The following is a 72,089-nucleotide window of genomic DNA, read 5'->3' as shown; positions in this document are numbered from 1 at the left end:
TGTTGTTGTTTGTTGATATTGTAGTTGTATATAACTGAGTAGAAATAATGTATGAAAATTGTAGATAAGTTGTATAATATATAATTAATTGTATGAAATTTGTTTTTACTATGTATAGATCAGATACAAAATATACAAAAGACATATTGTATAAAACTTGTATAACAATTGTATTTAAATTGTATGATATTGTAGTTGTATTTAACTGTATAGAAATAATATATAAAAGTTGTAGATTAGTTTGTTTGAATCCTAACAATGTGCTCTGCGTGTAAGCAAACAGAATAGTACGTACTCTTTAATTTTAGATTTTGTATATACATATTTTTCCTTTAATCCCAGATTCAATGTCAATCATTTTGCTCAAAATTTGTTCCGTGGAGAAAAGTCTCCCAAATAATGGACCCATGTCAAATTTTGTTAACAGTGGTAGGATTGATTTTTGTTTAAATTTAGGAAATTCCCAAGTCCTTTGGTATTGTAGTTGTGCTATAAAAAGATGAAAATAGATAATGTTCTTCCTGTATACATTTCCTCTTGTGTGATGTAGCTTTAGGATAAAAATTTCAAATTGTTCTAAAGAAATTTTCATCACTGAATATGTATACAATGTGATATCATGAAACCGTAAAATCCAGCCATACACTAAATAAAATAATCTCATATTTTATTTAGGAACTAATTAATTTCTTTATTATTAACAATAGATAGACCCTAAGGGGTCGTTTGGTAGGATGAGCTTTGTGTATTAATAATACATTGTTTGGTATACATTTTGAACTATGCATTAGTTATGCAAGCATTAGCTATACATCCTATTTGGTATTATCCTATGCATAACTAATGCATAGAAAACAATGGTATTAGCAATGCAATGAGTTTTAATGCATGCATTAGCTTAGTTAAAGACAAAATTGTCCTTCAAAATTTATGTTTGATTAAAATATGCTAGTTAGTATATTAATGCAAGTTCAAAATAATCCAAATAGTGAGAAATAAAATTATATCCCTAGTAAATAAATAAATACTTAGCATATTTTCTTTTTTTTTATAAATAAATATTTAATTTAATTTTACAATATAGGTAGACAAATCAAATAATTTTTTGTAAACTTTTTCATATAAAAATATTTCTCAACATATATATTTTTTAGAGTGTGAACTAGTTTTGAGGGCATTTTTGTAAACAAACAATTCTTTTAGAAATTGTGCAATGCTTTAATACATCAAACCAAACAATGAATAAGAAATATGTCAGCATAACTAATATCAACATTACTAATACACCCTATTCAGCATTATTCTTATGCACCCTACCAAATGACTCCTAAGTATAACAGACAAAATTGTAATAAAAGAAATATTTCTATTGATATCATATTTTAAGATATATAGAAATTACCTTTCTTAGAATCATGGTTGTTATAGTTATGTTGTGTGTGAAAAATAAACCTACACGTTCTGCCGTAAATAAGAAGGAAAGAAAGTAAAAAAAATAAGTAAAACTAAGGAATAATTTTGGTGTAAACTATAAGAAGAAAAAACGTTGAAAATAAAACTAAGAAATAAGAATAATATCGGTCTAAAATAGTCTAGAAATTTCAACTAAAACTAATATTGGCTAATCAAGTGATATCAAATTGTATGAGTTAGTGCAAATTCACACCTAGTGTGAATAGCTAGTCATAAGATGAATGAGTGACTATAATTTCTATTACTAATGAAGATATTAAAAGAGAAGAAGAGAAAAAAAAGGTAAATGGTGTAACTAAATTCCTTAATTGAAGGCACTAATAATAGATTGAGAGCCTTTTAAGGTGGAATGTATATATTTGGCGAAATGGCTTCCTGGCCACTTAAACTTGTTGGGTTTTTTAAAGCCGATACATAAACTTATAACTTTCCCATTTGAACACTCGAACTCGTTTTTTCCATAACTAATAAACATATTTGACCATTGACCATGCCCATATGGCGTCAGTTGGTCCTAATCAGCAGCCCGCGTGAGGAACACGACGCACAGGAGCGTGAAAACCCCCTTCCCAACGCCCAACAGTACAAAATACCCCCCTTTCTCCATTTTTAAAAATCTGAAGCTCCATTTTCAATTTTTCTTTATTTTTCAGACCGTGAAAATGGTGGAAAGTAGGGAAATTAGGAGGGCCTAATTCTGCAATGTTTTCTTCCATGTTTTCATTATGCATAGAAGAAGAGATTCTGGGGGATTTCAAGTTTCAATAAGGAGGGCCTTCGGATTCTCTCTGAAATTCCAAGCTAGAAAGACGACACACAACGGCATGCCGGCAGTGATCTAAACAAGAGACTACTATGTCATCATGGAGGCTTAATGTAAGAGGACAATTGTTGGTCGATTTCTAAAGACTCGACCCCGAATTATAGGTCAAGATTCTCTAAAAATTCCTTTTGAAGGGATCTGCAAAAATTGGAGTTTATGATAAATTAAATGTGTTTCCCAGCTTCACTAATGATGAAGATTACAATTTTATTCTATATAAGCGGGTGATTGAAATTGAAGGTCTACAAACATACCCAAATTCTGCAAACATTGTAGGAAATTAGGGCACTATCTTGTTAACTGTTGAATCCTTGAAATAAAAAAGCTGGAAGAAAAGAAGGAAGAGGAACGAAAGAGTAATATGAAAAAAGATCAAGCTGAGCCACCTGTGAAACAAAATAATGAAAAGTAGATAGCCATTATTGATGAAGAAGAACGCTTGAGCAGTCAAAAGAGAAGGAGTTGCTGCTTGACTTTTCACGCCCTTACATGTAAGACATCCATTGGTCATTTGCTGACTGGATGGACACGTATGTGTATGTGTAATACACGCGCACATGGCCAATGGTCAGATGTGTTTATTAGTTATGGAAAAAACGAGTTCGAGTGTTCAAATGGAAAAGTTATAAGTTTATGTATCGGCTTTAAAAAAACCGACAAGTTTAAGTGGCTAGGAAGCCATTTTGCCTATATATTTTGTAAACAAAACTTGCGTAGGTAGGGTAATTTAGTAAATATGAACATTTAGGGTAATAAAATTTCCAATAGTATACAGGAATGAAAAAATTAGAACTTCTCCAAATAAACCCGGTCCAACTATTTACTATATAAACCACGTCGAGCCGTTCAACAACTAAATCGAATTTCACGGCTCATTCACTTTCTTAATCAATAGACATTACAGGAGAAACAGTTTAAGCAATGTCAAAATCAAGTGAAAATGGAGAGCGTCCGGCGAATTTATCTCACACGTTCAAGTACTTGCTCGGTCAGTTAATTTTTCTTCTCACTTTATCCCCGTTCAATTTCACATATTTGTTTAGTAATGTGTTTATATTTGTAGCTACTCAATTTTTATCAAGGGGAATACCATTCATATTCAACTCTTGGATCGTTCGGCACCTCACTGAAGAAGACTATGCGGTGATATTCTAATTTAATCATTGTTCTATATCATATCCATTTTTTTTAACTTTTAATTTTTGTAATTCTCAGTAATTATCATCTTCCCATAGAGTAAGTGATCCAATTAGAAGGTGTTTCTCAATTCAAAAAGACAAATTATTGAGCATCCTTGAGCCGAGGGTCCATCGAAAACAACCTCTATACCTGCACAAGGTAGGAGTAAGGATACAAATAACTTTCCCAGACCCCACTGGTGGGAATATAGTGGGTATGTAGTTGTTGCTGTAAATTATTGAGCATTGGAAATAAATGATCCCAAATAAGGTAGATTGAATATGGAAGATCCCAAGAGTATGGCCTAGCGGTCAATAAGTATACATATTCAAATGAATTTCTTAAAACAAATACAGGGTTTGAACCAAAGCTACTAGATTTGGCCGAACTCGTAACTCAAAGGCTAGCTCCATTCCTGCTATCAATGAAGTGGATGCACCCTGGTCCTTGGTAGATGATAAACGTTAGGTGATTTTTTCCCATCCGCCTGAGCGTTGGTAGGTACCTGTACTGGTGGAGATAGCAGGTATCCAATGAAATAGACTAGGTGCACTCAAGCTAGCCTGACACCACCTTTATAAAAAACGAATATAGAGGATTCTTATAAGCGATCCCAACTAGTTCATGATTGAAGGTTTGTCGTTTTTGTTGTTTTCTGTATATGAATATATTTATAATCGCAAATTTGAACCCTGGTCCTTGGAGACTAGAGTTCAAATATCGGCGGACACAAAAAACGCTAGGTGGTTTCTTCCAATACGTCTAAGACTTGGTGGGTAGAGTTATCCGGTACACCTGTATTGATGAGTGGTTGGAGGTAACAAGTATCAAGTAGAGTAGTTGAGGTGCTGGCCCCAACACCACTTTTATAAAGAAAAAAATGAATATAGAAAATTCTTACAAGCGACACCAACTAGTTAGGAATTGAAGTTATGTTGTTTTTGTTGTTTCATGTGTATGTCAATATATTATAGGTGCGATTTTGTTAATAAGTTGGTTTGCAGTTGTTTGTTCTCACTTGTTGTACTCTTCTTGGGTGAGAATACCATTTGGAAAGATTACTATAGATAAAATTTAGAAAAGGGAAATTGTTATTCGTTTCGTGGTATTTCATATTATATTATACTGAACCCGAACAGGTGAACAAAAAAAGTATGAATTGGTCGTTGTATGAGAGTTAGTATTTTGGATATATTCTGAAAAAGTAGTTGAACTACGTAATGGTTTGCTGGAGAGATTCCATAGTAAATTTATTTAGGTATTGGCACTATTCTGTTGATGTTAATTGAATCATAAAAGATGGCAACCTCCGCTTCTCCATGGAAATATGAAAATAGGGAGAAGTCAACTAAATTAGGTGGATTAGAGAACGAGAAGAATTTTCTCACTTTTTCTTGCCGTAAGCTTTTAGTTGGTTTTCTTTTCTTTTTCTTGTATATAAGCTTTTGTGGCTGACTGGTTGTTACTAGACAATACAACATCTGCATTCACATGTACTGATGTACCATATCGATTCACCAAATTTTCTTTGATGTTTGTGGTGATTTGAGTTCAAGAACATGTTACCAATTAACTCAGATACTTTATTGTACTTTTCAACCTGACTTCTTGGTTTTATGTACAAGAAATTGTCTAACATCTTTTTTTGTGCATCATGCAGTTGTATGCTGTACAATTTCACTTGTTCATTACTTGTGTGCTTTTTCTTAGTCGAGAGGGCTTCAGGCGAGCATGCATGAGGGCCAACATTTATTGGTACTATTGGATTTTTTTTCCATGTTTCTTTTAGTTTTGTTCTTTGCATTTCATTTCAGAACTTCTTTTAGCTTCAATAAATAAAATTATCATTTTGGTTTCAGCAGGACTAAAACTCATTTTGTCCTCTTTTTTTTTTTTTAGTTAAAGTCCTTTGCTCATCCATACTAACGTGAAAATCCTGCAATGAGGGAGGATAACATCATCTATTTTGCAGTGGGCTTCAAGTCATATGACATTGTTAGATGCTCATCCAATGCTGAAGAATGGTATGAATGGACAAAACGAGGTCGGAAATCTAATTAGAAGAACTACATTCAGCAGGAAGACGATGGTGTGGTTATGTGAAAATTTAAAAGAAGCATCGAAGATGAAGGGAAACTATGTGAGAAGATGGAAAACCAAGGAACATTACTCAGAAATATTATGTGCGAGGAACTACAACAAACATGGTCGGTCCAAGGCAGGAGGAGGTCAGTTATTATTGTTCCAGAAGTGGCATTCAATTCGGGATGGTTAGATATTGCAACAAAAATCGAAAGGTTCATTAATAGCGGGGTACGGACGAATGTCATTAATGCTCCCAAAATCATTGAGGAAGGTCTTCTTTACTCAAGCACAGTCAGAAATCATAAAAGGGCAAACAGAGAAATGAATGAAGCGGCGGTCCAACCAGAAGGAGACATTATTCGCATCTCTGGTGATTTAACACGCAACGATTTGCTAGGCAGGTGCTTGGTGGGGTTCATCCCAGAAGAAATTTTCGAAATTGCAACTCTATCGGAAATTGGCAGATGGACATCTAGTTCTTGGAAGCAAGCACACAGAACCAATATTTATGAGATGGACCAGAATCGGTTTCTCTTCGAATTCTCTTCGAAATTAATCACTGACCATGTTTTGAGAAGCGATTGGTACTGAAGAAACACAAAGTTAAGCTTCAATGGTGGACTCCAACGGTGGGATTAGTTCCAAGCAATAAGACGATGAACCATGCATGGATTATGCTAGTAGGGCTTCCGTTACATCTATGGTCCCAAAAAGTATTCAAAGAAGTTGGGGAGTTTTGTGGTGGCTGGATTCAAACTGAGGAGGAGACGGAGCTAAAAAATCACTTGAAATGGGCAAGAATAAAGGTTAGAGGAGATGGATCCGCTGTCCCAAAAGCAGTGAAGGTAGAATTTGAAGGGGTAGTCTTCGAGATCCAGATCTGGTGTAAAGCTTCGGTGAGAACGTACACCGATGCAAATGGAGAAGAAAGTCGTTCGAACCAGCGAGTAATAGAGGATAAGCAAAGATCGGGGGAGAGGCTCAATGTTATACAGTTCTGACGGGTCACGTGGGGAGTTCGAAAGAAGTACAACCTATCCCTAAAAATTAACGTGACTAGTCACATGACTCTTTAGTCACAACTAATAAGGCTGCCCAACAATGTAATTTAAAGGAATTGGACCCAGATTTTTTGGCCCAATTTATATCTGAAGAAAAGGATTTTAAATTGCCAAATACAAAGCCTAGACCAGATCCTTTTAATGAAGAGGTAGCAGCTCTACACTTTGAACCTTCTGTTGGAAATCAAATAACTACTTACGCAGTGGAGCCCAGTGAACAAAAATAACAACGAACCAGAAGAAGATGAAGAAAAGAGGGACAATGATGGAGAAAAGGAAAATCAACAAGAATCTATTCACGGGGATAATGCTATGTCGATTATTGCTGAGCACGAAGGGAAGGGATATGATTAAGAGGAATACAACATGCACATGCAATCAAAAGAATTTGATATGTTTGTGGACTGGGCAATTGAAGAAGCAGTGCCTCTAAACCATCAAAGCTTAGAGGTAGAAGAAGATCCGAAATTTGAGGCATCGATTTGGGTGCATCAGAATATCATCAGATTGAGCAAAGAGTTTGGGGTGGATTTTAACGGGTGCAAGAAAGAAGCACTGGAGCTTTTCATGAAAATTGACAACAGAAGACAAGCAAATAAAGGGAAAGAAGTTACACAAGTGACTCAGACTCCAAAGAAAAAGGGTTTCAAAGAGCTGAAAGGTCTGGATATTGGAAGTAATTTCATGAGCAATGGAACCAGAAGGGGGGGTGGGGGTGCATCATGAGTCATAGCCAATGATTGTGAACATTATTTCATGGAATGTTAGGGGACTTAATAGAGTTAGAAAAAGGAGATTGATTAAAAGTTTGATACTCAGTTGTTTCTAAGAATCTAAAATAGAAGGGGATATCAGGAAGATAGTAAAAGAATTATGGGGTAATAGATGGGTGAAATTTGCACAATTAGAATCTAGTGGGACTAGAGGGGGTATTGTAGTAATGTGGGATGGTAGAATATGGAAGGGGGAAGTTTGTTGTTTGGGAGCACACACAATTACTTGTAAATTTTCAGGAAAGGCTCAGGAATACACATGGCATCTTTCAGCCGTGTATGCTCCTAATGACAGAGAATAAGAATTGCTCCAGAATCACAAGAGCTATGACTGAGTTCTATAATTTTATTGAAGACATGGAACCGGTAGACACCCAACTATGAGGAGGTGAATACACATGGAGAAAAGGTGACAGGCATGTAATAGCAGCTAGACTGGATAGGTTTTTGATTTTTGCTGACTGGAATGAAGATTTTAGAAACATAAAACAATCATTGCTTCATAGAGTTACTTCAGACCATTCCCCACTGATGCTTCAATGTGTAGTTGGGATCCAGTCAAATCATACTTCAAGTTTGAGAACTGGTGACTGCAGACTGAAGGATTCAAAGGTAGAATACAAGAATGGTGGAACTCTTTTACTTGTGAAGGAAGGCCTGATTTCATTCTAGTTTTTAAACTTAAAGCCTTGAAGGCAAAGCTTAAAGAATGGAGCAAAACTTTCCAAGGCAACTTAGCACTGCAGAAAGCAAGTATCCTCAGCCAACTTGCAGAGCTGGAAAATTTACATGACCGAAGGAGCTTGACAGAGGAGGAAATATTTACAAAAACTTTCTTGTCCATGGAGTTTGAGGAGATTGCAAACCATGAAGAAGTAGCATGGAGACTGAGGTCCATGGCCCTTTGGTTAAAAGAGGGAGACAAGAACACTAAGTTCTTCCACATAACAGCTAATACTCACAGGAGATATAACAATATTGATCAGTTAATAGTAGACGGTGAATCTTTGCAGAATCCAGAAGATATCAAGAGGGAGGTTATCAGATTTTACCAAAACCTCTACACAGAAGAAGAGGAGTGGAGACCACTAGGTACCATCAGAAATAGTAAGATAACTTAATGCTACAAAGCCCCTTTGGAGAACATGGGATATGAGATAGTGTAAAGGCATGTGTTGGAGACAAAGCACCTGGCCCAAATAGATTCTCAATGGCCTTCTTCACTAATTACTGGGAAGTGGTTAAAAGGGAAGTGGTAGATGTTGTTCAGAACTTTTATGATCAAGGAATATTTGAAAAGAGCCTTAATGATTCCTAAAAGTTCAGAATCATAGTTTGATGATGAAGTGGCTATGGAAATTTGCGGCGGACGAGCAATCAATCACTATGGAGAGAGGTCGCTAGGGACAAGTATGGAATGGAAGAAAAATGGACAACCAAACCAGTGAGAAGTCCATATGGTGTCAGTTTGTGGAAGTTGTGGCCAAAAGTGATTAACAAGTCCAAATTCAAAGTAGGAAATGGTATAAAGATTTTCTTGTGGGATGACAATTGGCTAGGCCAAGGACCTTTGAAGCTACTTTTTCCCGACATATATACTTTGAATCAACAACAAGCAACACTAGATGAGGCATGGACTAATCAAGGTTGGAATCTTACCTTCAGAAGACTTCTAAATAGTTGGGAGCTTGACAGAGTAATAGAGTTTTACAATACTTTGGAGTTATTCAGTTGAATCAACTCTAATCAAGATCTTATCATATGGCAAGGGAATAGGCAAGGGAAGTTTTCCGTTAAGTCTGCTTATAAGGAATTCAACCTATCTAATAACCAGGCTGGATGTTGGCCATGGAAGATGATATGGAAAGTAAAAATCCTTTACAAGGTTGCTTGCTTTACATGGTTACTAGCAAAAGAAGCGGTTGTAACACATGATAATCTAATTAAGAGAGGTTTCACTTGTGCTCTAGATGTTACTTATGTGGAGAGGAAGCAGAGACAATTAGTCATCTCTTTTTGCATTGCAAATTCACTGTACAAATATGGAGAATTTTTATCAGCTTAAGGGGAATTTTATGGGCAATGCCGGGAAGAATTCTTGATGTTCTAGCTTGCTGGAATAAAGAGGGCAACCTTTCTAGTTATAAAGAGAGATAGAGAATGTCCCAGCCGGCATATGATGGAAAATTTGGAAGAGAGAAATTAGAGATATTTTGAAAACAAGTCCAGTAACATCCAGAAGACAAAGATGAAATGTCTAGCTCTTTTCTATTTTTGGTGTAAAGGAAAGTTTTTGGAGGATCATGAATCCATTTTTGATGTGCTAAATTCCTTGTGAGAAGACCAAGGATTATAAGTGTTTTGATTTTCTTTTTGGGCACTCCTTTTGTAATTATGAGTGACTTCACAAATTTAGTGAAGTCTATATGTTAATATACAAATATGTTACCTTCTCAAAAAAAAATAAAAAATTATCAAATCAATAGAAGCATTTGCAACTCTGTCTCTCTTTATATTGAAATTAGAGAGTTCAATGCTTGTCTCGTGTAATAAGTATATATTTTGCTTCAAGTTGTTACGGTCATAGTCAATAAAATGTTCTTTTATATTTTTGTCGTGAAATTATGAAAATCTGTTTTATGTGATCAATATTGTAATTCGGGAAAAGGGATGCCTCCTCACAAAGGGGGTCGCAGTGACCAGGCCAGGCGACTACTTATACCTAATTATGCTTGTTATTTACCAATTGAATAGTGGTGAAACTAATCTCCAGATTAAACTTCTTTAAAAAGAACATGTTTTATTTGTACTTACACAAGCACCAGGTAGGTATATTACCAAAGATTTCCGTTTAGTTGCAAAGAGCTCAAAAAGTTTGTAAAATCATCCACTGCTCTTACTTTTTTCCTGTTTTCTCCACAAAATTCACTGCTTTCTCTCAGCATTGACATAAAAAATGTAAAAGTCCTTTTTGGAGAAGGAGTTCCACGACTGTGACAATGTGGATAAGCATGTGAAACTTTCTAGAGGCCTTTGACAAAGACGAGAGCACATAGGTGGCTAAGATTTTTAATTCTCAGTATAAATATGTGAAACAGGGCTAGGATACGACATTTTAGGAAACCAAATGTCAGATGTTTGACCATTCAGATGGCACTCCTAATATAAAGTTCAATTAGCTAACAGACCCCTAAAGTTAAGCAAATAGAGGGTGTAGTCTATCTGGTTTGACATTGTGTAGTGCCAGCGGGATGAGTACATGAAGGTTCTTTTATCTTTTGTTTCTGTCATTCTGTTTCTTCTTTGAGACTTTCGTTAGAAATATATATAAATATACCTACATATATATTGGATCTGCTTTTGAAGTTTGGAAGTCATTGTGTTTAAATTGCAGTGGCGGATCATCAAGGAGAGAAAATGCAGCAAAACTGTTGAAAGTAGCATGGATGACCCTCCCTTTGGGAATAATTGTCATGTTTTCAGGATGCCTTTTTGTTTTATGGTGGCAAGAATTAAGTTATTCTAGTCAATACGCACAGGCTATATGGATAAATGGTGAGCTTAAACTTTGATATACAGACTTTTAAAGCATTGTGTTGTGTGCCTATTCTACAAACTGGTTATCAATATGAGTTAGGAAACCCATGCTTTCCATGGTTACTTATAATAAAAAACCCAAAAAGAACTCTGTTTCCATGGTTGCATCTGTCACTTGTGAGGGATTGTATGTATGCCCTTCTGAAATCATTATTCATTGGTTGTATGTCTTTGGCTTCAATGTCATTTTAACATAATCCTGACCTACTTAGAACCGTTTCTTCTACCTACATCTGGTTGGAGGTCTGAGAGTTGAATATATCATGTATTAGACTGTCCCTAAAGTTGATTTTGTGACTTTGGGAAAAAATTCTCGTCTGACTTTTTCATTTTTATTGGAAATTTTATATCCATTGAGCAGGTTTTGCATGTATGCTGGAGCTACTAGCCGAACCCTTTTACATCTTATCTCAGAATTTGCTTCTCCTTAAGTTACGTCTGATTGTTGAGAGTGCAGCAACCCTTTCACGTTGCATAGCTACCTACATCCTCATATTAAAGCTACCTGGCATGGTAAACAACAATTTGTTGCCTCCATTATTTACTATTTTGTATTTTTCCGTCTTTACTTTTATCTATTTACAGTAAAGTTTAAGTGAGTTTACTGTTAGGTGCTTTTCAATCGTGTTCATCTATAACATGAATTACTGCCTTAAATTGTTTATGCAAAAAGATGGATTCTAATGTTGCTCAATGGAATAATACCTCTTGAGGATTGAATTTCACTATGAGTAGTAATTATATTGCGTTAGTTTATGAAATTTAGTCCTAAAAAATGGCTTTGATGAAATGCCAAAGACCATTGAATGTGTGCAGAAACAATGTTTTGCCACCCATCTACATAGTTTGAAGGCTAATGTTTAGTTAATCTAGTTTTGGTGTAGTCTTAAACATATAAGTGATGTAAATCTCTGATGGACTTTGTTAGATGCTGTCATTTTTTAAAAGGACCCTACTTTTGTACTTGGTTGCATCTCCGTGATGCTTCTGTTACTTTCAATCGCTAGAAGGAGCTGCCAGTACAGTAAATATTTTGTGACTTGCAGTAATATTATCCCTCGTGCCTTATTTCACACATTCTTCCTTTGATAATTGAAATTTTAAAGGCATGATTCCATTTGCTTATTTAGTTTTTGGTCCACCATTTCTGGTAGGTGAATGAGTTTTTATCTTCTGTAGTTCCTTGTCTTATTTAATCTGATTGTCTTTCAATAAAATCTGTGCATAACTGTTCCATGTCCTAGGTTTATACGCCTGCATGAGTTACTTGCAGGGATGCCTGAACTTAATTTGATTTAGTTGTTGTGACAAATATTGAAAATCAAAATTTCAAATCTTCCGGAGAAAGCATTATACCGATATTTAAGATTAGGTTTCTTACTTTCAGGAGAAAGCAATTGTATTTGCCTTGTCGCAAGTCGCATTTGGAGCATGTGTGTTCTTTGGCTACTGGGGCTACTTTCTTCTTTTTCACATGTATAGCAGTTCTGATCTCTTCCCTTTTGGGTAAGAATTCTAATGGTTACTCATCCTCTTTTGTTTCGCATGCATGTTATACGCTTCATATTTTCTTTTGATAAGTGATATGTAAAGTAAGGCGCACAAGCTGGTGCTTGTAGCAAATTTACAGACAAAGCACAGAGGGAGTGGTCCTAAAGAAAACAAGTCAACCTTTTATGAGAATGGAGCTTTTTCCTTCTTTTGGAAGTGGGGGTGGCTGGGGACTTGGCTACAAGAAATACAAAGGAATGAATGGAAGCCTACCTTTGGTTTGGTTATATCAATTTTTCAACTTTGTTCACAATATCTCTCTGCACTCCTCTCTTATATTGACAGTCATTTTCTTCTTGTCATTGGAATTTATTTTATTTGACAGTCAACACCCTATTAGTGTAGGAAATGGAGGCATTGATGAGCAACTTTCGAAAATGTGTATGTTGTTTACCTTTCAATCTTGCCGCAAGTTGCTTCTTCAAGAAGGAGAAAAGATGGTTCTTGTGTGGTTGGACACACCATATAATCAAGCAGTATATGGGCTTGTAGACAAACTAGGTATGCTTTGGCTAACTACTATTGCCTTCTACTTGCCGCCTTTCTTAACAAAGCAGCATATTGCTTAAACAGGTCATATTTTTTACCAGATACAAACATATAATTGATTTTTCAGGCAGCTTAGTGGTTAGGCTGGTATTTCTCCCATTTGAAGAAAGTTCATATGCTACATTTGCAAGGTCTGCATCAGGTTTATTCACCTTCCTCTGAGGACTCCTGTTGGTTATAGGACATCATCTAATCATTTTATTTTTTCAATTCATATGTTTTTCTAAATCATAGTGGGAGTCCACTGGGTTTGTTGTTGTTATGTTTTCCTAAATCTTGCTTAGTTGTTATTGTGGTGAGTAATGCTAATTTGATTTCACAAGGGGGAGGTGAAGTGTAAGGAAAGGGAAATTCATCAAGTTACTTCCTTAGTTGCATTATTGTTCATATATTGTGATACAATTATTAGGAAAGTAAAAGATATAAGAATTCCTCCTTTTCTTTCTAGATTTGGGAGGTTAGATGACCCATTTTTGCTTACTTACCAAACAGGAAAATGACAAATAATCATCCTTCTACATACCTCTTTTCGCCCTACAGATCCTGTTCTTAACATGATTTATTGATTGGCTCCTATGGAAGCTTTTCATGCCTTATTGAAAGACAGGACGCAGATAGAATGGTGGTTCCTCAAGTGATGCCATGCCTATTAAGAAATACTTTTGAACCAAAGGTTATACTGGTTTTTACTAGTTATGAGCATGTTTTACATTTCTCATTTGACTTTTCAGGATTTTGCACAGAAGCTAAGAAATAGATGAATGAGCTTATCTTTTTCTTTAACCTTAACAACCTACATGAACTATTGCTTTTGGTTATTTTCTGATGCTACTTGGTGTATTTATTTCTTTTGCTTGGTTATTACTTCCATGAACCAGGTATTTTCTAACATGAATGTGTACTTGTCAGACTTAACCTCTTCCAACATCTCAATCTGTCGGCCTTAATCTTAATTTCTTAAAAAAACTGGTATTAGAAGAAAAACTGACTTCGACAGCACAAGGCAAAAGACCGTCTTATTTTTCCTAAAAAGCTTCTTTGACTTGATGACAAAAATTTATAATGTATTCTCCAAGAATTCTGGTTTAGTGCACCAAAACCCAATCAATAGCTATATATCAGCCATGACATAGAGCTTCATCTCCAAACTTGCTACCATTTACTTAACCGTGTCTATGATATTGCATTTTTGGTGTTTGTCACCACCACAAAGTTATAAACCAAAATTTTAACTTTATGCTGATTTCTTCTCTCATTCAATTTGAAGTGGCAATTTGATACCTCAGCTGTTTCACTGTTCTGGCAGGTGAAGACACGCAGAAGCAAAAGAAATTGGGAAAAAGTTTGACTGAGGCTTTGAAACTTGTTTTACTAATAGGTAACTATGACATCTTACATAATTGAACTTGCTTCAACATTACTTTGATCTTCTCTTTTTTCATTTTTATTTGTTTTTCGCATCTGTTTTGGAAATCGTTGTAGCTATAGAGCTGGACTCGTCGTTACCTACATTTACTTATCCTACTGGCTCATAATCAAAATTTTCTAGTAGTTTTAGCCAAGTCTCAATTTTTCCTGACATGTTGTCTTAGCAAATATTGGCAAGAAAAACAATTAGACGTTTTGGTCTTAAATGGACTTCTGTAGGCCTTTCCATGTCGGATTCCTCCACATCTCTTCCTCTTCCTTCACCTAAACAGCCATGGCCATCATCCTCCTCCAATCTCCATCTTCACCCACCATGGACATAACGTGTAACCTCAGAAAATGTAGATCTTGTTAAGGTACATCGTTTCTTTTAAAATCTTTCCCTTACCCTCCAATAGCCAAGCCAGTCGCGACCATTTCCCAGCAAAAAACTCCGGCGATCGCTCACCCACGCGCCCTCACGCGCGGCCGAGGTCTGGCGGCGCTTCAGCCACGCGCCGACGCGTGAGGAAGATTCTGGCCAGTTCTCAAAATTTTTTCTTAAGACAGCCTCTTCGTGAGGCTATTCCGAGCCTACCCATCCATCAATCTCCAAAATCCGACGACTTTCTCTATTTTCCGGCGACAGGTGAGGCTTTTTCCGGCCTGATCTCACTTCTTCTTCTTTAGTCAGCCTCTTCGCGAGGCTTTTGGGACAGCCGCATTTAGAATATGATGGATTCTACAAAGAGAAGCTCCTAATTCTCTATAGAATCAAGAAAACTGGAAAACATGTCTTTCATCAAAGCTGCCTCTAGGCCAGCCCTAGAACTTGGGGAAGATGCTATCGAAAGCTCGACGTAGGGCAGGACCCGCACTTCTCGCTGTCCGAGGAGCACACTCTCAGGCGAAAGGGTTTCTTGGAATCTTGTTTGATTGGATCTTTCTCCAAATAGGTTGGTTCTCCAGAGGCTGTTAGGAACTGGGCAGCAGAGGCATGGAACGTCAAGGACAAGCTGAAAATATCGCAACTGGGGGACACGCAATATCTCTTTCCATCTGTCTTTGAGTCTCAAGCTTCAGAAATTCCTGTCAGAGGAAACAGGTGGTTCGATGGGAACTTCTTAAAGCTAGACAGATGGGTGGAGCACGATGGGTGTCTCGACCCTCGTTTCACCGGCGAAACATTGGTGGTCAACATGGTGGGTCTCCCGGTACATCTTTGGTGTCTTGACCTATTTAAGAAGATTGGGGAAATCTGTGGGGGCTTTATTGATGTCACTTGCAGCCTACACGATCTCTCGCGTGTGAGGATTGTGTTGAGGAAAGGGGGCAGAATCCCTGTCTCCACTGTGGTGGAAGATGGCTACTTGAATTATAGGGTTTTGTTGAGCCCTGAATTTCGCCCTATCTTTATGCCTATGATAGTGGCGGAATAAAATGGTAGGTCAAATAGAAGAGAGGGGAGGGCTCACTGGATCAGCGGGCTAAGCAGGAATCAGAATATAGATGGAGAAGAGATGGGGGGTCTGAATTTGGGAGAAGAAGACAAAATTTTATCAGGAGGAAAAGACGTGAATGCCCTTGGGTTAGTGATGCGGGCTGGAAAGGCAGAATGGGCCGGTCCTCTTTTAATCATCATAGGGCCGACAAGTTTTCAGCAAGTATAGGCCTGGGCATCCACACATGGGCCCAACAACATTTCCCAATTATATTAGAATTGATCCTAAGGGGCCCAAATTATTTCAAGCTATGTATGATAAGGCTACTAAGTATATGGGAACAATTGCTCCTTCTTCTTCTGCCATTGGTGCTTCACAACAGTGATATTTCTTCTCCGAGCTCTAGTGTCCCGCGCCCTCTTCGATGGCCGTTACTTCAGGGGCCACACCGGCTAAAGCTGGTGGTGTTATTTCACGGCCTCCCGCCTCTGATGGACCCAACTCCATTGCCCTCTCATCTTCTCTTGTGCGTAGCTGTGCTGAGGTTACACTTTAAGCTCCTTCTTCTGGGGAGATTGTTGCGCATGCCCCAATTGATGTTACTGTCGGACCAACAATTCCTGTTAAGATGCCGCCAAGGGTTCCATGCTCTCTTCCTTCCCGCTACACTGCTGGCGTTTCTGGACATTCCTATAGTAGTGGGGTGTTAATCTCAGAGGTTGGTGCCTTTCAAGGAAATGGTGAGACCCTTCCGGCACCTAAAGTTCCTATTGCTAGCAATGCTATGGTCTTGTATTCCTCCGGTAGGAGCAAGGAAAAGGTACATATAGAAGATGCCTGTCCAATTTCGTCACGGATTGGAGGAGGGGATATGTCCTTCTGAAGGAGGATAAACTATTAAACTCCGGGAAAATTTTAGGTGTTTCTTTTGAAGGGAAGGAAGATAGGGTGTTAGAACTGTTAAGGGAGATTGAGCAACAACCTTTTTATGATGGTGCAGGGAGGGAGTTGGGTCAAGGTGTTAAGCAAAATAATTTAGGGGATGTAGTGGTGTACCAAAGAAGGGGCCGGGTGTATGACAGGGAGTAAGGGAGCTCGGCGGGGGGGTGGGAAAAAGGGGGATATTGTTACTTATGGAAGTTAAGATTCTTTCTTAGAGTGTGAGGGGGATGAATGACCCAAACAAAAGGGTCATCATCAAAGTGGGAGTTAGAGAGTGGGGTGCCAACCTAGTTTGTTTTCAGGAGACCAAAATGGAAGTTTTGTCGGATGCGTTTGTGAGGAGTGTTTGGAGAGGTAGTTGGGTAAAATATGACTGGGTCCCAGCAGCGGGAAGTGCCTGGGGCATTCTTCTTATGTGGGATGATAGAAGCTTGGAGGTAAAGGAGATTAAGAATGGAGTTTTTTCTTTAGCAGCTCTTGTCAAAGATAGAGTGACTGGGGTGGAGTGGGGATTTGGGGAGTGTACGGACCGATAGGAGAAGGGTCCAAGGTGTCTTTTTGGGAGGAACTAACCAATGTTATGAGGGAATGGGACATTCCATGAGTTCTAGGGGGAGACTTTTAACACTATTAGATTCCCGGAGGAGAGATTAGGGTGTAGCCTGATTTCGAGGGCCATGGAGGAGTTTTGTGACTTCATCAATGATCACTTTCTCATTGACCTTCCTCTGTCAAGGGAAAGGTTTACTTGGGCCAGGGTGGAGGATTCCAACTCAAGGTCTAGACTTGATAGATTTCTGATATCGCCTTCTGGGATGAGCTGGTGCCGAATGTACTGCAGATTCCTTTACCTAGGCTGACTTCGGATCATTTGCTTGTGCGTGCTCCTTTCCGATTCGAGAACATGTGATTGAAAGTGCCAGGATTTGGTGACAAAGTGAAAGAATGGTGGACAAGCTACGGGGTATCAGGGACACCTTCATTCCGTCTTTCGAAGAAACTTAAATTGCTCAAGGGAGATATTATAAGGTGGAATAAATAGGTTTTTGGGAGGGTAGAGGTTAAAATGAGAGAGCTCATGCATGAATTGGGGAAATTAGAGAGAGGGGAAGGGGCGAGAGAGTTAGATGAATCTGAGAAAGCGAGACTGGGGGAGGTTAAGAGGGAAATAGTCGAGTTAGCAATAGCTCAGGAGACTAGTTGGCGGCAAAAATCGAGGGCGCTCTGGTTAAAGGAGGGGGATTCGAATACCAAGTTTTTCCATAGGGTTGCGGTTGCAAATCGAAGGAGAAACTTCATAGAGTTCTTAGTTGTTGATGGGGTGAGGATTGAGGGAGAGGAGGAGGTAAAAGGGGCTAGAGAGGGCTTTCGAGGAGGAGGAGGTACACGGGGCTGTGTCGAGTTGTGCTGGTGATAAGGCCCCCGGGCCTGATGGTTTCTCCTTGGCTTTCTTCCAGCTCTGTTGGGACACCATTAAGGGGGAGTTGATGGAAGCCATTGAATACTTCCACGTGAATGGTGCTTTCAAGTGAAGTATCAATGCTTCTCTTATTACCATTGTGCCTAAGAAAGAAGGCGCATCTTGTATCAGAGACTACAAGCCTATTAGTCTCGCGGGGAGCATTTACAAGATTATTTCTAAAGTGCTATCTAATAGACTCAAGAAAGTTCTTGACGTGTCTGTTTCTTCCTCCCAGAATGCGTTTGTGGAAGGTAAGCAGATCCTGGACGCTGCTTTGATGGCAAATGAACTTGTAGACTCCAGAAGAAAAAATAGAGAACCCGACTTACTATGCAAGTTGGACCTTGAGAAGGCTTTCAACCATGTCAATTGGGAGTTCCTAGATTTCATGATGATGCGGATGGGGTTTGGGGTAAGATGGAGGGGATGGATCAAGTTCTGCATTTCCTCAGTCAAATTCTCTGTCCTGGTTAATGGTAGCCCGTGTGGTTTCTATGGCAGCTCCAGGGGTCTCAGGCAAGGTGACTCCCTATCCCCCATGCTATTCATTCTAGTGATGGATGCTCTGAATAAAATGATGGATCATGCGGCTGGCGGAGGCTTCTTGAGAGGATACTACGGCTTGGAATCCAGGGATTGGAAGGGTTGAAAAAAGATTAGCAGGCTGGTAGAAACGGTGTCAAATGGCGGTAAGGAAGTGCTTATTAAAAGCACCTTATCGAGTATGCCCACCTATTACTTGTCCCTGTTGCAAGCTCCTGTGAGCATCACAGAAAAACTGGAGCGGCTTCAAAGGAATTTTCTTTGGGATACGGTGGATGGAACTAGAAATTGTCATCTAGTGAATTAGCAGAGAGTCACTTCCCCAAAGAAGTGGGGTGGACTTGGAGTAAAAGATCTTAGGGTATTCAACAGAGCTTTGTTAGGGAAGTGGCTGTGGAGATTCAGGGTAGAAGAGCATGCTCTATGGAGGGAGTTCATAGTAGAAAAGTACGATTCCACGGGAGGGGGTTGGAGTACCAAGGCGATCACAGCACCTTTCGGGTGTGGCATGTGGAGGAGCATCATGAAGAATTGGGAAGCCTTCAATGGCAACATCACTTATAGGGTGAGAGATGGAAGGAGAATCAGCTTTTGGAATCATAGGTGGTGTGGAGAGGATACTCTGAGGGTCTCTTTCCCCACGTCTTCAGAGTATCAAACCAGAAGGAATTAATGGTTCAACAAATTCGCAAGGAGCATGGGGGGAGGTAGTATGAGACCTCTCATTTAGAAGGAACATGCAAGATTGGGAGATTGCGGAGCTCCAAGATTTGTTGGCACTGCTGTATGGGCAAGACAGGCCCTAGCCATCTTGTGATTCTTGGAGATGGGGGTTGCGTGGCGATGATTTGTTCACCGTAAAGTCCTTTTACCAAAGTTTGTTAGTGAGAGAGGAGGCCACTTTTCCATACTCCTCGATCTGGATTCCTAAAGCGCCCACGAAGGTGTGCTTTTTTGCATGGCTAGAGGCGAGGGGAGTGATCTTGACTGTTGAGAATCTGCGAAAGAGAGGAATCACACTTGTTAGTTGGTGCTACATGTGTAAAAACTCAGGGGAGGAAGTTGATCATCTTTTGTTGCATTGCCCTGTGTCCTCGGGTTTGTGGAGGGTAATCCTGAATCTTAAGATAAGAGTAAGGATCCTCTCATTCCTTCTTAATTACTCTTTATACAGTCCTGTATAATATGGCAGAAAAATGTGAGACATTTCTCCCTTTCGCATTATATGGGTTATCTGGAATGAGAAATGCGAAGTGTTTGAAGGACAAGCTATATAGATTAAAGCATTGTTATTTAACTGTTTTTTATGCAACAGAGATTTAAATTGCTTAGACACTTTTATGTATTCTTTGGGAGCTCTAAAGATGAAATCTTTTGTAAAGTTAAATGTAGCATGTTGTTGGTGCCATTATGATAATGTGAAGACAAAACTTTTTCTGCATTATCCCAGAAAGAAAAATCTCCTCAACTCTGTATGGATCCAAACTCAATCGTTTGCTATGCCAGTCTTTATTGCAGAAGTGGCCCTTTTAGTGGGTGGAATGGACTATTTAATCTTGAAGCTAATAAGAACCTGAACTAAAAACATCTTCTTTCAGGCACACGACTATTGTGGTGACAAATTCATAATCTACCTAAGAAAAAAAGTACTTGAAAGCCTCAAAAGATAGAGGCCGATGTACAAGACTCAGCATTTGAGATGTTATGACTTAACTAAGACTCTAAAATTTGTAGAAGACTTGCTTTCTGGCTGCCACTGAAATAGGCAGCTTCCAAAATATGATATGTTCTCTAGACTTGCTTTTGCTGGGGCATTTGCTTGGTTTACCAGCATCATTACCATATGCTTCAAACTAATTCTTCTCTTTTTGATAAATATGCCTCAAACAATAAATTGACGCACGTTATGTTTCACTTGCTGCTTGTATATATTACACGGAAAAACTTGGCAAATTTTTATTTCATTTTGGCTCTTAGGTTTTCAAAACGAATTAGACTCTAAATAGCTCATCTTCATTCTCAAACCTGCTTGTCTTGTAGGTTTGGTTGTCATGGCCTTTGGCCCTAGCTATTCCTACTCTTTCGTCAGATTGCTGTATGGTCGCAAGTGGAGTGATGGAGAAGCTTCAACAGCTCTACGATACTATTTCCTCTATGTTATTCTGTTGGCTATGAATGGTAAGGTCGTGTTTGGTTTCATAATAGAAAATTATTATAATATCTTAAATAAGTGAATATTGAATAATTAATTAGAAAATAATGACTTCCATGAAAATGTTACATAGTTATCGCTGCTATATAATAACTAAAACCAATTAGAGTTAATGAAACAAATTTGATAGAATTACTGATTAATAAGATAAATGATCCCAAATAAACTGTTTCGGTCCGTATTTTATGTGAGTAAGGCCAAGTGAGCAGCAAAAGAAATCCCATGCTGAAAGGTTTCTGTAATACTGAAAATTGAGGGACCCCTTCAGCAACTGTCAAATATTTTTGAAGGTCTAGAACGGATCCTATTTCTCTCCTTCCTTTTCATTAATTATTTTAGTGCTTAGGATTTAATTTAATTAGCTACCTTGAGATTTACTATAGGTTTTCTAGTTCAGAAATGAAATGTTTTTTCTCATGAAATATTGTGGACTTTTGACGACTTCTCAACTCTGTAGATTTTTACTTTGGGCAGCCCATATGCATTGGTGCTTCTGTGATTCCTTTGTATTTATAACCGGGCCATAGCACATGAATTGGAGCTGATTTACTTCCATACACTCAAATGTGATACTAGGCACCTAATCAACCTATAGCACTCACTAAATAAGGCTGAAGAATGTCGAAAACTCTGGAAAACAAACTAGTTTTAGCAACGGGATTATCTTATGAAGTTGGCACGAGATGAGTTTAAATGGAGTAACATGATAAGTGAGTTTCATATAAGCGATCCCAACTTTTTGAGGCTGAGGCGTAACTGTAGTAGGATTATCTTATGAAGCAAGAAGCAGTGTATGATGATAATTAAGAAGGTCCGGTGAAACTTCAAATTTAGTAAATAGTGATGTGGGGACAGAGCTGTATATATATGGGATAAAAGGTTGTGAAGATTGGAATTCCCAACTTTGGACTTCTGTTTTAATGTGTTTGAGTTTGTAATTAACTGTACTGCTGCAGCCTCCACGGCAAAAGTTTCTTTGATAAGAGTACTGTTCATGTTTGAAATTTCTGTGAGGGATGCAGTTTTTGAGCTTTCTGATAAATTTTGGCAAAGCACAGCTGAAGCTCTTAACTGGAATCTGGCCATGTTTATCCACCAGTCATTTATTGTTGAAGCGCTACAACCTTGATGCATGCTTTTGAAATTGGTGACTTTTGTCTGACTTTTTTGGCAGAGAAGAAACTATTGGCAAGTTTCTCTTGTCTTATTAAATTGCGTGAAAGTTTAAACTGTTAGAGCGTGCACTTTTATTTACTTAATTATGTCTTAGCACGCCTTCTCACGTGCTAGCCTGATAATTTTTATTGGACAAGCATGTGAATATACTTTTTATTAATGGATGATGGTGCGGCTTGAACTCAGTGATACCATGTGAAATTGTGTGAATCACCTCATCTGAAAGCTTATAATGTTAGAGAGGGGACATTTTGATTTATTTTATTTTATTTTTGATAAAGACTTTTTGATTTATTTAGTTACTATTTCTTAACATGTTCAAATGCCATTTGATGGACACCTCTCTTAAATGGTGTGTGGAGCATTCGGGAATTTTGTTTCCGGCACTGCTTTTATGAATTATTATTGGAGGTTTTAGCTCATTTTTTCGTACAAATTTGATTTTTTATTAATTTTATTATTTATGAAGCTGTTTATTCCTTTGACTTTTGTCTGATAAGGCTACTTATTACTTTTACATAACGGATAGAAAGCTTATATATTCGTTTTCAAGTAGCTGAGATCTACAATGAAGTATGTTCCCTTCTCGTTTTGCAAACTGCATTATTAATTGCAATGATGTGCCCAAAAGATTGTACCGCTGATTTGCTCTGTATTTGCTTTTGGCTTGTGAAGACGATATGTTGAATTTGCCCTGGCCTATTAAAGTTTTATTTAGCTTTACCACCATTAAGGTTTACAGATACTATTCTGAAATTGTCGAGTTTTTCTTTGTCTTTGGTGCAGGAACATCTGAAGCTTTTTTGCATGCAGTAGCAAATGAGATTCAACTCAAACGCTCAAATGATTCCTTGCTTGTGTTTTCACTGATTTACCTGGTGTTGAATGTTTCTCTTATACGTTCAGCTGGTGCAATTGGGTTGATTTTAGCAAATTCTTTGAGTATCCTTTCTTGATGCATTAAAGTATTAGATTTCTTCTTTTCCTGGAATTCTGACAGTGTTTGCCTTTTCTTTTCTTTTTTTTCTTTTTTTTTGAAAATTGTTGATCAGTGTTCGCACTGCAGATCTTGGTTCACAAATAAGGCAAGGTCTTACAGTTTGGTGGTGTGTTCTGATTAGGTCGTTGTGGTTAGTGAATATCATGTTTGTAACCTCTAGTTCCTTGACTTGTTGAAAGATATGGCTTTAAGGATTACTTACTCAGCAATATTCATCAGGAACTATTTCCAGGTATTTGCTAAGCTTGTGAAATTATTTTGCTTTACATCATCAAAATCAAGAAATTTTCCTGATGCTTGAGGATTTTGGATATTTAAGTAATTCAGAAGTCACAAAATTCCTTGGATGCAGACGATGATCTATTCTTTGGATTTTTTTTCTCAGGGTTCGTCCTCATTTTCCTTTCGTAGCTGCCTTCCCTCTGGTTGGACATTTCTGCTTCTTTCTGGAGTAGTCACTCTAATTTCAGAAAAGTTATTTTTGGATCGGGATGACTTCTGGAAGACATTTAGTGTTCACTTCATAGTGGGCATCACCAGTTTCATGCTAGCAGCCTTTATCATGTAAGTTTGTAGGGAACTTACGAAAATGACCTTTGCAGCGCTAACATTTTGTTGTCCAATGCACTCTGTGGACTAGAAGTGTAGTGAACTAGGCTCAAATACAGAACATCAAAACTTAAATGCTCCAATTTGGAAGTCCTATAACTAAATTGTATTCTGAAAAGCATGACGTGTGTATTTCTGCGTCTTATCTATCTTAATCTTCAGCTATCGTCGCGAGAGGAGCTTTATCAACAATATCATACGTTTCCGGGAGCATGCTGACTGAAGAAGAAAATCCCACTGCAGTAGGATTTTTTCCCCCCATCTTTAGTACTCACAATTCTTTTATGTCTTTTATTTTGATGTTGACGTTCACCTAGCATGATGTCTCTCAATGCAGGTCAAGCAAGAACCTTAGTCATCAGTTATTTTATGGAGAGAAGATGGCATTTAGCTCTTTGATGCATATCGGCAATTCTTTGTTGCATTTCAAAGTGAAAGTCATAGTTTACTAGGTATGACAGAACTCTGGTTTATTTTCATGGACTGGTCCGTGTTCCTTCTCTTTTGGCCATAATATTTGCTTAATGTTCCAAGCAGGTGTATTCACTTGTCAGGTTTCCACATCAATCCAAGTGGTCTTGGCATCTCTGAACTGTAAATTGTTGAATCAATTATCTGAATTTTCCAACCGTTAGAGAATCGTACTTTCAGATAATGTTCAATGAAGGGTGAGAAATTAACAAAATTATTAGCTGTTTATGGAGACCACTGATTAATTTGTTTGGTATACAATGTTCTTTATCTGCTTATTTTCAATTTCCAGAGGTGGGTTGTTTAATTCTGGTCTTTGCTTTGGATTTCACTTTTTTTGCAAGAATATCCTAGATCAACCAGGATCAAGAACAGATGATAATATAAAGTGATAAATCGTTGTGTTCCCAAGTACATGATACATTGACAGCGTAGTGATCCCCACTTATTAATTTCCCATATTTTATAAATTAGTCGATTATCTTATGCACTTCTTTTTAGATTCATCTTTCTCCTGCACTTGACACTCATGTCTGCTAAGTGATGCTAGGGGCACAAGGTATCCTTCTTTCACTGCTTTCGCCTTTATTCCTTTCTTTCAAACATTATTTGATTGAATTGGAGAACTGATGCCGTGGCAGTAAGAATGGTGTCGTTACTCTGTTGTGCATCTGTATCAGTATTGCCCTATCGTTTCATTGGTTTCCTTTCCCCTTTTTACAAGGTAAAAATTATGCAGTATTATTAATGTGGCATCTAAGATGTATACACCATGGTTTTTTGGGTAGAAATAAATCTATTGAGGAGATAATATGACTTCATGGGCCTTCTGTTCAGCATGCTAAGTACTTGTATGTACAATAAATATATGTTCATCTTGATTAATAGACGGATTCATATATTCATCATATCAATTCTCTTATCCAGTGCTTGGATTGCCTCCAGCTGCAGTAAAACTTATAAAATCTTTATGCTTAGTTTGGTTCCTCTTATAGGATAAAATCTCATTCCTGCTTTTTGCGACTCATAAGTGATCCTCTTATAGAAATCAAGAATAGCCAAATAGAAGCAGAGTGATTGTCCAAACCATGGAAATTAAGTGATCATAGAGGACTATCATGGCTGTGTGGGTTGTCTTCCAATGTCTATATAAGTGACTAGTAGTGTAAAGAGTTTGGTAATTATAAGCATTGAAAACTTGGGCAAAAAAGGTAGCCAAAGTGGAGAAATGAAACCTATGATGATTAAGTAGACTAGGTCTTAAACAAGTATTCTTAACAACATGGAAGAAAAGGTAGACAAAATTCAAACATTCTTAAGCAAGATGATTATCTAGTTTGATTTTTGCTTGAAAGATTGGACCCTTTATTGAATTAGTACACCCCTACCTTTGCCTCAAATTGCAGAAATTAGATATATAGATTACCAAAGGTGTACATGTGTGATGTATCCTAGGTTGTCTAAATCGATTTTTGGAGATTATGCATTACTTGGGGGTTGGGGAAGCAGAAGGCTGACCAACCAATGTAAACTTCGCTAAACATAGTCGGTTCCAAATTCAGATATAGGGGGAGAATTGCAGTTATGGCTAGCATAAATTGTCTAGTTATAAAAAAAATATCTCTAAATTCTGAATAGATCATACAGAAGATTATATTAACCACATCTAATTTTGGATATTCCTATATTTGATTGAAAGAAGAGAAAAGTGAAAGGTGGAGAGTAGCAAAAGTTGAATAGATGGCAAGTTTTTTATGAGTCTTGTCAACAATAAGTGCAATGGCCCCAGGTTTGTATCATTGTTCGACTAGCAGCTTGAGTCCACGGGTTTAGCAAAATTTTGATCGGACGTTAGAGTGAACTGAGTTATCTTTGTATGTCTTAAGATACATGTTATTGAAGGTGGTGTCAACCGTGTGGAAAATGAACCAATGTAAAATTCCGGAAAAAAATGAATTTTTTTTTTCAATTGAAAATGATATATGAAAATTAGAGTTGTGTTTGGACATAAATATAATTTTTGGTTGTTTTTGAATTTTTGTGAGTGATCTGAGTGAATTTTAAAAAATAGTTTTTTTGAGTTTTTCAAATTTTTGAAAAATTTCAAAATTTATCTTCAAGTGAAAATTGAAAATTTTATGGCCAAACACTGATTTCGAATTTTTTTTTTTAAAAAAATCGAAAAAAGTGAATTTTATTTTATGTCCAAACGGGCTCTAAGTGGCCGTTTGGACATAAGAATTTCTAAATTCCAAAAAAGGGCGAATAAGTTTTTCAAGTGAAAATGGTATTTGAAATTTTGAGTTATGTTTGGACATGAATATAATTTTGGGTTGTTTTTGAAGTTTTATGAGTGATTTGAGTAAAAATTTTGCAAAAAATAGGTTTTTGGAGTTTTTCAATTTTTCGAAAATTTTCAAAATGCATCTTCAAGTGAAAATTAAAAATTTTATGAACAAACGCTAATTTTGGAAAAAAGTGAAAATTTTGGAAAAAAAGAAAAAAATTCTTATGTCCAAATGGGCTCTAAGTGTCTATACAAAATAGGGTGTGCGCGAATTTTGGAACATCTTTTGTGTTCACCATATATGTTGAAGTTTTAACTATAGTTTCACTATATTTTCGGATAGTTAAACTAAGTTTCTTTAATTGTTTATTGATTTTACTTAAGCTGAAATTATTAGTCCTAACTTGATTAAACTAAGTTATTGCTTGATGCTACTGCTTTGTTTCATCTTTTCTCAGTCGAGGGTCTATTGGTAACAGGTTCTCTATCTTTTCAGGGTAAGGTCTGCATACGCACGAGTTACACATTATCCTCCCTAGACTCTACTTGTGGGATCCTACGAGGTTTTATGTTGTTGTTGTTGCTGCTTTAGGGGTTTGGGAGTTTATTGCATGCTAAAGTAGGAAAAATGTTTACAAACCTGCAATGCACAATGTGGCATGAGTTTGTTCATTTTCCACCAAATGAATGTCAAGTCTCAGGTGTAGAGCTTTAACTTTAACTTTCAACATTTATGAAAATGCTATCACTGTCATTTTTTTGAATGCTTAAGAGCAAATGAATCACAGCTATCTCATTTTGTGTGGCAGCAAGGTGTTAAAAAAATAATTATCCATTTATATTCATTTGTTATAAATAGGGTAAAAGAACAGTTATTACAAATAGTAGAAAGACAAAGGACCAATTAGTCTCTTGGACAAGATATTGTATATATCTTGGAGGAAATGATTATCTAGAGGAAAAGAGCATCGCGATACCCTTTTTCCTGTAATTTAGCAAATATAGTTTTGGAAATTCCTAACAAACAATCTCAATATAATTTCTACTCCTTTTTAACTAATTATACTTTTTTAAAAGGCATAAATCATTTTTTGTTCCCTTAACCAGAGGTCTCGAGTTCTAGCCTGGGAATTGAAAAATCTTTGGTAGGAAGCGTTACCCCCGAATGGGGTCTTACCCGATGCGAATCCGAATATAGTCGGGCTCCAATGCGGGTACCAAACACTTGAGAAACCGGAAAAAAAAACTAGCAACTTCATTTTTCGAATTGCAATGATATATATAGGGGACCTCCTTTGAAATCCTTTTGTTGTCAATGTTGAATTTCTTACATCACTCTTAATATTCAAATGTTTCCAAACGAGTAATTATGGGAATATTTAACAGGTCACATGTATGCCCTAATTACCCTCTTTAACTATCTAATCATCAAAAAGTTCAGCTTATTTTCAAGTCGGTCATTATGAAACAAAGATTTAATTGCTCTTTGCAGATTAGGTTGTCCTAAATGGTATATGTCCTATTAGGTTTAAATTATATGCACTGTCAGTGTAAATATATTTATCTACAATTGAATTTTCTTATAGGTATTATTTTCATCAAGTTACTAATTAATGTTTATTAATGTCTATCTTATAAGTGAACCAATCATATCGTTAGTGTATGAAGCTTAGTGGGCGTTTGGACATAAAAAAAGTTAAATTCCGAAAAAAAAAGTTAAAAAATATTTAAGTTGAAAATGGTGATTGAAAATTATAATTATGTTTAGATATGGATATTATTTGGAGCTATTTTTTAATTTTGTGAGTGCTTTCAAGTGAAAATTTTAAAAAATAACTTTTTAGAGTTTTTTAAATTTCAAAAAATTCTTAAACTCAACTTCAAGTGAATTTTTTTTTTCATGGCTAAACGGGTCCTAACTTTACTTGGAAATAGCCTTTTTTTTCCCTAAGCAAGGGTAAGGGAATGTTTTGTTGACTACAGATGGGACTTTTGACATTCCCTTTCTCAATCTCCTTCAGAGCTTAATGATTTTGTCCTCCACTAAGGCAAAATAAAGTCATTTTGTGGTAAATGAGATGCTCTTTTATCCTACTAAGGTAGATATGTAGGAGAGAGAGTCATCAATTTTTATATTATTTCAATAAAGTTATTAAACTATTTTTTTTGTAAAAAAAAAAACATTTTAATTTTGTTTAACTATTACAAAAAGTCTAACTAATTTTGTATAATTAAAAAGTTACTTAACTTCGCCTGAATATCATAAAAATGTCCCTTTTATTTTTTCCTAGTGACTTTACAGTTAGGCATAGTTGAGTGGTTTTTTTTATAAAAATAGGACAGATAGTCAGTTTTCGGATTGGTCATTTAAAAATAACCAGCGTTTACCAAATCAATGAAAAATAGCCACTATTTTGCTGCAATAGAGACTGATCCAGCATAATATACTGGAGTTCGGTGCACTTATGTATAAACTCCAGCATATTATGCTGGACCGATATACTTTATTGGCTTCAGCATAATATACTGGAGTTTGGAGCACCTGGAAACTGGAGCACCGGTGCTCCAAACTCCAATATATTATGCTGGACCAATATACTTGCTGGAACTCCAGTATATTATGCTGGAGTTCTAGTGTACTTATGCTGGAACTCCATCATATTATGCTGGAGCTCCCGCATACTTATCCTGGAACTCCAGTATAATATGTTGGAGTTCAAGTATACTTATGCTGGAACTCCAGCATAATATACTGGCGTATTTTTCGCGTTTTGAACAGTGTTTTTGCTCAGATTTATCTTTACAGAAAAGTGGCTAAATTTCGATTACTTTTGAAATTGAGCTATTTTTGAACGACCAGTTGTAAATCTGGCTATTTTTTAATTTCTCCCGATTTTTTTGGTTACAAAAATAATTTAGTAATTTTGTCGTTAAAAAAAGTTGTTTAGTAACTTTTGATGCAATAGCGTCAAAGTTAGAGTGATAATTCATGAAATTAATTCAAAGAAGTTTTTGTAGACTATTGAGGGTCAATTCTTGTTTGGTACCTCCTTTGTCCCAAAATAATTTATGGGACTTGAAATACGAGGACGAAATATTTAACTCCTGAGTTAAAGTTACAAAACATAATAGGTTCACGTAAATTGAAACGAAGGGAGTAAGTATATATGTATATTGTTTTATCAAAAAAAGTGCTTAACATTCTTTTAAAATGAATTAATTAGAAATAAAGGATAAATCCTAACCAAGGATAATTAACTCTAGATCAGAAAATATCAAGCAAGAAAATAGGATATAGTTAAGCTCATAACTCTTTGAGATTATAAATAGTATCAAATATGAATAACAAGCTTACATTCTTGACGTATTGTTCCGTAACATACGAGTAAAGAAGAAAGAGAAGGAATGCCATTAACAACTATGAGATCAATCTTTATTGATTCAATAATGAGGATTACAGAGATCAGCAGCCAAGCACTAAACCTTCTCTTGGCTTTCCTCCGAAGCATTCTCTCATTCTTTTCTGTTTTTAGAAGAAGCCCCCAAGAGTCCCCTTTCTTTGTTCTCTTCTCCAGTATATATATAGTAAGTAGTCCCCTTTATCCAACAGTCCTTAGCCGTAGTACCATAACCTGACGATTGTATTTTAGGTTGTCCCCTCTAAATGCCACGACATGTACTTCGCAATACGTGCCTTTTGATGGTTCGACCTCGCCCATGGCCGAGATACCCGTCATTATGGTGCCTTATGGATACAACCACGGCTTAATCGACCTGTCGCCATTCCTTTTTGCACCGGTTCTCGTATGGTCAAATTTCGACCCATACAGTTAGTCCCTCCGCCTATTGAGGTCGTCTTTGGGCGAGTTCGATGGGCGGACTTCGTCGATAAGAAAACTTGTGAGAAATCTGGGCACCTTGGGCAATGGACGAGTACCTCATTGCGAGGTAGCGATGTGACGTTTTGGGAGTTGCATCTGACTGTCACATCAGTTCAGAATGTCATTTAAAGCTCATCATGTGCCATTATGGCACACGTTTTTTATGTATCATATAGTTTTCCGTACCCTTTCCGTTTTCAAAATGGCGGCGTTTGGCTTTCCCGCTCAGGGTACTTATGCCCCTATAAATAGGGGAAATTTTTTGAATGTTGTGCTTCCCAATCGCTCAAGAAAGATTTTTGCAGCTTCTCTTCTTCTCCTTCTGTTTCTCACATTTCCCTCTCTGTAAAAATTCTTGTGGCATTTACTTTTTTCCATTACTATTCTTGATTCTCGCAATCAAAGAAAAAGAGATGGCTAGTGCATCTTCTAACCCTGATAGAGTCGTTGATGCTCATGTGCCAGAAAATGATATACCCCTACTCGAAGAGGGAGTGGAACTAGCGGAGGACGAGGGTCTTATGACGGTGGATGAGGTGGTTACCCCGCCCGTGGAAAGTGAGGACTGACTTTAACTGCCCAGCTGGGAATGAGCCGGAACCTATTTTTTCTACGATGGATGTTGTGCGCTCACGGTGTTCAAACACAAATGGGGGATCCATGATCATATTGAACTGGTTCCGGTGGATCGGGACATAGTACATATACACCATCCAGGCTACTGCGCATTTTATGCGTACCCATTTGCTATCGGATACACGCTTCCCCTTCCCTTCTTGGCAGTAGACTTCTGCCGCTTCTATGAGGTGTGCCCGACTCAACTCTCTCTGTACGTGTACAAGCTCTTCCTTATGCTCATCAAGTACGCGGAGTTGGCCGACCAAGGAATTTCTTTACAACATATGCTTCACCTCTTCGCCCCCCATTTTCTTAGGGGCTCGATGATTCACATGCGTCATCGGGGAACCAAGGGTTTGGTAGTGAAGATGGATGACAAGGCAAATTGCCGCTTTTGGGAGAACTTCTTCTATGTCCGAACAGAGCATATGGTGTCGAACTCGGCGAGGTTTCCTAAGACGTGGAATTTCGCCCATAGGTCTTACTTTCTTTTTACTTTACACATTTTTTTCTTAAGATGGTTGTCGATCGTCTTCCTTGAATGACCTCGTCGAGCGTTTGCTTTTGTTTTTGCAGTCGAGAGAGTACCTCCTCTGCTTGTTGCTAATATTCGTAAGTGTGTGAGTGCGATTCTACCCCACACAATGGGGATTCGCAAATGGGCACCTTTCCATGAGAGGTTCGGGCGCAAGCCTCCTGCTGGTGAGTCGGCTCATTGCAATCTTTATCGCTTTGTTCTTTGCTCCATAATTTCTTTTATCTTATCTTTGTTTGGTTAAATCTCCCCATTGGCAGGTCGGAGAGGAGTGAGAAGGGTGAGGGCTCCTACGCTCACTTTTTGCCAGCCGACTTCCTCTGCCCGGCCCGCTCCAAGGGCAACTGTGGATGAGGGCATCCAGAGTTTAGTTGTTCGGTGGACCGCGTCCGGGACTGATCCCGTTCGTTTGGAGGTTGCTCCTCAGTCAGACATTACGGTTCCCATAGTCCGTTCAACAAACAAACCTTTCTGCAATAGTGGCAAAGAGGCATCGTCAAAGGGGCAAAGGTTGTCAGATGGGGCGCCGTTGGTTGAGACGTCCTCGAGGGGCGACCCTACTTTGGCAATATCTGAAGTTGGTGGTGATGCTGGCGGGGGAGCGGATGCGACACCTATTTCGGTCGCAGAAGAGACCACCGTGGCAGGGGGACAGAGTTCTGGGGCAACCACGATTGTTCCAAGCGGTCCATCGTCATCTTGGCAGGGCCGCACCCCCTCTTCGGCTAATGAGAGGGGGAAGGGCGTGGTGGTGGATGATTACGAATCTGATTCCAACATCGATCCTGAGGACATGAGGATGTTCGAGGAAGGCTTTACCAGGGTCGATATGAGGGTAGAAAGTCCTTCTCGTGTGCTTGAGATTCCATCGGATTTTAACCTGTTGGAGGACACGGTAGAGTTGGTGCCTCAATTTGACCTTTTGTGCTCCGCCACCGAAAGTGAGTCTCTTCGGGAGATCAATGATTCTGCTTTGTCACATGGAGTGGCCGGTATGGCCTTGAGGGTGAGTTTCCTTTCGCCATTTATTTTTGCTTTGTGCCATTTTGTTTTCGCTGATTCCTCCCCTCTTTTTTTAGACTTACATACTGGAGATCGAGAGTGCTCGTAGGGCTTCCCATAGGGCCGAAGTCTTTCTAAAAATGGCCGTGAAGTATCGCAACAAGTGTCGTGAGATGCATGCGCAACTTAAGGCGGGCGGTAATACTCAATCCGTTAGGGAGGAGTTGGAGAAAAGAGAAAAGGAACTGATGCGGTCTATCCGCAGATGCAGAAAGCTCGAGGAGTTACTCAGTGCCATAGAAGAGGAGCTCGAGGTGGGAAAAAGGGGTCACAACAGAGTGCGAGGATCTTCAGGCGAAGGTGTTGTCTTTGTGAGCCGAGCTAGAGCAAAATGCTACCAGAGTTGCCAATCTAAGTGCAGAATGGATGGAGAAAGTGACCGAGCTAGAAAAGAAGGTGGCCGAGTTGGAGAGAGCCGAGGGGGCTTGAGTGGCGGTTTTGGCGAGGGCGGCGGCATTGGAAGACACTATGTGCGTCCTTATGTCTGAGCGGGAAGCTGAGAGGGCGGCAGCTACACTGAGGGAGGCATGGCTCGAGGAGCGGATCGGTGAACTTGATCGGGATGCTTCGAGCCTGGGAGATCGAGTTATGGCTCTCGAGGCTGAGAAGGCGTAGTTGCTGGCTCAGGCCCGCCCTCAAGAATCTGCCCCTGCTTCTATCCCCTACCACTTGTACTAGCTATGGGTTCATGCTAAGGCCTAACGAGATATATATAAGGGCTTGTGGGAGACGGGGAGCATTCCTGAGGCCGATTTTGAAGATGTTAGGGCAAAGGCACGCGAGGCTCATCTCGCCTGCGGTTATGACCCTACGACACCGAAGGCCGGTGAGGGTACTAAGATTGAAGATGGGCTTCCTTCTGAAGATGACAATGCTGGGGAGAACGGCGGTGGAGATGATGCCGAGTGAAATTTTTTTCCAGCTCTTGTACTTAGTTTTTTTTTCTTTTGTTGTTATTTGTTTTCATCTTTTTCTTGGGAGCCCACTTTTGGCCTTTTGTAAGGTGCAGCTATTGCGCATGTACATCTTTTGAATAAAAATAGTCGTTTTGCCTTTGGTTACATATCTTTTGACTTTCTTTCTCTTCTACTTTTTTTTTGAAAAAGATCTTCGGATTTCCCCGTGATGAGTCCCTATTTTTTAGTTGGGAATTCGAATGAGATCGAATTTAGTTCTCTTGATTCGAGCGAGATCAGATCTCATTTTGTTAGTTCGAATGAAGTCACTTTGGACTTGTAAATTCGAGCGAGGTTGACTTCTGATTTGCCAACTTGGGGGAAGTCAGTTTTGACTTGTAAATTCGAGCGATGTTGAAATCAAACTTGCCAACTTGAGCAAAATTCGTTTCGACTTGTAAATTTGAGTGAGGTCGAAATCAAACTTGCCGACTTAGGCGAAATCAGTTTTGACTTATAAATTCCAGCGAGGTCAAAATCAAACTTGCCGACTTGGGCGAAATCAGTTATGACTTGTAAATTCGAGCGAGGTCGAAATCAAACTTGCCGACTTGGGCGAAATTCATTTTGACTTGTAAATTTGAGCGAGGTCGAATTTTATTTTCGTTTGGCAATGGTCGGGGACCGTAAGGGTATGAATTTGAGCGAGGTCGAATTACGACCCATTATGAGTTTGACGAGGTTGAACCTCGACTTGTTAATTCGAACGAAATCGAATTTAACTTTTGCTTGGCAATGTGCTGGCTCGGTGGAGTGGTAAGAATGTCGTATGCAACCTAGCTTTTATTAGAGAATATTACTCGTTGCTGTATCATTTATGCGTGCGGCGAGATGAGTCCCAGTTTACTTACTCTTGCTGTCGTTGGAGAATATTATGTGGTGTTGTATAGTGTGTATGTGTCGGTGGAGTCCTAGTTTATCTAGTCCCTTTATTGCTCGGCCTGGAGAGGTCGTTGACGGGACGAGCGATGAACTTATTGCTTGGGCTTCTGGGCACCCCGGGACTTGATTAATTCAAACGAAGCTCGAACATGATTCGTAACGTTTAGTCGGCTGAATTGGTGTAGGATTGTCATGGCAAATATACGTGCAAGTTTTTTCGAGTTCATGTTCTACCTGTGTCGGAGAGACTGTACGTCCCATGGGCTTATTGCTTAGTCCCAGGTCGTGGAGATTTTCTTAATAATGTCGGTCTGTTTTGAGTCGTTTGTCTGTTGCTTGTAATAGGGTATGGCGTGGAGGGTTTTGCTCGACCGTTGCCTGCAGGATGGCATGGTGCAGAACGTTTTCCCGATGTGTTCGGTGGCGTTTGTTCCTTGTTCGCGCACCTGGGAGAATGCTCGTGTTCCTATACCAATCCAAAAAAGAAAAATAACAAGTTAAAGCCAAACAAAATTGCATGTTACCTTGATCTGATAGCCTGGCGAGGGGAGAGGGGCGCTGCAGGACGACTTGTTTTATCCCGTACTCAAATGGCGGCTTCAGATTTAGTAACCTCATGTTTGGCTTCGCCGTTAGTCGCGTCTTGGATTCTTATGGGCTGAACTTGCTTTGTCCGTTGGGATATCAATCTCGAGTCCTGGTACGATCCCATCCGATGTATACAAAATAAGGGAAACACAAGTTATACTCCGTACATAAATTACACTCCATTCATACAGGTACAAAAATAATCCAGGACAAGCCGGTTATTTCTAAGAACCGCACAGTAGGCTATTGTACCTTCCTAAGAGGTGGAAGTATATATCCATATATATCGTTAATATAGTAAATAGGATTGTGGACGTGCTCGGTGCGTAGTGACCGTAATCTCACTTTAAGAACTCGTACGACGTACCAAACTCATTGCTACAGCAAGACGTGGATTTTTGATAGATATCAAATATGGTTTTGATGCAAAGATCTGACACTGGTTGGTTTGGTTACTTCAAAAGCTCGCCTACAACTTTCTCAAGTTGGTGTTCATATTAAGAGGGTGAGGCTACGACAACCGGGAAGTGAAATTCTGGCTGACTTTAGATCTAGAGGGAACTAAGATCTTGGCTAGAAAATCGCCACAGACGGCGCCAAATTGTTTTACCAAAAAAGTGCTTAACATTCTTTTAAAACGAATTAATTAGAAAATAAAGGATAAATCCTAGCCAAGGATAATTAACTCTAGATCGAAGAATATCAAGCAAGAAAATAGGATATAGTTAAGCTCATAAACTCTTTGAGATTATAAATAGTATCAAATGTGAATAACAAGCTTACATTCTTGACGTATTGTTCCGTAACATACGAGTAAAGAAGAAAGAGAAGGAATGTCATTAACAGCTATGAGATCAATCTTTATTGATTCAATAATGAGGATTAGAAAGGTCAGCAGCCAAGCTCTAAACCTTCTCTTGGCTTTCCTCCGAAGCATTCTCTCATTCTTTTCTGTTTTTAGAAGCAGCCCCCAAGAGTCCCCTTTTCTTTGTTCTCTTCTCTAGTATATATATAATAAGTAGTCCCCTTTATCAAACGGTCCTTAGCCAGAGTACCCTAACCTGCCGATTGTACTTTAGGTCGTCTCCCCTAAATGTCACGACATGTACTTCGCAATACATGCCTTCTGATGGTTCGACCTCGCCCATGGCCGAGATACCCGTCATTATGGTGCCTTATGGATACAACCACGACTTAATCGACCCCTCGCCATTCGTTTTTGCGCCGATCCTCGTATGGTCAGATTTGACCCATATATATGTATGTATTTTGGCTGAAAACTAAAAAGTTGGTAACCATGACAAGGCTAATTCGATTTGTAACATACTGAGTAAATCCAAGCAATCGCTTTAACCACCATTAAAGGAAGAAACAGTAGAAGCTACGCTCCCACACATGAATAATCCTTATATATATATACCTATCATCGTATTCTTTTGTGGTAGAATTTGTTGTTTAGTCATATTCAATCGACCCTTTTCTACTTTGAATCGACCCTTTTCTACTTTTCTTTTTTATTGTGGATTTCGAACAATACAAATTTGAAACTTATTATCATGAAAAAGATACAAATACCGTAGTCAGATGTGTGGTCTAGTGATTAATAAAGTGAGGTATCTCAGGTTCAAATTTCAGTAGAAATAAATACTAGGTGATTTCTTTCATATCTATCCAAGTTTTGGTGGATAGAATTATTTGATACTTGCTGCTGGTGGGAGGTGGCAAGTATCCCATAGAATTAGTCGTGCGCGCAAACTGACCCAGACACAACGGATAATAAAAAGAAAATACAAATGACACCCTTATATGCTGATGATCAGGACGGCTCATTGGCTTCGGCTTCCATGGAATATGACTGTAGTAGTGATTTAGGAGTTTGAGCTTTATGTTCTTACAATTATTAGCCTGTGCATTGGCGCCTTGTCTCAAAGTATTTCTGGGGGAAGAACTCCACTCAAAATTATCATTTAATATAAGAGTATAACCTTTTATATAAAATGATAAAGTATAAAATAAAATTTTACTCTACTAAGTCATACAAGTGACAACAACAATAAATATATCTAGTTAATTCTACAAGTGGGATATGAAAAGATGGTATACATGTACGTAGACTTTACCTTTTGTCTTGTGAAAGTAGAAAAACTGTTTTCAATAAAATTTCGGCTCAAGGGAGAGAGTTCAACTTTTTATATAGTATTATAATACAAAATAAATTCTTACTCTATTAAGTCATACAGGTAACAGTTTACCATAAGTAGAATTAGTTAATTAGGAACCTGACAAATAAGTCATATTAGCCTACTATAATATATATATATGTGTGTGTAGTGTAATTTGGACTATTAGTGTATACAAGTTAAATCCTCAATTAAATTCGAACTTGACGAACTTTGAACTTTTCAACTTTCATAACTCGTGCCGAAACATAGCAAATCAATCCGGATTGAACCCAAATTTTGCACACAAGTCCCAAATGACATAACGAAGCTATTCCAATTTCCGGAACCACAATCCGAATTCGATATTCACAAAGTCAACTCCCGGTCAAACTTATGAACTTTCCAAACCTTCCAATTTTCAGTTTTCGCCAATTAGTGCCGAATCCTTCTAGGAACATTCAAATGCAAATCCGGGTATACGCCCAAGTCCAAAATCACAATTCGGGCCTAACTGAACCATCAAATCTCCAATCCGAGGTCAAATTCAGAAAAATCAAACTTGGTCAACTCTTCCAATTTAAAGCTTCCTAGTTGAGAATCATTCTTCCAAATTAATTTCGAATAACCTGAAAACCGAAACCGACGATTCACACAACTCATAATACATCATACGGAGCTACTCATGCCCGTAAACTACCGAACAAAGTGTAAATGCTCAAAACGATCGGTCAGGTCGTTACAAAATTGATCTTCCATTGCATATAGGTTGATTATGAAGAAGAATATCCTTTAAAGTTGTGTGAAATAATTTTCAGTATGTTTATATTTTATAATTATTATAAATAAAGCACAAGGACAAACATCCTAAATATTGGACTATATTTACAACAATATATTTTTTCTTGCACAAATAACTATATGTTGCACTTTCAAGAGGAATATCAATATTGATCACGTCCAACTCTAGTCCTAAAAAGAATAAGCGGTCGATGCAAATATAATCCGATCTAAAAGTCGGAGTCGAATCCCATAGAGAACTAAGGCTTAGCTATATCTGTTTAATATCACTAAAAATACAAGTTTGAATTTTTTTCTAAATTATAAAGATTGAGATTTATATTTCTAACTAATTAACTAGCAAATACTAGAAAGCGGTAAAATTATCAACTAACGAGACAAAGGGTTGGAGATTAAATTAAGGAGGTCTAGAGTTATGATTTTTCCAATTGTCGAAATCCTTCTAGCTATGTGCCCTACAATTTTGCTAATGTATTCTCTACTAATCGTGAGCACTTTAGGTGCCGTAATTCTCTCTCTAGCAACTACAACAATTTACTAGACATATTCTCTCGAACTTTGCTAGTTGACTTTATCTAACCGCTCATTATGACCACGTCAAGGCTCTGTTATTTCTAAACCTGCCTTTAAACCCACTGTATTGATTTCTCACATACGTTAGGAGTGACGTTGTTCAACAACTACCTAAATATGTACTCTCTCTCAAGCACTACACACTAAATAGGCACAGTCAATTGATGGCCACTCAATCAACAACAACAAATACGTAGTTGAACAAGTAGAGAAATCCAACGGCTCAATTATATAAAAACATAATAAAAATTTATCCTACAAAAGGTTCTATCAAAATCCTAGATAACAAATTAGCTATTCATAATAGTATGTAAAACTACAATACTAAAAGTCATAACCAACAATGAAAAAAATAGGAAGAGGAAGGAAAAACTCATAGAAGAATTCTCTGCCTTACTCCTATTGTGTATATGCCTCCTTAGGTCGAATCTGTGTCAAAAATTGGTCTCCTTTTCTCAAAGTATCGTTTTTCCATGTATATATACCAAGTAGGGTCGGGCCCAAACTATTATACCTTCTCCTACACAAAAACGGACAAGTTTGCCGGCCTGGACGTCCGCGGCCGCGGTATTTGGCAAGTCTACTGCCTCAGCCCGCTTCAGGTCCGCGGTCTCGGTTTAGACCGCGTTTTTCACCCTATTTTGTTTGGTATTTAGAAAAACATAAAACATTAAAGTTGTAACCCTTTGAGTTAGATTTCTAACCATATATTGTGGAGCTAAAATGGAGCTCTGAGAAAAAAGTTATGTACATTTTACTAGACAGTGCGCAATATGCATACTCGATTCTTCGTTTTGTTGCTCTATCATCCGTTGATCCCTGAATACGATCTCGGCTTAATTCCTTGGGCTTTTACTCAGACTTCAAAGCTCCAAATCACTTGAATTCATTCCATAATATCTACATAGCTCGGAATCACTCCTCAAAGCATAAAACACACAATTAGTGCAAGACACTAGGGATTAAAGCTCAAACTCAATTAAAGTACAGTAAATTTGAGTGTAATAAGCGACTAAAATACGTAATTATAGTCTATCATCAAATATCGACAACAAAATTAATGGTTATGGCAGAACAACCAAAGTATTAGAAGGAAACATACACAAAAAAATATTATTTACAAAAAAGTGTTTGGTAAGATACCATCATATTGGATACCTTTAAACTATAATATATAATTATCTAATTAACATGACAAAATTGATCATTTGTGGAAGTTCTAATAATGTCCTTTCATTTTGAATTCACGTATTATGCTAATGTAATAATATTTTTCGGCATTTTAATGATTGTTGTATTATTATATACATAAAATTTCTCTCATTAATTGAATTTTGTTATTCATTTTGCAACGCACTAGTAACATATGAAAAGACTTATTTTATTTCGCATAATCAATAAATATAATTTATGTGAGGACCTATTATTATTTGACAAGTGGACTCATGGACCCCACATACTTGCTTTAAAACATGATGAAAGAGATAAGAATCTATCACTAGGAGAAATATAAAAGAATTTTCATAAACCACTATTTTTTATAGTTATCATATACATAATTACTTCTTATAGCTACTATTCAATTGTTACGGTAGTGTATTCGCGCTGTTGTATTCATGAATACAACAGCAAAAAACGTCTAAAACTCAGGGTAGTGCAGTTATACGCACATGTATTCACATGTATTCGCACCATGTATTCATGAATATAGCAGCAAAAAACGTCTAAAATCAGTGCAGTCCAGCTGTACGCATTTATTCACATGTATTCGCACTGCTATATTCATGAGTACAACAGTAAAAAGTATCTAAAATTAGGGATGTCCAGCTATACGCGTATGTATTCACATGTATTCGCGATACTGTATTCATGAATACAACAGTAAAAAGCGCCTAAAATTAGGGCAGTCCAACTGTACGCACATGTATTCACATGTATTCACGTCATGTATTCATGAATATAATAACGGTAATCACCTTAAAAATAGGTATGTCCAATTGTCTAAGAGAAAGGAAAAACATAAATAACGTATTTCATACCTTATTTCATGCCTCAATGGTAGTATATACCATAAATACTTATTTTGTTATAAAATATAAAAGATACCTATAGAAAATAATATTTTAAGATAATTTTTTAAAATAATTTTGGTTTATAATAAATAAGGTGTACACCTTTGTTATATGAGGTAAAATTAACTGGAGTGAATGTGAAACAAAGTTCACGCCAGGGAGGGGACCCACCGAACAGAGGATAGTAGGACCCAGACCCGTCACGCGAGTAAAGCATTACAAGCCACACGTATTACTGTATTTAGGGAACCACCAAACAATATGACGCCAAACGGCCAAAAGCAGATAAATGGGCTGCTTTGTGAATGATGGGTATGAAGGAGACATAACCCAATTTGGGCCCCACTTAATGTGGGCCCAGCACTTATCCCCGTAACTGGGCTCTACTCTTTTTGGTCTTTGGTTCTGCTTCTGCCCCTGACTGGATTTCTCCCAGGTCGTATGAATTTAATGAAGAAAACTATGCAGTACAACTGCTCCCAAAAATAATGATGAATTTATATATTTGGGCGGTTTATTAAAATTAATTACATTCGATAACTAAATATACAAAATATATATTTTATTGGCTATTATTTTTTGGAGCGATTATATTACGTAGTTTTTTCAAAAACAATAGTCAGTAAGATTGTATATTTTTTATATATTAATATATAATATATATAATATATATATATATATATTATATATTTAATTAGCAACATTGAATTATTTTTGACCTAACGATCAAATATGCAACTTGCCCAATTTAATGCGGTTACAATTGAAAGTGCATGTTGACCGAAATTCTGAACAAATAGCAGTATGTAAATTCTACATTTTTCGTAGGATTGTAAAGGGAAGCAACTGGAGGCAGTGTTAGAGCTTTGTTATTTGTCAATGAATACAATTGAGTATCTTTAATGATACAAAGTAATGCCCATCATTTAAAAAATTACCAAAGTCAAATTAATAGGAAACAGCTGTTATTAAATAGTACATTATTCACTTCTCTATTTTCCAAAATGACATCATCACCTTCTTCTGGTAATAGTACTTCTTACTACATTTTGGACATTTTCAAAACTATGAATAATATAACAATTAAAATTGTATATCAATTAATATGGGGATTTGGTGGGAAATGAAAATTGTTAGGACCGAAAAAATTGAGGTGTCATGCGGAAGCTAGCAAAGCTAACCTTCAACGACGATAAATCATACAACAAAGGAGAAATATACCAAAAGAGACACAAATATTTAACGTGGTTCGGTCAACTGACCTACGTCCACAGCGGAGATAAGCAATCCACTATAATAAAAGAGAATACAAAATATCGAGAGAACAACCTCACGAAGAGGCAAACACAAGTGACACACTAACACTTGTCCCGTAATGTTCTCCCCCTAAACACTACTCTCAAGCCCCTATGGCTACATTGTGGATGTTGTTGAATGAGAAGGGCGAATCCTCAATTTATAGAAGTCCAAACCTTTTTCCTACAAGAAAAAGGACTAGCCAAGTATAGGAGAATTATAATTTCCTTCTACAAAAAAGGAAAACTCAATTAAGGTAATTATATTGCCCTTTCCTTCAACAAATAGGAAAACCAAATATGGTAAGAAAATTATGGCAAACACCTAACAATTCTCCCCCTTGGCCGGAATTTTCTGACAAAATAAACTTGATCCACCTTCTTCACATAGCCTTCAACAGGTTGCATTTCAAAATCTCCACTACAAAGTTTGTCTCAACGTGCGTAGCACACCGGTCAAATTTCTTAGAAGAAAATCATGATTATCGTCAAATATGTTGCGGCTAGAACTGAAACCCGCTAAGATGAACATGTCTTGAACCTCGCTCTGATACCACTTATTAAGGATCGCAAAAGTTCAGGTGTCATGCGGAAGCTAGCAAAGCTAATCTTCAACGACGATAAATCATACAACAAAGGAGAAATATACCAAAAGAGACACAAACATTTAACGTGGTTCGGTCAACTGACCTACGTCCACAACGGAGATGAGCAATCCACTATAATAAAAGAGAATACAAAATATCGAGAGAACAACCTCACGAAGAGGCAAACACAAGTGACACACTAACACTTGTCCCGTAAAGTTCTCCCCCTAAACACTACTCTCAAGCCCCTATGGCTACATTGTGGATGCTGCTGAATGAGAAGGGCGGATCCTCAATTTATAGAAGTCCAAACCTTTTCCTACAAGAAAAAGAACTAGCCAAGTATAGGAGAATTATAATTTCCTTCTACAAAAAAGGAAAACTCAATTAAGGTAATTATATTGCCCTTTCCTTCAACAAATAGGAAAACCAAATATGGTAAGAAAATTATGGCAAACACCTAACAATTCTCCCCCTTGGCCGAAATTTTCTGACAAAATAAACTTGATCCACCTTCTTCACATAGCCTTCAACAAGTTGCATTTCCAAATCTCCACTACAAAGTTTGTCTCAACGTGCGTAGCACACCGATCAAATTTCTTAAACAAAAATCATGATTATCGTCAAATATGTTGCGGCTAGAACTGAAACTCGCTAAGATGAACATGTCTTGAACCTCGCTCTGATACCACTTATTAAGGATCGCAAAAGTTCAGGTGTCATGCGGAAGCTAGCAAAGCTAACCTTCAACGACGATAAATCATACAACAAAGGAGAAATATACCAAAAGAGACACAAACATTTAACGTGGTTCGGTCAACTGCCCTACGTCCACAGCGGAGATGAGCAATCCACTATAATAAAAGAGAATACAAAATATCGAGAGAACAACCTCATGAAGAGGCAAACACAAGTGACACACTAACACTTGTACCGTAAAGTTCTCCCCCTAAACACTACTCTCAAGCCCCTATGGCTACATTGTGGATGTTGCTGAATGAGAAGGGCGGATCCTCAATTTATAGAAGTTCAAACCTTTTCCTACAAGAAAAAGGACTAGCCAAGTATAGGAGAATTATAATTTCCTTCTACAAAAAGGAAAACCCAATTAAGGTAATTATATTGCTCTTTCCTTCAACAAATAGGAAAACCAAATATAGTAAGAAAATTATGGCAAACACCTAACAATTCTCCCCCTTGGCCGAAATTTTCTGATAAAATAAACTTGATCCACCTTCTTCACATAGCCTTCAACAGGTTGCATCTCCAAATCTCCACCACAAAGTTTGTCTCAACGAGCGTAGCACACTGATCAAATTTCTTAGACAAAAATCATGATTATCGTCAAATATGTTGCAGCTAGAACTGAAACCCGCTAAGATGAACATGTCTTGAACCTCGCTCTGATACCACTTATTAAGGATCACAAAAGTTCAGGTGTCATGCGGAAGCTAGCAAAGCTAACCTTCAACGACGATAAATCATACAACAAAGGAGAAATATACCAAAAGAGACACAAACATTTAACGTGGTTCGGTCAACTGACCTACGTCCACAACGGAGATGAGCAATCCACTATAATAAAAGAGAATACAAAATATCGAGAGAACAACCTCACGAAGAGGCAAACACAAGTGACACACTAACACTTGTCCCGTAAAGTTCTCCCCCTAAACACTACTCTCAAGCCCCTATGGCTACATTGTGGATGCTGCTGAATGAGAAGGGCGGATCCTCAATTTATAGAAGTCCAAACCTTTTCCTACAAGAAAAAGAACTAGCCAAGTATAGGAGAATTATAATTTCCTTCTACAAAAAAGGAAAACTCAATTAAGGTAATTATATTGCCCTTTCCTTCAACAAATAGGAAAACCAAATATGGTAAGAAAATTATGGCAAACACCTAACAATTCTCCCCCTTGGCCGAAATTTTCTGACAAAATAAACTTGATCCACCTTCTTCACATAGCCTTCAACAAGTTGCATTTCCAAATCTCCACTACAAAGTTTGTCTCAACGTGCGTAGCACACCGATCAAATTTCTTAAACAAAAATCATGATTATCGTCAAATATGTTGCGGCTAGAACTGAAACTCGCTAAGATGAACATGTCTTGAACCTCGCTCTGATACCACTTATTAAGGATCGCAAAAGTTCAGGTGTCATGCGGAAGCTAGCAAAGCTAACCTTCAACGACGATAAATCATACAACAAAGGAGAAATATACCAAAAGAGACACAAACATTTAACGTGGTTCGGTCAACTGCCCTACGTCCACAGCGGAGATGAGCAATCCACTATAATAAAAGAGAATACAAAATATCGAGAGAACAACCTCATGAAGAGGCAAACACAAGTGACACACTAACACTTGTACCGTAAAGTTCTCCCCCTAAACACTACTCTCAAGCCCCTATGGCTACATTATGGATGCTGCTGAATGAAAAGGGCGGATCCTCAATTTATAGAAGTTCAAACCTTTTCCTACAAGAAAAAGGACTAGCCAAGTATAGGAGAATTATAATTTCCTTCTACAAAAAAGGAAAACCCAATTAAGGTAATTATATTGCTCTTTCCTTCAACAAATAGGAAAACCAAATATAGTAAGAAAATTATGGCAAACACCTAACAATTCTCCCCCTTGGCCGAAATTTTCTGATAAAATAAACTTGATCCACCTTCTTCACATAGCCTTCAACAGGTTGCATCTCCAAATCTCCACCACAAAGTTTGTCTCAACGAGCGTAGCACACTGATCAAATTTCTTAGACAAAAATCATGATTATCGTCAAATATGTTGCAGCTAGAACTGAAACCCGCTAAGATGAACATGTCTTGAACCTCGCTCTGATACCACTTATTAAGGATCACAAAAGTTCAGGTGTCATGCGGAAGCTAGCAAAGCTAACCTTCAACGACGATAAATCATACAACAAAGGAGAAATATACCAAAAGAGACACAAACATTTAACGTGGTTCGGTCAACTGACCTACGTCCACAGCGGAGATGAGCAATCTACTATAATAAAAAAGAATACAAAATATCGAGAGAACAACCTCACGAAGAGGCAAACACAAGTGACACACTACCACTTGTCCCGTAAAGTTCTCCCCCTAAACACTACTCTCAAGCCCCTATGGCTACATTGTGGATGCTGCTGAATGAAAAGTGCGGATCCTCAATTTATAGAAGTCCAAACCTTTTCCTACAAGAAAAAAGACTAGCCAAGTATAGGAGAATTATAATTTCCTTCTACAAAAAAGGAAAACTTAATTAAGGTAATTATATTGCCCTTTCCTTCAACAAATAGGAAAACCAAATATGGTAAGAAAATTATGGCAAACACCTAAAAATTCTCCCCCTTGGCCGGAATTTTCTGACAAAATAAACTTGATCCACCTTCTTCACATAGCCTTCAACAGGTTGCATCTCCAAATCTCCACCACAAAGTTTGTCTCAATGTGCGTAGCACACCGATCAAATTTCTTAGATAAAAATCAGGATTATCGTCAAATATGTTGCGGCTAGAACTGAAACCCGCTAAGATGAACATGTCTTGAACTTCGCTCTGATACCACTTATTAAGGATCGCAAAAGTTCAGGTGTCATGCGGAAGCTAGGAAAGCTAACCTTCAACGATGATAAATCATACAACAAAGGAGAAATATACCAAAAGAGACACAAACATTTAACATGGTTCGATCAACTAACCTACGTCCACAGCGGAGATGAGCAATCCACTATAATAAAAGAGAATACAAAATATCGAGAGAACAACCTCACGAAGAGGCAAACACAAGTGACACACTAACATTTGTCCTGTAAAGTTCTCCCCCTAAATACTACTCTCAAGCCCCTATGGCTACATTGTGGATGCTGCTGAATGAGAAGGGCGGATCCTCAATTTATAGAAGTCCAAACCTTTTCCTACAAGAAAAAGGACTAGCCAAGTATAGGTGAATTATAATCAAATTTCTCAGAAAAATCTTATCAAATGAAGTACTGGAACATAATGGATCACCACTGTTGTAAATGGTCGTTAGCCAGTAATATTCAAATTCGTAATATCATTTAGATTCGTGGGATTCTTCCCTCAATTAAAAAAAATTGGCGGAATTGTCACATATATGAAATTGAGTACATTTTTTACAAGGAAAAAGTGTGTTTGTTTCTCGAAAGAACATGAATAATATGTTCAATGTAACGATATCGGTCATTTTGAGTATTTGTACTTTGCTCACCAGTTCTCGGGCATGACTAACCCCGTATGATGTATTATGAATTATGTAAATAATCGGTTTTGGTTTTCAGATTAATCGGAATAGATTTGGAAGAACAATTTTCAACTTGAAGCTTTAAATTTGAAAGATTTGACCAAGTTTTAATTTTTTAGTATTCGATCTCGGATTTGAATTTTTATGATTTGGTTAGCTCCGTTAGGTGATTTTGGACTTGGGGACGCGTCCGGAATATGATTTGGAGGTATGTGTTAGAATTAGGCTTGAATTGGCGAAATTGAAAATTTGGCATTCTCAATCGGCAGTGGAAATTTTGATATCGGGGTCGGAATGGAATTTCGAAAGTTGGAGTAGGTTCGTAGTGTCATTTGGGACGTCTGTGCAAAATTTCAGGTCATTCGGAGGTGATTTAATAGGTTTCGGCATCATTGGTGGAATTTGAGAATTTCTAAATCCTTAGGCTTAAATCCGAGGGTGATTTGATGTTTTTATATTGTTTTGAGTGTTTCGAAGGTTGAAATAAGTTTGAATGGTGATATGTGACTTGTTGGTATATTTGGTTGAGGTTCCGAAGGCCTCGAAATGGTTTTGAGTGGTTGACAGGAAGTTTGGAAATTGAGTTGTGCTGCAGGTTTTGTTGTTCCTGTTTTTTCCGCACCTGCGGATTGGGGACCGCAGGTGCGAGGCTGCATAAGCGATAAGGAGATCGCAGATGCGAGTTTGGCCTTCAAAAGAAGAACCGCAGATGCGGTTATTTGGACTAGGGTTGTTCATTCGGATCGGATATCCGAAATCTGAACCGATCCATTCAATTTAGGATTTTGGATATGATCGAATTTCGGATTGTGTTTATTAAAATTTTAAATTTCGGATCCGATTCGGATTAGTATATTTTAATATGATCCGATCCGAAATTATTAGGCAATGTATAAATACTACACTTTAATTTCGGATATTCAGTACTTTCTTTACATCATCTTCCATGTTATTACCTTTACAATTGCTAGATTTAGCTATATTCACATCATAGTACTCTCATAATTGCATAAACATGAATTTTTCTTAATGTATTGCCTCTTTTATAAAGAAAATATTCATATTAGTTTGCAACTTTAAGCATAATAATACGATCCGCTCCAAATTTTAAAATCCGTTCTGATCCGATATAATTCGGATCAAATTCGAATTGCATTTTCTATAATCTGAAATCCGAAATGTGCTAAATCCGATCCGATCTGATCCGTGCACGACCCTAATTTGGACGCATCTGCGGGACCGCAGGTGCGCTGCCTAGGCGCAAATGCGGTCCTTGTGACTTAAGTGGAAGCCGCAGATGTGGTAATCTTTACCGCAGAAGCGGACAGCAGGTACGCGAATTGGGCCGCAGGTGCGAAAGTGCTGGACAGAATATATAGACCCTTCGCGATTTTAAGTCATTCCTTCATCATTTTTGTGCGATTTTAGAGCTTCAAGCAGTGATTTCAAGAGGGGATCAAGGGGTTTCAGTGAGATAAGCTACTTGGGTCTTATTTATGGTGTTTGAGATGATTTTTTCACTACTTAATCATGAAATTAGTGGAAAATTTGGGGTGAAGCTAAAAGATTAGGGCTTGAGTTTTGGAGAGCTTTGATTGGGGATTTGAGGAACCATTTAGGGTTCTATTTCGATGACTTTGGTGTGTATGGACTCATGAGAGGATAAGGATTCTGGTTTTATAATTTTTGTTGGATTCCGACACGTAGGTCCGGGAGGGCCAGGTTTGAGCAAATTCGAGATTTTGATCTAATTTGATAACTTTCGTATGGGTTTCATTCCTTTAGCATATATTGATGATAATATACTGATTTTGGTTAGAGACGGAGCATTTGGAGGCCGAATCGAGAGGTAAGGGCATCGCAGGCTAGAGTTTGGCTTGGCTTGAGGTAAGTAACGCTTCCAACCTTGGTTCTGAGGTTCGAAACCCCGAACTATGTATTTTATGATTACTATTGAGGTGACGCAAATGCCACGTGATGGGCGTGCACCGTGAGAAATATGGCCGAGATCATTCCATGACACCGCTTAGTGGTTCTTTCTTGTTGATATTTGTGTTGTGATCATGTGACTTAGTTAATGAGCTGCAAATCATGCTAATTATCATGTTAAGGCTTCACGCCAAAACCGTTGAGACCCGAGTGGTCATTTCTTGCTGTCATCTCATTACATGCATTGATATTCTGTACTTAGTCTTGTTCATGCATATCATATCATGTCTCTGTCTCTGTCTCAGTTATTATTACTTGGCACATCATATTATTATTTCGGGCTAGTTTTATGACATTGTGAGCCCGTGTGTATGAGACTGGAGAGTGATGACTGAGTGAGGCCGAGAGCCTGATTATGAGTGACAGTTATGGGATCGGGCTGCATGCCGCAACGATTTATTGATATATGCCTTCGTTGGTTTGTGATAGCGTTTTGGCTGTAGGAGCCCCTCCGAAGTCTGTAATACACTCCTAGTGAGCGCAGTTGATTATATTCAGGGATGGATATTTCCATGGTATAGAGATGGATCTTCTCCATGAGGCTGGTTGGCCTGTTCCTCGGTACTGGAGACTAATGGTCTGTGATGTGTATGTATTCCGGGATGGATCTTCCCTAGGCCTTGTGAGCCATATATAGTACCGAGTGGTTGTGAGGTTGTTATCATTGTTGTTATCTGGAGATGGATCTTTTCCACGGGCTGGAATGGCCTTCCTCAGTACTGAGTGACTGCTTTTATGTATATATCCCGAATGGATCTTCCCTGGGCCGTATTAGCCATATACATACTGAGTGGACGAGCATTTGAGATTTGTGGGCACATGAGGCACGCAGCATGGTGCATTTCATATAGCATGTGTATTGGCATGTAGACGTAGTAGGGTTACACTTCCTTATCCTGTATTTACCCGCTCTGTTTTACGATTCGAGTTGTTTATTTAACTAAAAGCATGCCTACGTTTCTGTATATTATTCCGGTTAGCTTTGATGAGGTTGAGTTCGTTACTACCTATCAGTCCAAAGGTTGGACTTGTTACTTATGAGTTGGTGTACTCACGTTACCCCCTGCACCTGCACCTCATGTGCAGATTCAGGCACTTTGGATCCAGTGGCGGTGGTTGATCGAGGCTTCTGACTTAGGAAATTATTGAGGTACCTACACGGCGTTCGCAGGCCTTGGCTCTCCACCTTACTTTCCAGTTGTATTTCAGTTGTTCCCTTAGACATTATATTAGATTATGTATTTTCCTTAGACGCTCATGCACTCAGTGACATCACGGTTTTGGGCTGGATTGTATTTATTCTTGGAATTTCTTATGTTTCAAATAGTTCTTTAAATGTTAAAAGCTTCCGTAAATGTTTTCAAACTTATTGCTATCGTGGGGAGAAATTCAAAAATAGCCAGATTTACAATTGGTCGTTCAAAAATAGCTCAGTTTCAAAAGAAATCGAAATTTAGCCACTTTTCATGTAAAGATAAATCTGAGCGAAAACGTTGTTCAAAACTCGAAAAATACGCCAGTATATTATACTGGAGTTCCAGCATAAGTATGCTGGAACTCCAGCATAATATGATGGAGTTCCAGCATAAGTACACTAGAACTCCAGCATAATATACTGGAGTTCCAGCAAGTATAATTGCCTAGTATAATATACTGGAGTTTGGAGCACCGGTGCTCCAATCTCCAGTATATTATACTGGAGTCAGCAAAGTATACCGGTCCAGCATAATATGCTGGAGTTCATACACAGGTGCACCGAACTCCAGTATATTATGCTGGATCGGTCTCTGTTGCAGCAAAATAGTGGCTATTTTTCATTGACTTTGTAAACGCTGACTATTTTTGAATGACCAGTCCAAAAACTGGCTATACCGTGCTATTTTTACTCTATCGTGTTGATTGTTGAATTGAGACTGGCCTACTTTCACGATAGGCACCATTACGAACGGGTCGGGTTTTGGGCCGTGACAAATACCGTTTGAGATTGGTTGAATGTGATCAAGTCAGAGCCTCGATAATATGTTGAAGGAAATTGATTGGACTTTATATCGTTCCTTATTTAGTTTTTTTTTTTAAATTGAATTCTTCAAAACTTACATATAAATACAACTTGAGAAAAACTCAAATTCTAATATCGCGGTTCAAATTGTAATATCTTAATCATGAAGTTATTCTTTTGGAATCAATATTTAGTTTTGTAGTTCAAAGTAGAAAAAGAAGAAATATGCTATAAAACATAAAAGAATTGAAATGGAAAATTACTTTCTTGGATCCTGAGACTGCTAGAGACATTGCCACTATTATTGCCAAAAATCAATATCATTCGGTTTGGGATGGTTAAAGAAAAAGAAAACATGGAATGATGAAAAAGTGGTGCCTAGATAAAACAAAAAAGAGAAGGGGGGAAAAAATCTAAGAAAAATAAAAAAGTATAAGGAAATAAAGATGAGAGGCAGAAAAAGCAAAAGAAGACAGAAAAACAGACTTATTAGCTTTTAGCAAATGGTGATGAATAAGTATGGGAGTTGCATAAAGAAGTAACAACAAAAACCAAGAGGGAGAAGAGAACTTGAGGTATTGGAATTTGAGTTTAATTTTTATGCTTGGACATTATAAAAGAATTTATATAGTATTAGATCATTTAAAAGATAATTATCGTTTATTATAAGTAAGAAATTAGTAACCTAAAAAATAAGTCAAGTACCTTACTATAACACTTAAAATATGTTGTTAGTGTACGACTTTTTTACACTATCACTATAACAATAATTATATACCTAGTGTAATTTCATAAGTGGAGTTTGGGAATGATGTATGTACGCAAACCTTATCACTACCTTGTACATATAGAGAGATTATTTCTGATAGATAGGGTTGTACATGGACCGGGTTGGTTCGATTTTTATCAAAATCAAACCAAACCAATTATACCGGTTTGGATTGGTTCGGTTTTGTCGGGTTTTTCGGGTTTTTTTGTTACATGAATATTATTTCAATCTTACTTTATTAAAATTATAGATAAAGCTTTGATAAGTGAATATACGTTTAGTAAATATGGGGAAAAAATGACAAACTTATGATCTATTAAAATATTCTAATGGGAGAATTTTTTTAGTAACACATGATAATTATTTTCTTAGTCGTCTAACAATAATTTTTCATTAATTTACGCTTTCAAGGTTAATACATGAGAGGATCCCAAATATTTCTACATTTTCTAAAGAAAATTCACTATAAAGTCTTAAAAATATAAATAAAATTTATATATTTATATGTCGGTTTGGTTCGGATTTTTTTACTCAATACCAAATCAAGTCAAACCAAACCTAGTCGGGTTTTTTAATCGATTTGATTTGGTTTTTTCGTTTTGGTGCGGTTTTCCGATTCGGTTTGAACACCCCTACCGATAGACCATGGGCTCAAACAAGCATAAACACAACAATTAAAATAAGAAATGCAGGAACCAAGAAGGGAAATATCAGATACAATAGTAATCTAATGATATATCGAAGAAGAAGTAGCATCAGGAAGCAATCGAAATCTAAAAAAAAAAAAAGAATAGTAGTAAAGCTACTGGTATGAGAAGAAAAAGAAAAAATTAATAGTATTTTTCACTATACACAAATTAAATCTTTGGGATATTACATATGACTCTTTTTTCTTTTCTTTTCCTTTCCTTTTCCCCTCTCTCTTCAGACAAACAAAACAAACTTATAAGGAACTAATTATCATGAAACATCCTCTATATCCAACACTTAGAAAAAGCAATTCTAACCAACAAAACATTACTTCCCTTAAATTTACCACTCTTTACAAATCCTATTTCTCAACCATTTCCTACACAAACACAACCCCAAAACCATGAACCATTTCATTTCTCTCTTTCTCACTACATTTTTCTCAATTCTCTTCTTTCTCACAAAAATTCCACTTGTTTTGTCCATTACCACCACCTCTAATTCAAATCTTTCAATTCAACTCATTTCTCTTTTATCCTTAAAATCTTCTTTTCAAGATCCTAATAATACATTCCAAGATTGGAATCCCACAACCACCTTCTCAAAATTTAATTTTCAACCCTTTTGGTGTACATGGTCTGGCATTAAATGTGACAAAAAAACAAGCCAAATTACAACACTTAATCTCTCAAGAAGAAATCTTTCTGGTAAAATTCCACAAGATATTAGATTCTTGACACATTTACACCACTTAAATTTGAGTGGAAATTCTTTTGATGGACCTTTACAAACAATTGTTTTCCAATTTCCTTTTCTTAGGACACTTGACATTAGTCACAACTTTTTTAATTCAACATTTCCACTTGGTATTACTAAACTCAAATCTCTCACACATTTAAATGCCTATAGCAACAATTTCATCGGTCCTTTGCCACAAGAAATTGTTCAACTTCAAAATCTTGAGTACTTAAATCTTGGTGGAAGTTACTTTGATGGTGAAATTCCAACAAGTTATGGAAATTTCAAAAAGTTGAAATTTTTACACTTGGCTGGAAATTTACTGTGTGGTAAAATCCCACTTGAGTTAAGTTTCTTGAACCAACTTGAACATATAGAAATTGGATACAATAATTACACTGGCAATATTCCTTCTGAATTTTCCTCTTTATCAAATTTGGCCTATTTAGACATTTCTCAAGCTAATCTTTCTGGTGAAATTCCATTTCAATTAGGAAGCTTGAAAATTCTTGAATTTTTACTTCTTTTCAAGAACCATTTTATTGGTAAAATTCCTCAGAGTTTTTCCCAATTAACATTGTTGAATTCATTGGATTTATCAGACAATCATCTCTTTGGCAATATTCCGGCTGGATTTTCAGAATTAAAGGAGTTGAAAATGTTATATTTGATGAACAATAATTTAACAGGTGAAATTCCACAAGGAATTGGTGAGCTACCAAATCTTGAATTTTTGGCTCTTTGGAATAATTCACTCATTGGAATTTTACCACAAAAATTAGGATCAAATGCAAAGTTACAAAAACTTGATGTCTCTTCAAATTATTTGTATGGTCCAATTCCACCAAATCTTTGTCTTAGCAACAAATTAGTTAAACTCATCCTATTTTCAAACCAGTTCAGTGGTAAGATTCCTTCGTCCTTAGCAAACTGCACTGCTTTATCGCGGTTGAGAATTCAAGACAACAAACTCAACGGCTCAATTCCTTTAGGACTCGGGTTTTTGCCAAATTTCACTTACATGGACATCAGCAAGAACAAATTTTCAGGTGAAATTCCAGAAGATGTTGGATACGCCGCGAAAATGGAGTACTTGAACATATCTGAGAATTCATTTAACAGCGAGTTGCCTGAAAATATTTGGAAAGCGCGGAGTTTACAGATATTCTCAGCAAGTTACAGTGGCCTTGTTGGAAAAATTCCTGATTTTAAAGGGTGTGAAAATTTGTACAAAATTGAGATTGAAGGAAATAATCTCAATGGCAGTATTCCATGGGATATTGAACATTGTGAAAAGCTAATTTCGTTAAATTTTCGACGAAATTCGCTTACTGGAATCATTCCATGGGAAATATCTGCAATTCCTTCAATAACAGACATTGATTTGTCACATAATTTTCTCACTGGAACAATTCCTTCTAATTTCGACAAGTCTAGTACATTGGAACATTTTAACGTGTCATATAATCAATTAACAGGTCCATTGCCATCGTCAGGATCAATATTTTCTACGTTTCATCCGTCGTCGTTCATTGGAAACGAAGATCTTTGTGGTATTATTATACATAAACCGTGCAGGACGGATAGATTCAACAATGGAGAAATAGAAATTCGGCGACAACCTAAAAAAACAGGAGCTGGTGTTCTAATCTGGATTGTTGCTGCAGCATTTGGAGTAGTATTGTGCTTCCTCATTGTGGGTGTCCGATGTTTCTATTTGAATTATAGCCAACGATTTTCAAGTGATAAGGAAATTGGACCGTGGAAGTTAACAGCATTTAAAAGGTTAAATTTTACGGCAGATGATGTCCTGGAAAGCATAACAACCACAGACAAGATACTAGGAATGGGATCTGCAGGTAAGAAACATCCTAAATATTACCATCTCTGTCTCAATTTATGTGATGCAGCTCGGATTTCAAAGTCAAATGAGCGTTATTTTTTTGTCGCGAGCTTTTTATATGCATTTTCAATATTTTGAATTGTCAAAATATTATGACTAGTAGTACTTTTTATATAGTTTCCAAATATGTATTTTTATATCAAAAACTTAAGCGTTTGGACATAAAAACTATAATTTTTTTAAATATATATATGGAGTTAAGTTGAAAAACAGCACTTGGAATTTGAAATTATGTTTGGACTTGCATCTCACTTTGAAAAAAATATTGCAGTTTTGTGAGTGGGGAAAAAAAACATTTTGAAAAGTGGGCTTTTGAAAAACTCATTTTCCCTTCGGGGATGGCCCGGTTGGTTTGGAGGGCAGTCATCCATATAGATGATTTGGGATCGATACTCCCTCAATGCCTTCTGAGTCGAGCCTGTCGCACAGGGATTGCCTAGTGCGGTTTACATCCCCTGTGTGGTTTGCATGTTATTACATAGTTAGGGGTCTACCCAGTACGCACAGAGTACTCACCCGAAAGGCAGAAGTTGTGGCAGAGGCCGTAACGACTGTGGGTTTTTCTGGGTTGCCAAAAAAAACTCATTTTCAAAAAATTTCAAAAAACTTACAAAATTTCATTGACAAACACTTTTTTGAAAAAAGTCGGAAAAGAACTATGGACAAACGGGTCCAAAAGATTCTACATTTAATTTTGCAATAAAATTAAGGAGTTTGACTCTCGAAATTCAAACTACATCAATAATATTATAAATATTAAATATGAACTCATATTTTCAAACAACTCAAAACGTTGACTCGTTTGAATCTGTTTCAGGTACAGTGTACAAGGCGAAAATGCCAGGTGGCGAGATCATAGCGGTGAAGAAACTATGGGGAAAACAACAAAAGGAGACAATAAGGAAAAGAAGGGGTGTGTTGGCTGAGGTTGATGTCTTAGGCAACGTAAGACATAGGAATATTGTGAGATTATTAGGTTGTTGCACTAACAATGAGTGTACCATGTTGCTGTACGAGTACATGCCTAATGGTAGCCTTGACGACTTGTTACATGGCAAGAACAAAGATACAAATTTTGTGGCTGATTGGTCTACTAGGTACAAGTTTTTGTCACTTCAAATTTATTTGGTATGATAATGACTTGAATTGAGCCGAGAGTTTATCGGAAGTAGCCCTATATCTCACACAAGGTAGAGGTAAGGTCCGAGTATACTCTACCTTTTTCGGATTCCACTTGTGAGATCATACTCAGGGGCGTAGGCATCTTGCTTGATTACGGTGTCACATGACACCGCTTTATCGAATTTTTTTTTTGCAATTTGTATGTGTAAATAATAAATAACATTAAAATATTTGGTATAAATAAAAAAATGACAATATTTGCCGTTATAGTAATTTATTTACTTGTTCACTTTTTCAAATATTGATACCATTTACAAAAATTCATGCATACGCTAATGATCATACTGGATATGTTTTTGTTGTTGTAATGACGTGAGTTGCGCTTATATAAAGAAGTACTGAAGATTCATATTGCAGATCTCGATATTTGGAACTGAAACATAGTCGTTGTTTTTATTGATTTACTAGGTACAAAATTGCACTAGGGGTGGCACAAGGAATTTGTTACTTACATCATGATTGTGATCCTGTAATTGTTCATCGTGATCTAAAACCTAGCAATATTCTTTTGGATGGAGAAATGGAAGCTAGGGTTGCTGATTTTGGAGTTGCTAAATTGATTCAGTGTGATGAATCCATGTCGGTGATTGCTGGATCTTATGGCTACATTGCACCCGGTAAGTATTTTAATCTCTTTAATTTTCAAGGATTATTTTCAATAATCAGTTAAGTTAAGTAGTACAATTTGAACTGCACCACATAAATTCGAATCTAGTTGTCTTGTGTGTGTTTGGTATGATCGAAAATCCTTTTTTCAAAGAAAAATCTTTTATCCCAAAAATATTTTCAATGAGGTAATCATAAATAATTGTTACGCAAATAGTCGATCATATTCAATGTTTATTTTTCTAGCTGATATACATATATTATACATATTTATGTACATATTATGCATGAATTGTAAATATATTTTATGTATTCACCAGCTATTTTTAGTTTAAAAGATTAGGTGGCAGTTTTTTGGGTGAATTCTTGATAGTTCATACACAAATTGCCGGTCAAATTCACTGATTACTTTTTTAGCCGATATATATAGATTATACATTAATTATATATGAATTTTATATTTATCATATATTCGCACACTTTTTTTAATTTAAGAAATTAAGTGAGCAACTATTTGGATTAATTCATCAAATATTTCCCTTTTCATTAGGCGGAACTGGAAAATTATTTCCTTATCATCTTTAGTTCTCAAAAATATAAAAAGATAGCTCGTACACTAAACTCTCGTTATGTGTGGGATCCGGAAAAAAAAACCGGACCACAAAGGTCTATTGTACGTCATATTGAATTACTTCCGTTATGAAAATACAATTTATACGATCAGCAAAATTTGATTAAAAGTTCTGTCCCTAGTGACTGTGAAGGAAAATTTGGATTTATCCAATGTTTATTATTTTATGCTTTAGAATGTCTTTTTTCTGTTGTGTAATGTTTATCCAAAAATCTATCGTCATCCTGTCGGTTTAGTTCGTTCTGTAGGGTGACGAAAAGAGTCACTTACATGCTTAACGTGGTGTCATGTCATAAAATGCTGTATTTGGTGAACTTCATGGTCTATTCTCTCCATTTTTTTATTGTTTTAATCGTAGTATTCAGGTACACTTTGTTCGAAGCAAGTGAAGAAATTACTTAATAATTTTGTCTCTATTAAAATTTGAACCTTGTAATTTTCAATTACTTCATTGATTGTTGGGTCTCACCTTTATATGTTTGTTTCTGTCCATTTTCAAGTGTCAAATGCCTCAATAGTTTCAACTTATGGGAATCTATGTTACTCGTAGAACTAGTTCATATTTTGAACTTGTGCACCAATATTTAGAGAAAATTTGCGATATTTTTCCAAAAATTTACATAGTAGGAGGGAGATGATATGTTATAGAATGCAGTTTACTTTTGCTGTCTTTAATTTGAGAGATGGATCAATGATGTTAAGTTAATGAATACCTTCGTCGCTGTTGTTGTTATTAGTATTTAGTGCTTTGTGATGATATATAGGTAAGAATTTGGTATAAATATATATATTTTCAAGAAAGTTTTCAAATCATCATAAAGTGTAAGGGTGGCACAATAATTATCATCATCTTCTCTTTTTTGCTCTTTCTCGCCGTGATTTAGTACTACAGTTTTAATTTAACCTTTTAGGGGCCATGGGCAGTACTAAATGGGTGTGTTGGCCCTTAGGCTTTAATTTTGATTTTCACTTTATGTTATTCTTTGGACCCACACAGATTTTCCCAAAGTATTATCTGAATCTTCATGATTATTAATCCCCCTAATTTATTACTAGTACTAGTACTATATTCCTTGGCCTTAATATTAAAGAGTCAAACATACTAGATTTCTAGGCGCTATAAGACAATATGTTATGATAACCCGTTTATTTTTTTTATTATTTTTCTTAGTTTTTTCCATAGTGTTTCTTAAATGGGAAAATGATACTGTATAGTCAGTTTCTCAAAATAATAGCTGAAAAATGTATATTTTATGTATATATTTCCGGATTGGTTTGCTGGTGTTGTTGCTTGTTGTTACTCTTTTCCTTTATTCATCACGAGCCTTTTTACCCTTTTTATCTCTTTTGTTTTTCCTGAGTCGAGGGTCTACCGATCGAAAACAACCTCTCTATCTTTCCAAGGTAGGGTTAAGGTCTGGGTATACACTACCCTCCCAGACTTACGGTATTATACTAGGTATTGTCGAGATAACCCATTTATTCGTGCTAGATAGTTATGTTTACTTAATTATCTTACTTCTAGAACTTCTTAACTTGTAGTACAAGTACTCATCCAAGTCCATTAAAATGTAGTAATACTATAGTTGACCAAGTATGTTGTATGTTTGCAGAATATGCTTATACATTGCAAGTGGACGAGAAGAGTGACATCTACAGCTATGGGGTGGTGCTAATGGAAATTTTGTCCGGAAAAAGATCGGTAGATCAAGAATTTGGTGATGGAAATAGCATTGTAGATTGGGTGAGGTCCAAAATGAAAAACAAAAATGATATATATAACGTGTTGGATAAAAGTGTTGGCGCTTCATGTCCTCGGGTGAGGGAGGAAATGATGTTGTTACTCAGGATAGCGTTACTCTGTACTAGCCGAAATCCCGCTGATAGACCTTCTATGAGGGATGTTGTGTCTATGTTACATGAAGCCAAACCTGAAAGGAAGTTGTCCACGAATGATGGTGGTAGTGCAACTGCGGCATTTTCTTTGGTACAAAAAACCAATGTTGAGTGTTAATATAATTTGGATTTTTTTTGCTCTCTTTTTCTCTTCAAATTGTGGGGGATTTGTATAGGAGAATCAATATTTTGTTTTAAACTTTATCTAGTGGAGATTCATGGTGTTGTGATTCTATTATTACATATCGAATAGACCACTAATTTTAACTTTACTAGTAACAAATAAATATTGATATCAAGGATTACAAAAATGGAACAAAATATAATGATATTAAGTACTCTTAGAATATCTCAAAACGGTGTGTTTGGTCTAAGGAAAAAAGATATATTCAAGATCAAGCTCCTTCTTATCTGCTCCTCTCCTTAGCCAATTGGATACAATGTACTCGCAAGGTTTCCTCTTCTACCTGCACATAGAAAGAGATCATTGATCGGAGAAAAAATTGAATTAAATTCTTCGTTTTTATAAAAGCCTTACAAAAAAAATAGGAATAAGTTGACACGTTCACTAAAAAAAGTCCCCTTGTAGCCAATCATTTACTAATATTTATGAATTATGAGCGAACAAATATAGTGCCCAATTAAAAAAGAATGATTTTTAATTGGTTGAACCTATCTTCACTTTAAACCATAAATATAACTAAAAGAAGCTAATTAGTTAAAACATATATTTACAAAAAGCCACTACAAAAAAAAAATTAGAGTTCTTTGTGGCGACTCGAAAATCACTGAGACATGTCTAGTCGTTGAAGTGACTACATTTCGTCACCGCAAAAGTCACTATTAGCGACTCTTAATAGTATAGTAATATAATGTAACCTCCAATATATTTTAGTCATGTTTTAGCTATGGTTAATTAGATGAAAAAGAAGTTGGCGAATTGAAGTCGCGAGGCTAGGAAATGGAACTTGGAACTAGTTGTTGCGTGTGAGATATGGCAAAAGAGATTGTATTTAATTTTGGAGCAATGAACATCTAAGATAAGAAAAAATGATAAGACATTTACAGATAAATTATCAAGAAATAAAGAAGGACAATGAGAAAGAATTCAAGTAAATAAGAGTTTACTTAATAGAGTTGGAAACTTGCTATTGGACAGATTCACCCATAAGGGGAAAAAAATTAGGCTGTGGACATAAGGTATTTTATCCGTCATGCGAGAATTTTCAACGACCAGTAATTCGAGTCATGATTGTTACAGACAATCCGCTTTCACGGAGAAAAGTTCATAAGTCTCCTACCTAGTATTACGTGTTAAATACTTCAAATAGACGTCATCAAAGAACAAAAAGGAAATTAAAAGCTAGATCTCACCTCTAAAGAAGAAACTGTATTTATATGATTCTCTAGTTCCTCCAAAAACTCTTTCTCCTGCTTTAAAATGACTATAAGCTCTGTGAGCAAAAAACATGACTGCTCAACCTGGAAAATCAATCACAAAAACTGTTACTAATTTTTTTTCGTTATTCTAATTAATAGATTTATAAATTTTCGCAATGGAGAATTTTGATTAATTACCTCCCATTGCATATTCATAATAAAATCCTCGATACTGTCCATGACTTCCTCAGCTGAGATCACAGCATCATAAACCGACGTCACTTTTGCCTGTCCAAATAATAGAAAATTAATTTTCTGATAATAGAAAATTTGACCTTCCGATTTTTTGTATTTTTTATAATAAATATTCACATATATTTTAATTAATTTAATGAGACAAAAAATAATAATATTACAAATTTATTATTATAGTAGATAATATTCACTGATCATACGTATGATCATATATAAGCTCCCGCTATGCGCGGGGTCTGGGGAAGGGCCGAACCACAAAGGTCTATCGTACACAGCCTTACCCTGCATTTCTGGCTTTCTGCAAGAGGCTGTTTCCACTCGAACCCGTGACCTCCTAAAATCACATGGCAACAACTTTACTAGTTACGCCAAGGCTCTCCTTCAAGAAGTCACCTCTCTCTATATATATATAAACCTTTATATATTTTCAGTTCAACGGAAACAAGTACTAATATAATAAAATTTTCAACTCTACTTAAGATATATTAATAGTATGTATTTCAAAGTAGGGCAACAAAACATGCCACAAAGTTTGTACTACTAAAATTGTTCTCTGTCCCAAAAATTTAATTTCTAAGGTTTTAAAGGAAACAAAATACTATGTGCCACCAAAAATACGTTTTTAATTTTATCCAACGCAACTTCTTTTTATATTTCTCTACTATATATGCCCAACATGATCCCAACTAGTAAACTTAATTTACTTCAATAAATATGTAAAACTGAAGTAAAAGTATTTTAATTAAAAAAAAAGATAATAAGAATTAATACCTCAGCTCCATCGACTAGTGGAAGACAAAGAGAAACTGCTGACAATTTCCTGGCCACCCTTCCAACTGCTTCAGAATTTTTGACCTCTAATCTTTGCCATTCTCTAAGTAAACGACCTTGAGAATTCATTATTCGGTTTATTTTAATTTCGTGCTTCAATTTTTGCACTTGAATTCTCTTCTCTGCAGTAAAGTTTCTCATTATCGAGATTCTTAACCATACATTGAACAATTTCTTCTGTTACACAACCAAGAAAAATGATGAGAATATGCAGTTTACTAGAAATTAAATCACAAAAAAAAAAAAAAAAAAAAAAATTGAAAAATGTTATATCTAGTCCTGAAAACACGAGTAGATAGGCGCACCCAAAATTTTAAGGCAACGTGGAAAATTACTCTGTTCAACCAGTGCTCCCTAAAGGGTTTTAGTATTTGGGGTGTCAAGTGATTTAAATTAATCATTTCCAAGGTATAGACACACATACGATAAAATTTCTACCAAAGTTTACGTGGTCATCTAACTCATCAATAGGACACATAGGTACGCCTCTGCGCATGGCATCATTTAAAAAAAACATATCTCACATAAAGAAATAAAAAAACTCATGATGTGCCACATGATAAAAGACAACAGTATTAGGTTGGGTCAACAATAACTGTCATAATATTCTTTTTAAGTGGTGCAGCGTGAATATTATGTAAAAGTTAATATGTAAGCATATAGGCTATATGCTTTGTTAAATTATATTGTGATATATAGGCATAACTAAATTATTTTCTTATAAAAAAGAATTTTATGATTTTGGTCAATAAGCTGAAAGTCGGCTATGACTGCCCATGAAATTAACTCTCAAATTAAAATTATTGGAAGTATAATAAAATATCTAGCCATTGAAGAATTTAGAAAACGTTACCTGTGCAACCTTCTTGATTGTAGCCATAGAAGCCTCAGCACGAGCATTGACAAACCTCCATTGTACCAACCTATTATTCATAATCCTATATTGATGAAAATCTTCTTCTAATACAGGTGACACTTTTTTCTGCTTAAAATACTTCAAAACCCCAGCAACACCGCCTCGACCGCCACCACTATTCTCCTTAGACTCCACTTTCAATTTTCTTGTACTCGGCGACTTAGGGACCGTATTAGGCAATGGACGTCCTGGTGACAATGCCCATGCAGAAGAAGAATTAGTACTAATCTTACTCTGATTATTGCGTTGTAAGAATTTACCAAAACTATGATGATCTCCATTTTCTTGAGACGACTTTTTAGTCGTCTTGATTTGTGTATAATTTGGGCTTCTCATCAATGGGCTAACATTTTCTTCTCCTCTATAAGTTCTCATTTTCGTCGTTGATTTTGACCGATTGACAAGACTTGGTACAGGGTCTATTGATGAGTAGGTGTGAATTTCGGGGAGTGACATTCCACTTTTGCTTCTTAGTAATCGTGGAGAATTAGCTGGTGATCGCGGAATATTAATGGCTGGTTGATGATTTTGTTTGCGAGTACTGCGATTTTTCTCCTTCTCCATTTTGATGATTTGATGTAAGGTTTTTGTTTTACAGATTTGTATTTTTGGGAGAAAGATTAGTGTATAAAATTCAACAACTAGTTATATAAGAGAAAGAAATGTAGGTTTAGAGAACTATAGCTTATAAGGCTAGTAGTTGAGAGCACGTTAATATGTTTTTTCTTCTTATACTAAATTATATAGTTCGAGGCTAACACGAAAATTGGTCGACTACGTGTATTTATTTTATCATGTATATATGTTAAATGAGGAGGACTTTCTGGAGGTCAACGTTAATTTGCAGTCATTTGATTATACGAAAATGTATCAATCATTGGTTGCTTTAACCACCAACAGACGTGGTGCGGTGGATGAGACTGTTCTTCCCTTAACTAGAGATTTCGGGTTTGAGCTTTGGGTATGAAAAAATCCTTGGTAGGGAGCGCTTCCCCCGGATGGGGTCCTACGCGGTGCGAATCCGGATATAGTCGAGCTCCAATGTGAGTACCGAATACCGGGTGGGAAACTAAAAAAAAAAAGATTATACGAAAATGTTAGACAAGTCGTCCTATTAACCAATATATGTGAAATCCCGTTTTTGACTAGTTAGATTACTACTCTGATTAGCAATAACAATAATAATTATCATTACGCTTCAATCTCAAATATATAAGAGTCATATAAATTGAAATCGGTTATATAAAGTCTCATTGCCTATATTTTTCTATTTGAACGCACCACAGGTTCAATGTTACATTCAAAATAAAAACAAACATAAAAAGTAGTATTAGAAGTCTGTATTTTCTACTGAGATAAATATGTAATTAGGCTAAAAGATTCCTAAAAGGAATATGACCTAAGGTAAATGAACTAACACGACTGAAATGTATTTTGAGTTAATTAGTATTGCCTATATAACTTTCTTACTGTGTCCTAACTTTTGCTAAGTTGTTATAGGTTCTAAAAGATTATCGGTCTTTCAAAATTATTTTCTTACATGTAATTTTAGAGTTACTTCGTTTTCTTTTAACACCTTCACTTGACATGATTTCACATCTACAAATGAATGCATCTCAACACAAGGCATGACCAAACTATATTTCAAAATTTCTTTCAATTTATCCTCAATATAATGTGTGTTACTTATACTTTCTGACAAAATATGATTATTTTTAATCATGTCCAATCTTCTACAAATTACGATTGCACAACCAACTTAGCATTCACATCTTTATGATACTCAGCCCAACATCCACACCATGTATCATTGTTGTAACCATCTATAAATGTACTTTTCACTTTGATAAATATCCTTTTAACTAATGATGTAAATATCTGATTAACTGCATGTGTTTTCACAAATTATTATGGGTATTATGTACGGATAAAATCGAAGATAATGTTACCCCAATTCCCCGATAAGGAAGCTAGAGGGAGGCTTGATCTGACGCAACTTCGAGCGAAGCCGAATGGTCACTTGTTTTGGAGCCCAGGGAGTATGAATGGTGCAGCTGGGATCAGGCACGGCCAAACAACGGATTCGGACCAAGTAAATTTTCGAGACCAAGTAAAAAGAGAAATGATTGAGCATGACGAGCAGGTAGCCGTAATATTCGCCTCAACCGGATATTACGAAACAAATACCGTCCAATATCAATTGCAAATAGATATTTGCCGAAAAAAAGAAGATTCTTACCTTATTTAGACTTGTACTAGGATTGAAATTCTCCTACTATATAAAGGAGGAACTTTTTCATTTTAAACCATTGTTGGCAGACATATCAAAGCAATAAAGTTTATTTTTGTCTTCTAGCCGTTATTTAAAAGTGTTCTTCAGTTCTTCATCTTTTTGGTTACACCTGAGCCCATATCAAGGGCTCGATCGGAGCCAATCTCAGTGTTCAATTCAAAGTCAAACTTAATTGTTCCATTGTGTTTGGTTTGATCGTTTTATCTATCATTAATTTAATTATTGGTTGTTCTTACATCATGTGTGTTAAATTAAATCTTGTATCCTTTAAATCGCGAACAAATTTAATTGTTACTCATTTTTAAGGGTAAACAATTTGGTACCTACCGTGGAGCAAAAGATAATAGTGGTGATTTAATACGAACTCCATAACACACCATATTTTATACTTGTTCTTCGAAGTTTGATTTCAAGTTAACCTAAGGATGTCAAATTCCTAGTCTGCTCACTTGAACGTTGACGCCGAGTCAGGCCACCAAGGTGAAACAGTAACATGGTACATAGCAATGATGTTTCCCCCTGTTGATCCCAATGGTGTTCCAGTAGCTGACCTAGTGGATGCTAACTCACAGGCTGCCATCAATATTAATCTGCCAACCAACCTAGAAAATAGCATTCGCGGGGCACCCGTCCATTGCCTCGAGAAGCACCCAAAGGAGAAGGCGATCGGGTTAGCTTGCGGTTGATTTTAAAAATATCGCAAGCTTATCAAGCGGCAATAGCACAATTACAGACCCAAAGTCACGTGCCTAACAAGATCGAGTCTGAACGGGTCAAGTAAAACACTCGAAGGAATGAATAAATAACCTAGGAACCGGATGAGTTCGGACCCGAGAAAACTTCCGAGGTGATGAAGATACTCGAAGCATTGACGAATCGGGTGGAGTCTGGCAAAAAAAGATAGAGGCCATCGACAAGAAGATGAAAACTTATAATTTCTGGGTCGATTAGATCCCGGGAGTGCCTCCAATATTGAAGGGGCCGGAGTCCCAAAAATTCATTCAGAAGCCTTCCCCCCCGAATGCGACGCCGAAGCCGATCCCGAAGAGATTCTGAATGCTTGACATTCCCAAGTATAGTGGGACCACAGATCCAAATGAGCATGTAACCTCTTATACATGTGCAATAAAAGGGAGAATGACCTGGAGGACAACGAGATCAAATTGATGTTGTTGAAGAAATTTAGGGAAACCTTGTCCAAAGGAGCAATAATATGGTATCACAACTTGCCTCCAAATTCTATTGATCCATTTGTTGTGCTCGCGGATGCTTTCGCAAAGGCCCATGCTGACGCCATCAAGGTCTAGACAACAAAGTCGGACCTTTTCAAAGTCAAGCAAAGAGATAACGAGATGCTAAGGGAATTCGTGTTGAGGTACCAAATGGAACGAATGAACCTGCCCCCAGTTGCAGATAATTGGACCGTTTAGGCGCTTACCCAAAGGCTCAACCCCCGAAGTTCAGTGGCTTCCATTGAAGCAAACTTAGTGGAGTATATGGTGGTCACTTGGGCCGACGTCCATAACAGATATCAATCAAAGATCAAAGTCGAGGACGACCAATTGGGGTTCCCCTTCATAGTTTGTTTACCCTAACAGAGCGAATGACATATCTAACAGAATCATCGATCAGGAGCCATGTCCTATCCAAGATCGATATTAGCCGTACGACACAAACTGAAGGGGAAATGGATTCGGGCACCACCCGACAAGGAACGACAAAAGAAATGATCAAGGAACCGAGCAACCAAGGCCTAATGAGCAAAAACAATTTTGACAGGTCGCTCGGGGGTAGGGAAACGCCGAGATTATCAAAGTACAATTTCAACATAAATGCTGCAAGAATAGTGTCGGCCATAGGGCGCATGAAAGAAACCAAGTGGCCTAGACCACTGCAGTTTGATCTCGCCCAGAGAGATCATAGCTTAGTGCGCAAGTACCACGGTACTCAAGTTCATAGGACCAAAGATTGTTGACATCTAAGGGAAGAAGTAGCTCGTGTATTCAACAATGGGCACCTTCAAGAATGCCTAAGCGAACGGGCCAAAAATCATTTCAGAAACAAGGATGCCAACGAACTGGTCGAATAAGAGCAGCCCCACCACATGATCAATATGATCATTGGGGGAGTGGATGCCCCCAAAGGCCGATGATAAAACGCACCAAAGATTCTATCACAAGGGAAAAATGCACCCGGGATTATGTCTCAAACGAGGCCATCTCGTTCAGCGACAAAGACGCCAAGGACATCATCTAGCCTCACAACGATGCACTGGTAATATTTGTACTTATCAATAAATATCAAGTTAAACGTGTGTTGATTGATCCAGGTAGCTCGGCCAACATCATCCGATGGAGGGTCGTAGAACAACTAGGAATGTTAGATCAGATCATATTGGCGGTCTGGGTGTTGAACAGATTTAACATGGCGTGCGAGACTACGAAAGGTGAAATAACTTTATCAGTAAACACTACCGGTACCAACTAGGGAAAAAAATTCTACGCGATCGAGGGGGATATGAGGTACAATGCCTTGTTCAGAAGGCCATGGGTCCACAGATGAGAGCGGTGCCTTCAACCTTACATCAAGCATTAAATTTACCACTCCATGATAAGTCAAAACAGTCTATGGGGGACAACCGGCCACAAAGGAAATGTTCGCTATCAATGAAGTAATCCCGGTACCCATGGTTTTGGCATCAAAAGGCGGGGAACTAGCCGAAGAAAAGTAAACCAAATAGCAATCAATGATCCCGACCTCAACTAGGTTGGAAAAACAAGATGAGCATATAGTGGACGAAGAGGATGATTACGGTATCCCCAAATCTTTTATAGCACCCGGTGACACCGATGACACTAAGTCAACAATCGAGGAATTGGAGCAGGTTATACTAATTGAGCACCTATGGGATCGAAAGGTATGCCTGGGCAGGGGACTAACTCCCGAGCTTAGGAAAAAACTTATTGATTTTCTTAAATTTAATGAAGATTGTTTCACCTGGTCCCATTTAGATATGATAGGCATCCCACCGGAGCTAACAACTCACAAATTGAGCCTGGATCCAAAGTTCCACTCGGTCAAAAAAAAGGCCGCAGTCTGAGATCAAACATGAGTTCATTAAAGACGACATATCTAAACTTTCGAAAATAGGTTCCATCCGGGAAGTTAAATACACAGATTGGTTAGATAACATAGTAGTGGTACCTAAAAAAAAAGAAAACAAGCTTAGAATGTGTGTAGATTATAAGGATCTAAATAAGTCGTTTCCGAAGGATTCGTTACCTTTGCCTAACATCGATCGAATGATTGACGCAATAGCCGAACACGGGATACTGAGTTTTCTCGGCGCTTATTCCGGGTACAACCAAATTCAGATGAACCGGGGCGATCAGGAAAAGACTTCTTCAATAACCAAATTTGGTACCTAGTATTATAACGTAATGGGTTTGGGAAAAAGAACGTCGGTGCCATGTACTGATGCCTTGTTAACCAATTTTTCGAAGAATAAATAGGGAAATCAATTGAGGTTTATATTGACGATATGTGGTTAAGTCTTTGTGAGCATAAGATTATTTGAAATATTTGTAGAAAACCTTTGACATATTGAGGAAGTACAACATGAAGCTAAACCCCGAGAAGTGTGCTTTCGGTGTCAGCTCGGGCAAGTTCCTCGGTTCATGGTATCTAACCGGAAAATAGAGATCAATTCGAACAAAATAAAAGCTATAGAATATATCCTCATAGTTGACAATGTTAAGGCAGTACAAAGACTTACCAGGCGGATAGTCGCATTGGCTGATTTATTTCGAGATCGTCAGATAAGAGCCACCGATTTTTCACATTATTGAAAAAAAAGAACGACTTCTCTTGGACCCTGGAGTGCCAACAAGCTTTAGAATAACTCGAGTGATACTTATCGAGCCCTCCCTTTCTGCACACTCCAAAGGCAGACGAATAGTTACACCTCTACTTGGCAGTTTCTGAGGTGGCGCTAAGTGGTGTCCTAGTCGGGAAAGAAGAATGTACGTAATTTCCTATTTATTATATTAGTAAAACCCTTGGCGATACCAAAACAAGTATACAAACTTAGAAAATTTAGTGCTCGCCTTATTAGGAGCGCCGAGGAAATTTAAACTGTATTTTCAATGTCACCCCATATGTGTCGTGACCTCTTACACACTGAGGATGTTATGTACAAACCCGATTTCTTAGGTCATTTGGCCCAATGGGCCGTAGAAATTAGCGGGTACGATATCGAGTATAAACCTCGTACCGCCATAAAATCTCAAATTTTAGCGGACTTCGTAGCCGACTTTACGCCGGCCTTGATCCGCGAGGTTGAGAATGAATTACTGCTCACTTCAGGGCTAGCTCGGGGATTTTGACCCTATTCATGGGCGGTTCTTTCCAACATGAAGGGGTCTGGGTTGGGCATCATATTAAAACCACCTGCGAGTAACGTAATAAGGCAGTCTATTAGAACTGTAAAATTGACTAACAACGAAGTCGAATATGAGGCTATGATTGCAGGTCTAGAACTGGTTAAGAGCCGAGGGCGAGGTAATCAAGGCCAAATGTGACTCTCTCCTTATCGTCAACCAAGTCAACATGACGTTTAAAGTAAAAGAGGAATGGATGTGGAGATACTTGGATAATTTACACGTGACATTACACCAATTCAAGGAATGGACTCTATAATACATGCCTCGAGATCAAAATAACGAGGAAGATGCATTAGCCAATTTAGGATCTTTAGTCGACTCCGATGAATTCGACTTCGGTGTAGTAGTGTTGTTGATGAACTCAGTGGTAGAAGAAGGTCACGCCGAGGTGAACTCAAGAAGCTTGACTTGTGACTGGAGGAACAAATACATAGACTACTTTGAGAAAGGGAAATTGCCATTGGATCACAAGAAGTCAAGGGCCCTACGTAAGCTGCCAGGTTCAGCTTGATCGAGGGAAAATTGTACAGAAAATCCCTTTTCGGGGCACTATCCATGGGCTTGGGTCTGGGGAAAACCGACATGCCACGAGAGAAGTACACGAGGGTACTTGTGGAAACCATTATGGAGCGGAATCCCTGGTTTGGAAATTAATCCTAGTCGGTTATTATTGGAATGAGATGGAGGAGGACGCGAAAGATTTCGTTTTAAAATCTAATGAATGTTAAATCACGCCCTAATAATAGGCTATATTCATGTAGTTTAGCGACCATTTATGCCCCAACTTAGCTATGATTTATTGTTATATGAAGGCTAAATGACAACAAATGGCTCTAATTATGAATTTTGTGCTTTGCAGGAGCAAGTCTTGATTATGAGGACATTGAACAGTGTTTGGAGCTTATTTGGAGTAAGGAAAGCCAATCAGTAGTGAATGCGGGTGAAAGAAGAAGGAAAAAATAGAAAACAGCTGAACTTCATGAGCGCGGGCACATTCCAGCCACGCTCGTCAGGTAGAATAGAACGTGATATGTGCGGTCCAAGCGCGGTCGCGCTCGTCACTTCGAGGAACATTATTTTTAGGGGTAATATCGTAAGTTTGGAGGAAACTCTCCTTAACATATAAGAAGCCTAGGTCACCCAAAGAGGAGGTATCAAGGTTTCTGAAGGATTATTGAAGGCAAGAGGAGGCAAGAGGCAAGGCGGAAGATTCAGCATAGAGTTTTACCTTTCTTCCTCTTGTTTTGATCATTAATGAAGAATTCTACTATTGTGATTGTGAAAACGATTATGCATAGCTAAATATTTAATCTAGGGTTTTGATGGAACCTCTTGGAGGATGAATTTCTGATATGTTTATATAGATTTACCTTAATAATTTCTCTGCTTGTTCAACTATATTGTGATTGTTGTTGATTGAAGGGCCCTTAATTGCCTGTGCCTATTTAGTATGCATTACTCGGTAGAGAGTGTATATTTAGGTAGTTATTGAACAACACCACTCCTAACGTATATGAGGGATAAATACGAAGGGTTTAAAGGTGGGATTAGGGATAACGAAACCTTGGATGCGATCTAAGTGAGCTGTAATTAAGGCCAACTAGCGTAATTTGGGAGAATATGTCTAGTATATTGTTGTAATTACTCGGGATAGAGTTACGACAGTCAGAGTGCTTATGATCGATAGAGAAGATTTAGGCAAATTTATAGAAAACATAGCGGAAAGGATTCCGATAAGAGAGGAAATCATAACCTTAGACCATTCTCATTCTTACTTACAATCAGTCTATAGCTAGTCTTAAATTACTGTATTTTTATTACATAATATTTAGTTAATAAACAACCAAATTATCAGTCAAATATCTCTGAAGATTGAATACGTGAATTTCTGTGAGTCCAATAGCTGTGATTGATAGGTTAATTCCCTATGGGATTCGACTCCGGACTTAATAACTGGAATATATTTGCAGTGACCGCTTTGTCCTTTTTATAAAGCATAGTTGTGCGTGATCAAATTTTGACGTCGTTCCGAGGAATTAATGATGTTATTGATTGCAGTTAAAAAGAAGTGCAGAAATTTTTAGTGTAATCAATTTTCTTCAATTTGAACTGAACATCAAAATTCTAACGTTTGTAGTCGTGATTGTCACGGGTGCATGCCTAGAAACTCTTCAAGAACTGGAGAATTGTTTGAAGCATTATCAGATCCTGAAAAGGTGTTCAAGGCATTGAACCGTGCAAACATGAAAGGCAAACAACAACAAAACTCAACCGAAAGAATTGAACCAGTTATGGAAGACAATAATCTAAATGACAGGGACAGCGTGAATGACCCAAACAACAGAAACAACGCAAATGACCCAAATGATCAGGGTGTGGCACCTCTTGTGCCAGAAGCAGCACTATATTACTGGGCACAACCTACAACTGACAACTTAGCAACTGCTATTGTAGTCCCTCAGATACAAGCAGACTCATTCCAGATCACAAATAACATGCTACATCTTTTGCAAAACAAGGGACTATTCTCTAGGTCATACGTCGAAGATCCTCAGCAAATTCTAAAGAATTTCCTCTCAATTTGTGCCACGCAGAGACAACACAATGTCACACTGGAAGCAATACGTTTGTTGTTGTTTCCAT

General features: G+C 37.3%; 3 protein-coding genes across 7 annotated transcripts; 2 read left to right on the top strand and 1 right to left on the bottom strand.

Annotated features, from left to right (window-relative positions):
* The first annotated feature begins 3,155 nt into the window (after window positions 1-3,155).
* On the top strand, window positions 3,156-27,481 carry LOC107805548 (uncharacterized). Of its 5 annotated transcripts, XM_016629605.2 has the most exons (17): window positions 3,156-3,284; window positions 3,360-3,439; window positions 5,136-5,230; window positions 10,789-10,949; window positions 11,353-11,504; window positions 12,379-12,497; window positions 12,883-13,043; window positions 13,159-13,233; window positions 14,398-14,469; window positions 20,928-21,065; window positions 23,062-23,217; window positions 23,455-23,507; window positions 23,661-23,839; window positions 24,047-24,126; window positions 24,222-24,336; window positions 24,422-24,552; window positions 27,139-27,481. In XM_016629605.2, the coding sequence occupies exons 1-14, from the start codon at window positions 3,218-3,220 to the stop codon at window positions 24,105-24,107; spliced, it is 1,569 nt and encodes a 522-aa protein (XP_016485091.2). In that variant the 5' UTR covers window positions 3,156-3,217; the 3' UTR covers window positions 24,108-24,126; window positions 24,222-24,336; window positions 24,422-24,552; window positions 27,139-27,481. The 5 variants fall into 5 exon arrangements, with proteins under 5 accessions (XP_016485091.2, XP_016485090.2, XP_016485092.2 ...); XM_016629604.2 differs by lacking the exon at window positions 27,139-27,481 and having other exon boundaries at window positions 24,422-24,841; XM_016629606.2 differs by lacking the exon at window positions 27,139-27,481 and having other exon boundaries at window positions 24,202-24,336; window positions 24,422-24,841.
* Window positions 27,482-52,648: 25,167 nt separating this feature from the next.
* On the top strand, window positions 52,649-59,486 carry LOC107813221 (uncharacterized). The gene is made up of 4 exons (XM_016638457.2): window positions 52,649-54,970; window positions 55,832-56,111; window positions 56,605-56,813; window positions 59,047-59,486. Exons 1-4 carry the CDS (start codon window positions 52,777-52,779, stop codon window positions 59,445-59,447), a joined length of 3,084 nt encoding a protein of 1,027 aa, XP_016493943.1. The 5' UTR covers window positions 52,649-52,776; the 3' UTR covers window positions 59,448-59,486.
* LOC107813220 (QWRF motif-containing protein 7) lies at window positions 59,479-63,386 on the bottom strand. The gene is made up of 5 exons (XM_016638456.2): window positions 62,649-63,386; window positions 61,736-61,972; window positions 60,908-60,997; window positions 60,704-60,811; window positions 59,479-59,796 (listed from the first exon to the last, which is right to left on the bottom strand). Exons 1-5 carry the CDS (start codon window positions 63,273-63,275, stop codon window positions 59,737-59,739), a joined length of 1,122 nt encoding a protein of 373 aa, XP_016493942.1. The 5' UTR covers window positions 63,276-63,386; the 3' UTR covers window positions 59,479-59,736.
* Between the last annotated feature and the right edge of the window lie 8,703 nt (window positions 63,387-72,089).

Source organism: Nicotiana tabacum, chromosome 11 (genome assembly GCF_000715075.1).
Source record: "Nicotiana tabacum cultivar K326 chromosome 11, ASM71507v2, whole genome shotgun sequence".
NCBI classification, from domain to species: domain Eukaryota; kingdom Viridiplantae; phylum Streptophyta; class Magnoliopsida; order Solanales; family Solanaceae; genus Nicotiana; species Nicotiana tabacum.
The sequence above is the reverse complement of the archived record's forward strand: the minus strand, read 5'-3'. Positions and strand labels throughout refer to the sequence as shown.

Excerpts from the sequence above, each read along its gene's own strand:
- LOC107805548 (XM_016629605.2), top strand. The coding sequence starts at position 3,218 with ATGTCAAAATCAAGTGAAAATGGAGAGCGTCCGGCGAATTTATCTCAC. Across the intron at positions 12,498-12,882 it reads TCTGATCTCTTCCCTTTTGG|TGTAGGAAATGGAGGCATTG; the intron begins GTAAGAATTCTA and ends ACACCCTATTAG. Across the intron at positions 21,066-23,061 it reads TATTCTGTTGGCTATGAATG|GAACATCTGAAGCTTTTTTG; the intron begins GTAAGGTCGTGT and ends TCTTTGGTGCAG.
- LOC107813220 (XM_016638456.2), bottom strand. The coding sequence starts at position 63,275 with ATGGAGAAGGAGAAAAATCGCAGTACTCGCAAACAAAATCATCAACCA. Across the intron at positions 61,973-62,648 it reads CAATCAAGAAGGTTGCACAG|AAGAAATTGTTCAATGTATG; the intron begins GTAACGTTTTCT and ends GTTGTGTAACAG. Across the intron at positions 59,797-60,703 it reads ATACAGTTTCTTCTTTAGAG|GTAGAAGAGGAAACCTTGCG; the intron begins GTGAGATCTAGC and ends TTCTATGTGCAG.
- LOC107813221 (XM_016638457.2), top strand. The coding sequence starts at position 52,777 with ATGAACCATTTCATTTCTCTCTTTCTCACTACATTTTTCTCAATTCTC. Across the intron at positions 56,112-56,604 it reads GTGGCTGATTGGTCTACTAG|GTACAAAATTGCACTAGGGG; the intron begins GTACAAGTTTTT and ends TTGATTTACTAG. Across the intron at positions 56,814-59,046 it reads TTATGGCTACATTGCACCCG|AATATGCTTATACATTGCAA; the intron begins GTAAGTATTTTA and ends GTATGTTTGCAG.